Genomic DNA, 70,070 nt, shown 5'->3' on the forward strand with positions numbered 1-70,070 from the left:
GTGTGAGGGGGCAGGCCAAATTCAACAGCCTCAATCCCTTTTAGAATGAGGTAGGATTTTTCACAAACCAAACCAAACCAAATGATAATCAAAGCAATACTCCAAATGCCTTCCAACTTCCTGTGGTGCACTATTAAATAATACCACTATTACTGGGGGCAGAATCCTGTATAAAATGAATGTATCTTAAGGAAGCTTCTTCCAATACCTTTGATACAATTCCCTAGAAGGAGAGTATCTACTTATGTTTGGGATACAATCAGAAATGACACACGAAATGTCTGCAGCTTGGATACATGCATATATTTAATTATGAAACAATTCATCAACAACAAAACAATGAGGAAAATTCACGAGACCTCAGTGCTGTGGAAGAGAACGGGACATCAAGTCAAAATGACATAGCAACTGACCCAGAAGGCTGCATGATGAGTGAAGCTAAGGCAAAGCTGACTAGGATAGTATTATATGCTCTTGAAAAGGAGAATGGCTGGAGAAGTATCCACTCATTTGACTGCTTGGAAGCAGGCAGCCTTAGTGTATGCTGCATGGAATGGAGGTGAAGTGCCAGGGAAGGGAGAGAGAGGAGAGGGAGAAGGGCAATACAGAATCCAGGGTAAGCAGGTGGAAGAGATTGAGACAGAATTACAAAGAGATGACTCTAAGGCCTTTTGTGTCCTCTGCAGCCTAAGATAAACCTGTTCCAGGTCTTTAAGTATGTCAGTCAAATTCAGTGATCACATGAGTAGCACTAGGCACTGTGAAGGAATGGTGGAGGAAGTGGTTTACAAAACTAAAAGGGTAACACGGTTCCTTCTCTCAAGGAGCTTACAACCTACACGGGGAGACAGGTTCCACACACAAAGCTACTATAAAACATATTTACAAAGTAACATAAATACAAATAAATATACATATGAATAAACAATATATGAAAGCTAAAAGGTACTATGTCAATAATTGTTCAGAAGTCCCTAGGTCAGTCAAAGAAGGCGTTCTGAAGGAAAAAAATGTGGGCTTTGAGTATAATGTTAGTGGAGAGTAGGGCATGTGCAAAGGCATAGGAGTGGAAGCAAATATGTCATGTCCGGTAAGCAGATTAGCTTGACTACAGTAGAAAGTCTAAATAGGTCTCCTTAAGAAGTGTGTGTGATGAAACAGTAGGAGTCTATTTGGTGAAAGACACTGACTTACTAATGCTAGGTCTGGTCCCTAAAACAAAATGAACAGGGAAAGATGTTTTCTCTAGGTAATGATAGTAGGTGGCTACAGGTCCAGGAGCAACTCCACTGCTTTCAAAATTTTGTAGTTACTCTAAGACAGAGAAACTAGCAATGGGATGATGGAGAAGTATTCAGCATCCTTGAGCAGTTCAAGTAGAAGGAACTGCTATCTGCAACAAATCTTATGACGTGGCAAGTGAAAAAATTCAATGAAATCCCAAGACTGAGGATCTACGGTCAAAAGGCCAGCCGGATCCCAGTCATCTCAAGTGCTCAAGCAGAAGGTCCTAGACCGTTGTTACTAATTCTTGGTGGGGAGTAGATTGTATATGCTTATAAAAGAATTTATTTTTGAACTACCATGACAATCAGCTTTGATCCTAACATTTTAGAAATTAAAATAGAAGGATGAGAAGAGCCCTAGTCTATAGGGAATGCTCACGTCCCTGAAGAAGGACAGGTCAATAAGGGCCCAAATTCTCCCCTGGTCTTTAAGTGGAAAGGCAAAACATCACACCTTGAAAAGAGGCTTTTCTCAGCCAAAGCAAGTAAGACCTCTTTCTTTAAGCCTATTGATCTGAAGCTGTTCCAGGAAGGAAAAAAGAGTCCAGGCCAGATGTTCAGCAGCAGCCAGAGTCGGACCCCATGTCACGAGAGCTCCGCTGGGAGGCACTGGGTCCCACTGATGTTGAAATACACTGCTGGGGGCCAATCTTGATGCCATTTGCCTGTAGAAGAAAAGAGGCAGTAGTTCCCACCTCAGTGTGAAAGTTAAGTGGGAGAAAGGAGAGGGGTAAAAGCAGAAATCATTAATCACATTTTCTAGAAGTAGATATGGCCTTGGCAGGTAACCATGCACTCTAGCCAGACTGCTGTGGAACGATAATCTGTGACAGTGAAGATAAGATGACCAGCTCTGGTATTATCGATGACTAGAAGTGGCTTTTGTGCCCATTTTTAAAGTGACTGTTATACTTAAAGTTTCATAGCTATGTGCAGAATCAGGATGTGATGAGGTGAGAGTAAGAGGAGGTAAAAGAGAAGTGGCAGCATATTAGCATATAATTCTTTTTTCTGTTTTGACCCCAAATTTCCTTTATAGAAATGGCCGTGCTGAGCAATTAAGAATCACACTTCCCCAAGCTCTGGAATAGTAAAAAACTGAGGTTGAAAAGAAAATCTCCCATAACGTATAAACCTTTTAGATCACCAATTAATAATCTCTTTAAGCATTCTGGGTCTCAGACTTGAGAAAAAATGAAAAGGATGACAGGTTTCTGTGTACCTACATAAAAAAAAAAAAATCAAGTATGAATTGGCATAGCTTCAAATAGTATCATGTTAGATAGGAAGTGCTTACATTCTAGGGAGCTTCCTATCCTGTTTAACACAAAACAAAGTTAATTGTCAGACCCCCACCCTATCTCACCTCATTGTGGACATCAAATAAACCCTGCTGGATCTTCCTATATATTTCTTTGGCTGTGTTAATGAAGGCCTAAAGGAAACATAAACCATAGTATTAGGCTCAAGTTTACCTAGAGAGATTAAGAAAAGAGAATACAAATACTATTCCTATTTGGATTTCAAAGGTGAATTAGGAACTATTAGGAGAATGGAGTAAAAATACAGACGGTCCCCCAAAGGCCCTGTAAAAGCCATTGAGAGTAGTTTCAAAAAGAAAAAGGGGATTCTACGGTATTTTGGTACTGACACACGATATACCTAGGGTTCCTACGTTGGCACCCTCTGCAAATAAAACAAACATGCTCTCTTCTCAGTTAGTTACTGAAGATACAGTCAGTATCAGGCTTACGAATGACTAAAGTAGAATCCATTAGTTCTACTGATTTACAAATAACAGTAGTGTCAATCCACACTTACCAATTAATGTTATCTAATATAAAAGTAAAGCCTTAGGAATCAAGGAAAAAGAAATGGAAAAATTCCCTTAAAGGGAGACATATGGTCACTATGACCATAAGACATCCTTTTCTTACCCATGTCTTATAAGGGAAGAGAATTCTGAATAAAAGGACAAAGGTATGGTATAATCTCTGAAAACTTTCCCTACTTTTTCCCAAATAGTACCTCTTCAACATTGCAGGCTGTTTTGGCTGACGTTTCCATGAATATAAGTCCATGTTCCCGAGCAAAGGCCTCTCCCTCTTCTCTCTTCACATCCCTACGGGATTCTAAGTCACTGCAAGAGATTAATTGGGGAGAAAACTAAAAAAAGATCCAAGTGAAAGAAGAAACTCTTGTTCTAAAAGAATCCCATAGCTGTTTCAACTGCCAGTTAATCCATAAAGAATGTAGATCCTGCATGACGTTCCTTGTATAGGGTTACTGATTTCTGTAGCCTCTTGGAAAATATTCTTCAGATCAGATTCTTGACAGCTGCTGCATGGCTGAGGATAATACCTTACTCTTATTACAGAGAAAAAGGTTTATAAGAGGTTAGGCAAGCCCCCTAGTTACTCAAGGTCTATGCCCTATGCTTCTTTTTTGAATGAGATCCAGTTAAAGCAAAGGAAAGAAGAGGAAAGGGAAATTCCAGTTACTGGAAAGTAGAAAAGTCATAGATGTCAAATCCCATAGTGATAAGTGTCTTCCTCTTTACTAGAATCAATCCACAGAAAGAGAGAGAGCCAGGAATAGGGAGAACACAGTTGCCTTAACGCTCACTAGTCTCATTATTAATGTGTATAATAAGTAGCAGCCTGCCACCAGGGAAATGAGGGATTCAGAGAAAATGATATGGATAAAATTAGGTGATATTGAGGATGTGAAGACAGAGCCAAGGAATGAGAAAAAATAAAGTGGCATGGAAAGACTTTATGCAAGACAGGATAAAAGGCTGCAGAATAAGGCAATGGTGAACTGTCTGATTTTCATTTTTCAAATTGCAAACTTTCATTTGGGAGGATTCCAGTTTTTCACCATAAAAAAAAAAATCAAGGAGTAAGTCCATTAGAGAACAACAAACCTGCAAAATGTAGATTTATTATTCATCAGCTGTGTGAAGACCAGGGAAGAACTAACCCTAAATGGCAACAGTCCCAAATTTGTACCTCTAGCCCAGACACGCCTCTAAGCCCCAGATCAGTTTGTCCATTTGTCTGTTCTCCATTTCCACTCTGATGTGTAAAAGGCACCTCAGAAGTACATCAAAATGAAATGTCCTGATTCTGTCCCAAGCTTCCACATCTCCATAAATGGCACAAGCCAAAAACCAAGACATTATTAACACCTTTTCCTCCTTCACTCCAAATACCCTATCCAGCCCAAAGCGAGGTCCTCCAAAATGTACCTTAAAATCATCCTTTTCTCTCTCTCAGTGCCATCGACCTAGTCTAATCCACCACTCTCTCACTTGGACTGCTGCTGCCGAAATCCACGTCAACCCTTGCTCCCCTCCAGGGTGATCTTTTAAAACCTGATCAAGCTACTTCTCTGCTTAAAACTCTTAAATGCTTCCTACTGTGTTTAGAATAAAATCCAAACTCCTCTCTCAGTTCAGTAAGTGCCATGATGAGATCTGGCCCCTGCCTTCTTTTCCAACCTCACCTCGCACCACTCCCCTCTGATTTAGTCCAACCGTACCAGGTTTCTTTCAACATTATAAACTTATCGAGCTTTTCCCAGTTTAAGGCTTTCACACAGTTTGTTACCCCTATGTGATACCTTTTTTAAAAATCTTTGCCCATTGAACTCTTGCACATCCTTCAGATTCCAGCTTAAATTACAACTCTAAATCAAAAATAAGTACCCTGGTACTCTTTTTTATGGTGCCCTTTTTCTTCCCCTTCACTGCATTTATCATGATTTATAATCAGATACAAATCATTTTATATTCAATATCTATGTCCCCATTGACTGTAAGCTCCATGGGAATGGGGGCAGGACTTTGTTTTCACCTTGCACACTCAGGGTCTGGCACAATGTCTAAGACATAACAGGTTTTCCATAAATTGGTTGAACCAATAAATGAGTACAATTAGTCTGTGGCCACAGTTCTAAAACGGTGCACCTTAGGCACTACTACAAACTCACAAGGGTGCCACAGGTTACTTTAAATATTCAAGGGAAACACAGCAACACTCAACATCAGAACACCACATAAATTACAAGCTTGATATAACTGGCAATGTCACCATCAGATCCTGACAGATTCCATTCAACATTTGCACATCTTTGCGAAGCTGACTTTTTGGCAGCTGCTGTGACAAAAAGCAAACCCTGCACAAAAACCAATTTGGAACGGAGAGTGGTAGTGTCCAATATTGATTCCAAGGTTTGAGAAGCTGTGCTGTCATTATGGTTATTTATGAAATAAAAAATTCTTTTTCTTTTAATTTATGTTTTTCATTTTTCACTTAGTTGTTATGACAAAAATACTTGCTATGTTGTTTAGATCTATTTAATAACAAAACTATTAGGTATGTCTTTTGGCCTATGGGTGCCTTAGAAAATTTATTGAGAATAACAAGTGTTGGTGAGAATGTGGAGAAACTGGAACCCTTGTGCATTGTTGGTAGTAATGTTAAATGGTGTAGCCACTATGGAAAACAATACAGCGGTACCTCAAAAAATTAAACATAGAATTTCCACAAGATCCAGCAATTCCACTTCTGGGTATATACCCTAAAGAATTGAAAGCAGGGACCCAAACAGATATCTGTACACCCATGTTGACAAGACGCATTATTCACAATAGCCAAAAGGTAGAAGCAACTGAAGTGTACATCAATGGATGAATAAACAAAATGTGGTAAATACATACAATGGATTACTATCCACCCTTAAAAGGGAAGGAAATTCTGACACATGCTACAATATGGATAAATTTTGAAGACGTTATGCTAAATGAAATAAGCCAGTAATGAAAAGACAAATATTGTATGATTCCACTTATATGTGGTGCCTAGAATAGTCAACTTTATTGAGACAGTAAGTAGAATGGTGGTTGCTAGGGGCTGGTGGGAGGGGAATGTGGAGTTACTGTTTATGGTAATAGAGTTTCAGTCGGGGAAGATGAAAAAGTTCTGGAGATGAATGGTGGTGATGGTTACAGAACAATATAAATATACTTAATGCCACAGAACTATCTACTTAAAAATGGTTAAAATGGTAAATTTTATGTTATGTATATTTTACCACAATAATTTTGTTTTTTTTTTAACTGAGACACTAAATGTACCTAAACTAAAAAAGTTTAGGACCCAAATGATCCAATGTCCACAGAGTACCTAGATGACTCCTGGTACTTATTATTTATACAAATAAAATTTTACCTCTTATTCCCAATCAGCATGATAACCATGTTGGAGCTAGAGTGCTGCCGGGCATCCTCTAACCACGAGGTCAGGTGGTTGAAGGTTTCACGCCTACAACAGAAAAGTTTAGAAAGTGGGTCAAAGGCTTATTTCAAAATGCCAAAGCAATTCCAAATGTATGGGAAAAGGGGGAAAATTATATGTGTAAAGAAAAATATTAGAGAGGGCTTTCCTCTTTAGCATTCTAACTAGATTCAGTAGATGAAAAAGATTTTGAGAACAGAGGAAAGAATCTCCCTCGCACCCACCAGATGTGGCTCACCTTGTAATGTCGTACACCAGCAGTGCTCCGGCTGCTCCCCTGTAGTAGGAACGGGTGATGGAACGGAAGGATTCTTGTCCAGCCTTTTCCATCAACATGACAGCAAAAAAAATCCCAACAAAACCAGGTTATTTCCAGAGAAATTACTTGATCACATGCCACTCTAACACAAAGGACTTAATTTTACCAAAGAACTTCTATTAAGAAAAGAGAATTAGGGAAAAGGAAACCTGACTGCCCAGGGAGAAGTCCAGGTGGGAAATCAATATTCTTCAATGACAGTGCAATGGATATTTTGGGTGGGTCAACTCTTCCTATGAGACTGTCCATCAAATTGCTGAATGTTTAGCATCGCTGGCTCCCCGTCGCAATGCTAGTAGTGCCCCACAGTGTGACAATCAAAGACATTCCCATACATGTCCCAATATCCCCTAGGGAAAGAACTGGAAATAGAATTAGAAACTCAGAGTATTTTCAATCCCATATGATGTTGAACATATCACATTAACCTTTCTTTTCTGTTTCTATTCCTTTACCTATAAAACGGAAAATTATCTTAGAATGCAAATGCCCTGTCTAATGGAAGTTTCATTTTGATGGATCAATGTAGAAAATTAGATACAAAGCACTTAAATTGGGCATATGCTGATTGACCTTTAGTGTTCCACTAATAAAGACAGGACTACCAAGATGTCCCTTGCTGGGATCTTGTCGTGGCAAACAGGAATAACAAATAGGGAAAGAAGCCCAGGGCCCAGGACAGAGTTTTCCTAAAACAAACCCAACTGTTTATACTCTAATCTCATTTCCAACTGGGGCCAAGATATTAAGTTTTATTTATAACTGAGCAATTCATTAACGCCCCCATATACTGGATACTTTTGGTTTCCTGATGGAAGAAGTTTTTGGGTTTTTTTGGGTTTTTCATTAAAGGAAGCAAAATCATCTAAATATGAATACCCTGAGCACTGAATGTATCCTACCGGAAAAGTTTTCACATTCTTGAAATTCTTTATCCTCATATTCCTACATAAAGTTTAGGAAGGAAGACTACTGTTCATAATTTAAAGATAGGAAAACTAAGATGTGGACATAGGAAAATAAATAGCTTTTTCATAGTATAATAACAGTAACAGTAATGATACTAATTATATCACAAATGGGAAGAATTAGGCTCAAAGGCCAGTTCAGTAACTGGCCAAAAGTTATAAACTCTATATATGTTGAACCCATAATTTAAACTTAGGAGCTTAAGCCGCATAGCACAGGGAGATCAGTTGGGTGCTTTGTGACCACCTAAAGGGGTGGGATAGGGAGGGCGGGAGGGAGGGAGACGCAAGAGGGAAGAGATATGGGGACATATGTATATGTATAACTGATTCATTCTGTTATAAAGCAGAAACTAACACACCATTGTAAAGCAATTATACTCCAATAAAGATGTTTAAAAAAATAATAATAATAAACTTAGGAGCTTAGTACTTCATAGCACAAAAGCTTGTTTTCTTAGACATTATTTCATATAACCTAAACCCAGGTTTGAAAGTGAGAAGAGTGTTCCAGTACACTAATTCTAAGGTTACTTTTCCAACAATACCAGAATCTCTTACTATAAGAATCATACAAATGGGACCTCCCTGGTGGTCCAGTGGTAAGGAATCCGCCTTCCAATGCAGGGGACATGGGTCCGATCCCTGGTTGGGGAACTAAGATCCCACATGCCATGGGGCAACTAAGCCCACGCACCTCAATGAGAGACCCCACGTGCCGCAAACTACAGAGCCCATGCGCCCTGGAGCCCACGCACCACAACTAGAGAGAGAAAACCTGCAGGCCACAACCAGAGAGAAGCCCGCACGCCACAACAAAAGATCCCACATGCTGCAATGAAGATCCCTCATGTCACAACTAAGACCCGACACAGCCAAAAATAAATAAATATAAAAATATATATTAAAAAAAAGGAATCATACAAATGTTTTAATGAGTTGCATGCCTATTAGAACATCAAAATCCAAAAATAATTCTAAAGAAGTTTGCTGGTAATATTAACAAAACTTTAAGATTTAAAACATGTTTTTTCCCTCCAAGAGCTCACTTAAATTTTATTTATCCTCTAATGGTTTTACGTCTTAAATTATTTGATTCCTGTTTTGCTTTTATCTTACTTTTTCTCGTCTTCTGCTATGGTTGAAAGCTTCCTTCCTTGTGGCCTTCTAGGAACTAAAAGGGAAAGTCTGAGGGAGGCCTGTGTTATGGTTGAATCATATGGCAGCATTTAACTTTAGCAGATGAAAATACTTCCAGTGGGCCATCAGAAATGCTTTTTAAAATCAAATCACTTTAAATCTCAAATAAACAATCTAACCCTACACTTAAAACAACTAGAGAAAGAAGAACAAAGAAAACCCAAAGTCAGTAGAAGGAAAGAAATCATAAAAATCAGAGCAGAATAAATGAAATAGAAACAAAGAAAACAATAGCAAAGATCAATAAAACTAAAAGCTGGTTTTTTGAGAAGATAAACAAAATTGATAAACCCTTAGCCAGACTCATAAAGAAAAAAATGGAGAGGACGCAAATCAATAAAATTAGAAATGAAAAAGGAGAAATCACAACTGATACTGCAGAAATACAAAGGATTGTAAGAGACTACTACGGGCTTCCCTGGTGGCGCAGTGGTTGAGAATCTGCCTGCTAATGCAGGGGACACGGGTTCGAGCCCTGGTCTGGGAAGATCCCACATGCCGCGGAGCGACTGGGCCCGTGAGCCACAACTACTGAGCTTGCGCGTCTGGAGCCTGTGCTCCGCAACAAGAGAGGCCGCGATAGTGAGAGGCCCGCGCACCGTGATGAAGAGTGGCCCCCACTTGCCGCAACTAGAGAAAGCCCTAGCACAGAAACGAAGACCCAACATAGCAATCAATCAATTAATCAATAAAATAAATCTTTAAAAAAAAAAATCAAATCACTTTACTTCTTAATCTAATCCAAGTTCCTGAACCAAAGTTTGTGAGCCAATAAGCTAGAAAGAGTGAGCAGTTCAATTTGGGTTGGTCTGCATCAGTCTGAGGTATCTTTGTCCATCCCCAGGAAAAAAAAAGTCTGAAGCAGCAAAGAATTAAGATAGAGATAAAGAGAATTAACAGCTTTCTAATCTCCCCCAAACAGAAGCATCAGATTATATATAGTTTCAAGATATATAATCCATTCCTACAAAGTCAGATAGGCTCATTTCCTAAGAATCAAAATGCATTCCAAAGTAAAATACAAATGAATTTGGGATTTTTTTTTTTGGCCATGCCGCGTGGCTTGTGGGATCTTAGTTCCCTGATCAGGGACTGAACTTGGGCCCTTGCAGTGAAAGCACAGAGTCCTAACCACCGGACTGCCAGGGAATTCCCGAATTGGGGATTATTTAATCAATATTTTTACAAAGCAAAGTCATACATTATTTGGGTAATTTAAAACAAAAAGATATGGCATTCAGAATTTGTAACTGTTACAGATGGAAGTGAAAACTTCCCTATCTCTTTGATTTCACTCTTCTACTACTCTGATCTCCACCATTAGCCCCACCATCATAGCCCTTTGCCCCTGCATCAGCCTTTACTGTTATATTCAGGACTAAAGTATTTCTGTTTCCTCTCACCGTATCCCAGATTTGCAGTTTGATTTGTTTTCCATCAATGTTGACCATACGGGCCCCAAACTCCACACCTGTCAGTGAAAACCAAGAGAAAGAATGAACAACAGCCATGTTGAATGAGAGCTTCATGCTTTTCCTCAATGTGCTAAAGACTCATCCTCTGTCCGCACTTAGTACCACTAAGCACATTACAGCTGCCTATTTGCTCCAATTCATTTTGTGCTCCTTGAAGTTTTACTTACCTTCTAGAATTAAAAACTGTGCTCTAGATAATGACCTCGGAAATATAACCAAAAAGCAGATATGGGGATAAAACTAATTAAGAAATCAAGGAAAAGGTAAATAAATTTTTAGCATTATTATTTAATGCTTAAATGTTATTAGGTAATGTTTAATTTTGTAACTTTTTTAATAAAAAACTTCTAAAAATTTTGAAAATATTTCCTAATATTTTCTCAAAGTCACTCTCTAGTCCTCTATATGAAACAACATTTCTTTTTGCAATTCCAGAATTTTTGTTTTAGAAAAGCACCTATCTAAGAAGTAGGTTCTCAAGAATGAAACATTTCAGGTCTCCAATAATTCCCAGAGTTCACTGGAAAACAGCCTTCCTCCTAGGAGTCTGGAAACAGTCTGATAAAGATTTTGGTTTACCTGGCGTTCAGCTTCTTTCAAGGTAATGTCAGGACAAAACTTAAAAATTGAAGATTACTTACATTAAAAATACTTGATGATAAGTCAAACAATTTGTCCTATTTTCTATTTTTATACAGTACTTTACTCCAGGACTTCTGATTTCCAAGTAAGAAAGAGCACTAATCTGGCTTCTGCTATTCAGTGGCCCCAGGCACAATGGGACCAGAATCTCAACTCCAAAGTTCTGCAGTCAATAAGACAAATTAAAAAATTGCTTCTTACTACTCTGGACTGCTTCATCAAGAATAGTGATAGTTACTAAAAAAAAAAGTCACTAATTTTGTTTTCTTTCTGGACAAGAAGAATGGAATTTCAATGGGGAAGAATTAAAAAATAACACTTTTGTCCCCTTTTATGCAACTTCCTCTAATTACACAGAAACCTTCATATTTTGCATATATTTTCTATCTAACTACCTTGTTTATCTTGGTACAGAAAACTGAATTCAGAAAGAAACAGAGCCTATACTGGACTCTGGGGAAAACTTGATTGATCACTTTATTCCTCTGTTTTGAAACTTGTCATTTGCTCCCATTACCTTCAGGTGTTTCAAAACTTCATCCCTGGGGCTTCCCTGGTGGCACAGTGGTTGAGAATCTGCCTGCCAATGCAGGGGACACGGGTTCGAGCCCTGGTCTGGGAAGATCCCACATGCCGCGGAGCAACTAGGCCCGTGAGCCACAACTACTGAGCCTGCGCGTCTGGAGCCTGTGCTCCACAACAAGAGAGGCCGCGATAGTGAGAGGCCCGCGCACCGCGATGAAGAGTGGTCCCCGCTCGCCGCAACTAGAGAAAGCCCTCGCACAGAAACGAAGACCCAACACAGACAAAAATAAATTAAATAAATTAATTAATTAAAAACATCACCCCACTACTAAGGGTATTTCTTGGTTAAAAAAAAAAAAAAAAAAAACTTCATCCCTAATATATTCTCTAGCCTTATTTCTTCCCACTCTCCACTTTAAATTCCATGCTCCAACCATATTAAATTACTTTCAGCTTTCCAAATGTAGCCTGATCTCTGTTATTCCTGAGCTTTTGCACATGTTATTCCTTCTTGCCCTGATCACTTTTCCCTCATCTCCACAACCCCTTTGCCTGGCAAACTCCTGCTCATTCTTCCATTTTCAGCCTCTCTTGATAGAGGTGGTACCTCTTTTCCCCTTTTGCAGTTGAAATTTACTTGTCATTATCTGCCCCCAGCCCCACCTCCTACATTGGAGCTTTCAATGCAGGCACAGTGTTTGCATTGTTAAGCACTGTACCACTAGCACCTAGCACAGAGTGGTTGTGCACTTAATATTCATTTGCAAAAATGTTTTCCTGTTGATACTATCCTCTAAATCCTTTTCTAACCTCATTAGATATTTCTGAATAAGTCCTTTGGGATCAGTAGTAGCTTAGACTTCCATAAGGTGGGACTTGGAACTGGCAATATAGTAAGAATGGGAGCTAGGGATTTTATTCTGAAACTGCATCTGCATGGCAAGAAGGCTAGTTTTACACATATATTTTTTGGGGGGCTGGAGTTATGGAGATTATGGGGAAGGGGTTGTTAAAGCCCCAGCAGGCCATGCCTTATCACAAATGTGTGGAAGATGTTCATACTTCCCAGGATCACCAGTGTGTCTCTGAACTCTATCATACTCTTTTCTTTAAAACAAAAGTTATTAGTTTCATGTACCTTTTAATTCTAAGTCTGGGATGGCTCTTCAATTTGCTTCCTCTTTTCCAACACACACACAAAATCTATATAGCAGTGATTACTTTGAAAAAAACACATGTGAGGTTCGCACTAATTTACCGCAAAGCAAGGTGAGTTTTTGAATAGTTATGTTTCCGTGGAATTTTCCACAGACATACAAATTGCATTTGGGAAAAAAAGTCCTACAGCAACTAATCCATACCTCACGCTCATCTCTAAATTTAAAGGTACCTTTCAATTACTTACTCCCCATTACACTACTCCCCATTTATCAGCATTTGATTAGTCACACTTCACTAAACATAACTTTAGACTAGTTCAAAAATAGGGAGAGGTAACTTTTTACTTCGAACACCAAAGGCTGCTAACTTTCCACTTTAGCTAGCCATATTTCATAACCTATTCTAGGACAGGTACATGCACTTACCTATTGTGAGGTCGTGGACAGGCTGGAACCTCTTGTCTGTAAACTGCAGGAGGAGACATGACTTCCCCACACCTGAAAGAAAAGGACGCGCGTTCTAGGAGTTACGCCGCCCGGGAACAGTCCAGTGTCGGGGCGTCCGGGACTCGGGAAGGGGAGCGGGGAGCCCGGAGCCCGGAACCCCGAGCCCCGAGCCCCGAGCCCCGCCCCCGGCCGCCCGCCCCGCCCCCGCTTCACTTAATCGCCCAGCCCACTGAATGAGCCCCGCCCCCAAGACCTGATTTCGGTGCTTCGAATCCCCGCCCCAGCTTGAGGGCTGTCGCCCGCGGGTTACCTGTGTCCCCGATGATGATGTACTTGAAGAGATAAGCATAAGTCATGGTCCCGTTTCCTCTGGATTCCGGGTCCGCCCGACTTCTACAGCCCCTTACCTCCGGCCTCTCTAGCCACTGAATCTATCGACCTCCGGCCCCTCTAGCCCAGATCACGTCTCTATTGCTCTCCCTCGAAATCCCCTTTCGGTCGGAGCGACGGTAATACCCAGATACCACCTCCGGGGACGCCTGTTAACACTCCTACCTGCCATTATCCCACCAAGGTCCAGGGGGCGATAGCTAGCCTTTCAGTGCGCTCGGCCTTCCCGGGCTGACTCGCAACAGCCCCACGGCGCTCCTTCCAATCAGCGGAGAGCGACGCACGTCGTTGCGGAAGTGACGGCAGTTCCGTGTCCAGTGGGGCGGTGGGAGCGATGAGGGCACTGAGACCGTGGTAGGCGTTGTGTGAAGATGGAGGTAGGCTCCTCAGAGCTTAGAAGGCTGGCGAGAGAGCGCGGCTAACGGGGTTGAAGCAGAGGCGGGAAGCCGGGCGGAGAGGCTGCTGACGGGAGGGGAGAGAGAGCGGGATTTGGGGAGTGTTGTCATAATGTCGGGGTCAGAATCTGTCGCTCCGAGCTAACTCCCTGCTTCTCCTAACTTATCCCCGCGGCTTTCTTTTGGTTTCCAGTTTCCCGGAGGAAATGACAATTACCTGACGATCACAGGGCCCTCGCACCCCTTCCTGTCAGGGGCCGAGGTGAGCACGAGCTGCCGACGCTGCGGGGGGAGGGCGTGAGGCAGCGGCGGGGCAGGGAGGTGGGGAGGAGAGCGCGGACGCCAGGGGCCGGGTGTTGGGAAAGGGGGGCCGCGATTGATGTTTGGAGAAAAGTGGCAGCTGCCTCCATAGGCTATGAGGACTATGGGGAAAGCCCGGGAAGCTGCTGTCATCAGAAAAGCAGGACGTTGGAAAAGAGCGAACCCATTTCAGAGTGATTCTGGATTGGAATACAGAGTGGAATTGTCTCCTTTCGTGGGGGAGAAATAACTACAATAATCTTGGGAGATCGCAGCGGGGAGAAAATGTTTAAGCCAAAGAAATTTGAGAGAGGGAAGGAATTTACCTAACAGGTTAACTGTGGAATGTGTTCATTCTTAAAACATACTGTTGAAGGGGTCTTTGTTTCAGTTAAATTTCCTACCCAGTGATTTTTGGAAAAGTTAATAGTTATGTTTACTTACATGGTATTAACTTGTTTTGCTAGTGACAGGATGAAAGGTAATAGTTGCCGGAAAACATGAAGGGAGTTGAGTAGACCATGCATTTCTGTTTGCCAGTGACTCAGAGTTTGGGCAGGTTACTTCACCCTTGTATGTCACAGTTTCCGCAGCTGTCAAATGGCTGTAATAATAGTTTCTTATGATGATGTGAAGTAGAAGTAATGATCATGGTGAGGTCTTTTAGTATTCGTGGAAAAGTTTCAGTTGAAATATTGTCGTAAGTGTGTATCATTTGCTTCGGCAAGGCAAAAGAGTAAGATGGAACAGAAAAATAAATTTTTCGGTCTTTGAGAAACTGAAGTCTTGAACTTTTTACTCTCTTTTGAGGATTTTAGTTTTTTTAAAAACGTTGTGTAAACCATTTGCATTAGTGTTTTGTATCTAGAATTACCAATTGCTGTTGAATGAACTTATAACAAAATTTAATGTTTTCATGGATGAGAATTAGATTGGCAAGGAGCATTTGCTGCTTTTTTTTAACTGCTTTATCGTGATTACTATTCATTATTATTCTCCTAGGCCGGGGAAAGTGTGAATCAAATAAGCAGCAAATTTAGAAACAATATAAAACAAAAATCTGTTTGATGCTTTGCGGTCTCATTGCTAGTTTCTTCTGAGTGATATCTCCATGGTTTAATTTCACTGTTTGGAGTGTTGTAAATTTCACATTGGTCTCATCCACATGAAAACGCATCATTGCCAATTTCTTCTGAATCAGGTCTCCACAATTTAAATTTCTTTTTATTTAATTAATTAATTAATTAATTAATTAATTATTTATGGCTGCGTTGTGTCTTCATTGCTGCGCGAGAACTTTCTCTAGTTGCAGAGCTTTCTCTAGTTGCAGCAAGGGGGGGCTACTCTTTCTCTAGTTGCGGCGAGCCGGGGCTACTCTTTGTTGCAGTGCTGGGCTTCTCTTGTTGCGGAGCACGGGCTGTAGGCGTGCAGGCTTAGTAGTTGTGGCTCGCGGGCTCTAGAACACAGGCTCAGTAGTTGTGGCGCACGGGCTTAGTTGCTCTGCGGCATGTGGGATCTTCCGGACCAGGGCTCAAACCCGTGTCCCCTGCATTGGCAGGCGGATTCTTAACCACTGTGCCACCAGGGAAGTCCTTAAATTTCTTTATTTAGAGTGTTATAAATTTCACACTGGGCTCATCAAGAAACTTTCCGGGTTTGAGTCTATCCTTTGTTTTTGCTTTTATGACTTTAAGAAATGTTTTTTTTTTTTTTAATAAATTTATTTATTTATTTGTTTCTGTGCGAGGGCTTTCTCCAGTTGTGGCAAGCGGGGGCCACTCTTCATCACGGTGCGCGGGCCTCTCACTGTCGCGGCCTCTCCCGTTGCGGAGCACAGGCTCCAGACGCGCAGGCTCAGTAGTTGTGGCTCACGGGCCCAGTTGCTCCGCGGCATGTGGGATCTTCCCAGACCAGGGCTCAAACCCGTGTGCCCTGCATTGGCAGGCAGGTTCTCAACCACTGCGCCACCAGGGAAGCCCAAGAAATGTTTTAAAAAACTATTTTGCCAAGAAGCTCATAATTAAATTTAAGTGGATTCCTTTAGCCTAGAGCCCTGTCAGTGTTAACATTTCTCCTTGTCATTACAGCTTCTTCACCTTTCTGTCCCATCTTGTTTGTTTCGTTTTGTTGTTGTTGTTTCAGTTTTTTTGTTTGTTTGTTTTTCCTTTATTTCAATTGGTTTGTGGTTTTTGTTGTTTCTGGTCTTACTGTGAGCCACCCCAAATATGTCTTAGAACTAGATAAAGGTAATTAAAAAATTTTTTTTTCTTTTAGAAGAGTAAGTTTTAGAGTTTTCTTGCAAGAAAAAGAAACGTCCACAAAAGTACTAACCATAAAAAAGTTGAAAAATTGGACTTCATTGAAATTAAGAACTTTTTTTTTTTTGGTTGCACCGTGCGGCTTGTGGGATCTTAGTTCCCTGACCAGGGATCAAACCTGGCCCTGGCAGTGAGAGCACCGAGTCCCAACCACTGGACTGCCAGGGAATTCCCGAAATTCACAGACTGGGAGAAGATATTTTAATACATGTATCTGGCTTATATTCAGAATATATTCAAATACTTCTGCAGAATAAAATAAAGAATCCCATTTTAAAATGGGCAAAAGATTTAAACTCGCACCTCAGGGCTTCCCTGGTGGCGCAGTGGTTAAGAATCCGTCTGTCAGTGCAGGGGACACGGGTTCGAACCCTGGTCCGGGAAGATCCCACATGCCATGGAGCAACTAAGCCCGTGCGCCACAACTACTGAGCCTGTGCTCTAAAGCCCGCAAGCCACAACTATTGAAACCCACGTGCCACAACTACTGAAGCCCACGCGCCTAGTGCCCATGCTCTGCAACAAGAGAAGCCACCGCAATGAGAATCCCACGCACTGCAACGAAGACCCAACGTGGCCAAAAATAAATAAATTTAAAAAAATAAATAAACTTGCACCTCACAAGAAAGGGTATCCAAATTGCCATTAGGCGTATGAAACAGTGTCATTGTCATTGTCACTCATCAGGGAAATGCCAATTAAAATCACAATGAGATACCATTTCACACCCATCAGAATGTTGAAAATTTAAAAGACTGACAATTCCAGGAGTTGGCAAGGATATAGATAACTCTTAATCATTGCTGGTGAGAGTGTAAATTGATTCAGCCTCTTTGGAAAACTAGCAGTATCTACTAAAGGTAAACATATACCTACCCTGTGACCTGGTAATTCCACTCCTTGATATACACGTAAGAGAAATGAGTGCATATACTAACCGAAACATGTTCACAGCAACTTTATTTATATAGCTAAACAGTGGAAACAAAACCAGATGTCTATAAACTGATACATTTGTTAAAAGGAATACAACACAGCAATAAAAAAGAATGAGCTAATAAATGCAACCTGGGTGATCTCAAAAATATATTACTGAGTAAAAGAAGCCAGACAAAAAAGGGTAGACACTATAATAGTTCTTTTTTTTGGCGGGGTGGGGGGGGGGCGGGGGGCGGCGGGGGGACGGCGCACCTCACAGCGTGCGGGATCTTAGTTCCCTGACCGGGAATCAAACCCGTGCCTCCTGCAGTGGAAGCGTGGACTCTTAACCACTGGACTGCCAAGGAAGTCCCCATGAGTTCATTTTTTAATGAAGATCAAGAATAGACAACACTAAACTATGCTGATAGAGATCAGAATACTGCTACCTGTTGTGGAAGGGAGGGAGTATTGACTAGGAAGGAGCATGAGAAAACCTTTTAGAGTGATGGAAATGTTCTGTATCTTTATCTGGGTGGTAGTTAATGGGGTGTTTACGTATGTAAAAATTCATTGGGCCATACACTTAAAATTTATGTGCTTTACATAAGTTATGCCTCAGTAAAATAAGAAATAATAATAATTTTTTAAAAGTACGTGTCCAGAGAGGAAGGCTTAGCATTTATTACAGCATTGGTTGAGATAGGAAAGCTGTATAATCTGAAGGGAGTTTAATCTTTCTGTTTCTGTTGTTTAGGTTGGCACTTAAATAATGACATTGTGCTTTGAGCACTCTGGGGAAATAAGTTATAAAGATAACTATCCTTAATTAGGAAAAGTAATCATTAGAACCAGTTAATGATTTCAGGCTGAATAGTTAAAATTTTCACTACTGTATTAGTTTTTAAGAACAATTAAACTATTTTAATAATCTGTAGTACCGGGGTAATGTTGAATAAATAGGTGTTTGATTAAAATAAATTTCCTTAAAATGAATAATCTACACAAGAAAGTACTTAAAGAAATACTGGATTGTGTGTTTTGATATAGAGGAATGTGAAAAGGTAGGGAAATGGTATTTTTTTATATTTTGGTTCTCTCAATAGCTAAGCATCCTTGCTTATAAACTGTAATTCCCAAACTGCTTTCTTCCTCATAAAGGCCCAGGAATTTAACAGAGAAGGAAACAAAAGCTGAGTTGAGAAGATAGCGGCATCGTGTTCCTATTTCCTCCTTCTGTGTCCAAATCATTTATTTTTACTTTAATATTTGCTACAGTTTTATCTTTATTTTATGTTTGACAATCTAGAGTATGATTTAGTTATGTGGTGAATCCACTAAAATAAAATAACTTTAGATATTGGATTTACCCATAATCTTACAGATAACTTGTGGTAGTAAAAGATTTAGAGTGGATCTCTATTCTAGTATGTGTGTGGTTTACCTTTCTGTATTCTTGAGCATTGCCATTATTTTACTCTTCTTTTTTAAAGGAAGAAACAAATAAAACAAAATCCAAAAAAACACAATTAAAGCCACAGATACTGAATAACAAAGCTGTTTCCACATTCCGGGGGGTGGTACATAGAAAGAATGTCTTGTTAATTGGTTACAATGGAGTCTCTACATGTCTGGTTTTTTAGTGTAGTCCATGAGAGCACGCCAGATAGTTTATGAGGGCTAGTCCTTTGCAGAACGCTGGTCTCTTGTTTTGGATATGAGTTTTTATTCTTTTTCAGTTCTCATTAATAGTATCATTTTCATATCTTGGCAGAGTTGCTTTTTTATTTGTTGTGGTAAGCAGAATAGGATAGTCAATTTTTGCTTTACTTTTGCTGTATCTTCTTAAAAAATGGTAGACCACTATTATACAACTATTAATCTAGTACAGTAAATGTTTCCCCAGGTCCTTTTTCCTGCCCCTGTAACTTTTGTTTGTTTGCATGAGAATTTGGTAAAAATCTTTGTACTGTTCTTCCTGAAAAATGCACACATGAACTTAAACTGAAATCTCAGGAAAAAATCATGGACCTGAAATTAAGAACTTCCACACAATAACAAAAGTGAGTTGTGTACTGAGAAAAGTTCAGTTCTTGGGGAGAGTTTTAGTTTTTCCTAAAGAATTGTCTGCTCCCGTGCTCTTTATGTATGCTCCTCTCATGTTATATCACAAATTTTTACCATGCTAAGTAAAATAGTAAGGCTCTTGGAGGAGGAAAATATAGAAATGAAGCTATATACATATCTTTTTGTCGTTTAGGAAACTTCTCTCAGTGTGATGTGATTTCAGAGAAATCGAGCATTTCACAGACATACTCTTTCTCCCTAGTTTTACTAGCTGGAAATATTCTTTCTAGCAAAATTTTAAAATGGTGATATTAGTGAGACCCTTTCTGGGTTTGGAAAAACCTTGAGGAATTCCTAAAGAATGCTTTACTTAATCATGAAAAAAACCCCAAACTGTGGGTACCTATTTAATTTGATCTGAATCAGTTGGTATTTACTGTGCCATGTGACAAGGTTGATAGAATTTCAAGTTTCTAAAATTCCAGCAATCTGTGGTAATTGGTTGGGGCAGGTGGCAAGTTAATAATGATTAGGATATGAATATTATCATTAAGCAGTTATATATATCAGGCCATGTGATAAAGTTTTGTGTACTAAATCCCATAAATCCTCATAATAACCGTATAAGGAGATTACCATTACAAGTCCCATTTTATAGATGAGGAAAATCCATTCAAGGTCATATAGTAAGTGGCAGAGAAGGGACTTGAACCCAGATCTCTGTGACACCAAAGTCTCTTGCCATTATTAATGCTCTATTGCTGCAGATGCTGCCATTTTAGTTTTTTAGTGTCAAAAGGAACCATAGCATTTAATGTATCTTAGGTCAGACATTGGTCTGTTAGCTCCGTGAATTGTGGCCTCATTCAGAATAGAAATAGTATATTATTATTGTAGTTGGACTCAGAGGAAGGGATTGGGTCTTCAGCTGGAGTAATCTTTTTCTTCCTTTCTTGCAGAAAGGCTTGTTCAGAGCAAGACAGGAACGTGTTCAGGAACTGTTAGAGAACCAGTTTGCCCTCTGGCTATATCTCTTAATGAAGGTTTTTCTCCTCACTATTATCCTTATCTTCGCATTGTTGGGTTTTCCAAAAATCTTGTACAAATGGAAATCTTATTTGTTGTTAGTATCATGATTTCTAAAATGGAGAAGAGGTAGGAAACTCTTAAGTGCATATATTTTAGAGGGGCATAAAGTTCCCATGATCCTTTTAGGATCTGCTTCAAAGGAACCTAAAACAACAGTCAAAGTATAATTGTCTGGTTGACAATGAATTTCTGTGGTCTAACAGTTCAGGTGTAGTAAGTATGAAATAACTGCTATCTATTAGAATCTTTAGAGAGATTTTAAGCATCATAGCTAAACAGGTTATAAAGGTTGGGTCCCTACTAATGGTGCTGAAAGAATCATTCATTAGACCAATAGGCAAAATAGTTTAGGACAACCAAGATGGTAAAGGTAGAAAAGAGATAAAAGAATTGAAAATTGTGATTGATGTTGGCAGCCTTTTATGTGACATATGGCCAGGGATATGAGGAAGAAGATTTGTAAAATTAAATAGGTCCTAGGAAATTGATAACAGAAATGGGATCCAGGCCAAAAAGAGGTACACTGAGAATCTCCAGTACTCAGCCATGTTCTTCACTTAGCAGTATGCAGTTCCTCCTCTTCCCACTAAGTCTTTTTCCCTTTTTTCCTCCCTACAGACGTTCCATACACCAAGCCTGGGTGATGAAGAGTTTGAAATCCCCCCTATCTCCTTGGATTCTGATCCCTCACTGGCTGTCTCAGATGTGGTTGGCCACTTTGATGACCTGGCAGACCCTTCCTCCTCTCAGGATGGCAGCTTTTCAGCCCAGTATGGGGTCCAGACATTGGACATGCCTGTGGGCATGACCCATGGCTTGATGGAGCAGGGCGGGGGGCTCCTGAGTGGGGGCTTGACCATGGTAAGGGGCAAGACATTATCAGGCTTACCCAAGCTCATGGGCATGGTGTTAGGGGAGACAGAAGTAACTCTATTCCCTGCTACACTTGGGTAGTACTTATTTTCCATTCTTCTGGCTAAAGGCTCACCAACAAAGACCTCGTTTCCCCTGAATAAGTAAGATTTATCATCTGAATCAATTTTACTTGAAAAATGGTTTAAAATTGTAAAATGTCCAGTGTTAACCCTGAAATGAAAATGATTTATTGGGATTTTTGAAAGAAAAGTTTTTTCCCTACTACTATGGCTTTCATATCCTAGGACTCAAGTGTGTGAGTGTGACTGCTGGCATGTTGAGGGATGTATTCAAAACTGTCTGAACCAAAAGTATTAATTGTGGATTAGTATGTGTTATAAATCAGTGTATTTGGGCTTCTAGCACATCTCATTAGTAGCACATCTTCACACACTATACTTGATGCCAAACATCTCTAACATTGCCCTTATGCACTCTGATTTGCCTGTGTATTGCAACTTTAACAGCCGTTATTTAGGAGGGTACAGGGAGAAAGTTTTTCTTTCCCCTGTGTGTCATCACTGTCTCTAGATTACTGAATAACTTACTTGCTCTTTAAATTAACTTGTCCAAAATTATACTTCTTTGGTTATTTTTAGTTATTTTGGAATAGGCCTTTGAGTACAAAGAAGTGACTTAGTACTCAATTTGTAATTTCTGTACTTTATTAAAAAGCTTAATATGTTTTATATGTAGACAAATTATTTGATGTTTGTTTAAATGATGATACATTCTGGGTAAGCAGAGGGCTTATAAATTGTCCTGAATTCCGGTGGGGGGAAGGGAAGGGTAGTGTTTTTTATATTTAGTGTTTAATTAGTCCTTCTGCTTCTCTCAGGACTTGGATCATTCTATAGGAACTCAGTATAGCGCCAATCCACCTGTTACAATTGATGTACCAATGACAGACATGACATCTGGCTTGATGGGGCATAGCCAGTTGACCACCATTGATCAGTCAGAACTGAGTTCTCAACTTGGTTTGAGCTTAGGGGGTGGCACCATCCTGCCACCTGCCCAGTCACCTGAGGATCGTCTTTCAACCACACCTTCACCTACTAGTTCACTTCATGAGGATGGTGTTGAGGAATTCCGGAGGGTGAGGCATTCCCTGCCAAAATCAAATCTGCCATATTATTCTGGGATAAAACTCTTGACCTACAGATCCTACTAAGTATTCTTTACTCCTGCCCGCTGTCTCCTCTGCTCTTTTCTGGGTGTGGGGTCCTGCCTATTTATAGTTTATAATGCTCCTTCCAATCTCCATTCTTACTGGTCCTCACATACTTTACTGTTTTAATCCTATTGCCTCTACTTTTAGCATTTCTGAGAATTCCATTCATGTGACTAGTATACCCCATATAAAGGTCCTTTTCTTTCAGTTCTCCCGACATGATATTTCTCTTCTTCTTGTAATTCTCTCTCTTTTCCCCCCACAGCAACTTCCCAGCCAGAAGACAGTTGTGGTGGAAGCAGGGAAAAAGCAGAAGGCCCCAAAGAAGAGAAAAAAGAAAGATCCTAATGAACCTCAAAAACCAGTTTCAGCATATGCTTTATTCTTTCGTGACACACAGGCTGCCATCAAGGGACAGAATCCCAATGCCACTTTTGGGGAGGTTTCAAAAATTGTGGCTTCTATGTGGGACAGTCTTGGAGAGGAGCAAAAACAGGTGAGCAAATAACGAGGAACGAGTGGTTAGTGAATGTTCAAGTTGTAACTTTCTTATGTGTTCTTATTTCATATCAGCTCTTTGTTAATGGCATTCAATATCATCCTTCATCTTAAAAGTTGCAGCCATACACTGAATCCCAAATACCCATCTAAAAATTATAGGGAGTTCCCTGGTGGTCCAGTGGCCAAGACTCCATGCTCCCAATGCAGGGGGCCCGGGTTCAATCCCTGGTCAGGGAACTAGATCCCACATGCCACAACTAAGATCCGGTGCAGCCAAATAAATATTTAAAAAATAAATAAATAAATAAAAACAAAATTTTTAAAAATTATTATAAAAAACACTGAATCTAACTTTTCTATGCCTTTTTTTTCTATCTGTAAAATTAGGCTGTTCTTTGGTGAGTTGCATGCTGTAGCTAACTCTAAAATCCACAGCCAAATTTGAATTTTTTCATTGGCCTCATATAAACTTGAGAACTATAGTTAATCTCCCTAAATTTAACCTGGATTAAACAAATGAAAATTGTGATACTACATAAATATAAGATACAGTTGAAATTGAAGATGGCTATAATTATCATTACCCTACACTCCCCAGGTCTTCTTATTTCTTAACCACTGGACCACCAGGGAAGTCCCCAATTTATTATTTCTTATGATTCTGTAAATTGGTTGGGTGTTTTTCCTGGTGTTCTTACCTGGGCTCATTCCTACAGTCGTACCCAAACAACAGCTGGTATGGCTTATCAAGATGACCTTGCTCCCGTGTCTGGCAGTTGGTGCTACCTGTTGGCTGAAATGCCTTGGTTCTCTTTCACATGGTCTCTCATCCTCCAAATAGGCTAGACTGGCTTCTTTACATTATGGCAGAGTTAGAGCAGTATTCCAAGAGAACAAAAACAGATGTCCCCAAGTTCTCTTTGTGTCAATTCAGCCACATTCTAATGGTTAAAGCAACTCACAGAGCTAGCCCAAATTCAAAGGAATGGGAAGTAAGTTTCAGCTGTTGATGGAAGACTAGGTATGCGGCACAGGAAGAATTCTTGTGGCTATCATTGCAAACAGTTTAGCACATTCCTTAAGGGAAAGTATACTGGTTAGACACAATCCCAGATTAAGCAGACTACTCATCTTATTGGGGGTCAGGATTTGTTTTGGTTACACAAGGGTTGCTGTTGGCTTTAGAAGTGTAGTTATTCTGCAAGCCTACTGTTGATTGGCTGGCTTTCAGATGCATGGTCACTGGAAAGTCTGCCATGGTGGCTGTCTTGATTATTAGCTTTCAGGAGTTGTCAATATTTAGACTGAGATGAATTGTCTTTCATTGATGAATAATGTAGGATCATCAGTCTTTACTAGGAGTTTGTGGACTTTCTAAACAGTCTGTCTTTCATGCAGGTATATAAGAGGAAAACTGAAGCTGCTAAGAAAGAGTATCTGAAGGCTCTGGCTGCTTATAAAGACAATCAAGAGTGTCAGGTAAGCAGATTGGGGTAGGTGGATATTTAAACCAATAAAAAGATTTTTAAAGCAATTATAAGAAGTAAATACCACCAAAAACCTGTGGAACCTATTAATAGTATATAGTATTAAAAGCTCAAAAATATGTAACAGGTTTCCCATTTGTTTCCATCATAAACCTTGCCAAACAGTCTGAGTTTATTTTCATTGTTTACTTTAGCCAGGCAGACACATGGCTGCTCTTTTTTCTTTCTTTCTCTTCATCCCCCCCGCCCCCCCAATCTGTGATGTATCTTTTCTTGGGAGGTGATTAGAGTGAGTATGTCCTGGGGAAGAGAATAAATCTCCTGATTTTTTTTTTTTTGGTCTTCTTTTAGGCTACTGTGGAAACAGTGGAATTGGATCCAGCGCCCCCATCACAGACTCCTTCTCCACCTCCTGTGACTACTGCTGACCCAGCCTCTCCAGCAGCAGCCTCAACAGAGCCCCCTGCCCTGTCTCCTTCCATTGTTGTTAATTCCACTCTTTCATCCTATGTGGCAAACCAGGCATCTTCTGGGGCTGGGGGTCAGCCCAATATTACCAAGTTGATTATTACCAAACAGATGTTGCCCTCTTCTATTACTATGTCTCAAGGAGGGATGGTTACCGTTATCCCAGCCACAGTGGTGACCTCCCGGGGGATCCAACTAGGCCAAACCAGTACAGCTACTATCCAGCCTAGTCAGCAAGCCCAGATCGTCACTCGGTCAGTGCTGCAGGCAGCAGCTGCAGCAGCAGCTTCCATGCAACTGCCTCCGCCCCGACTACAACCCCCTCCGTTGCAGCAGATGCCTCAGCCCCCGACTCAGCAACAAGTCGCCATTCTCCAGCAGCCTCCCCCGCTGCAGGCCATGCAGCAGCCCCCACCTCAGAAATTCCGAATCAATCTACAGCAGCAGCCGCCGCCACTGCAGGTCAAGCTTGTGCCTCCGCCCACTCTAAAAATGCAGACTACCTTGGTTCCACCACCTGTAGAAAGGAGTCCGGAGCGGCCTGTGAACAGCAGCCCTGAGACCCACACAGTGGAGGAAACCTCTCCTGAGACAATCTGTGAGATGATCACAGATGTAGTTCCTGAGGTGAGCCTCTGTTTTCAAGTATTTCCTCTAGACCAGTGAAAATGTGTAAGCATTTTTGGTTGATCTAATTAAAGCAGGGGTTGCTACTAGCATTTAATGCCTGGCACAACTAGGCGTATGAAATATCCTGTCAGTTCCCTGCAAGATACTCTGTAGTGTTCTTGGTGAGAAACATTAAGAGGGCCTCCTATCCTAGACTACTCCTTAACTAAGCAGAAGTAATACGGTAGTCAACTAAAGATACAGCCTAAGCATAGTTATTTTTCAGGTGTCTTACCCAAGGATCCAAAGCTTTGCAGATAAATCCTTCCATTTCTCCCAAACCTTGACTGCTTGGCTTGATGTTTTTAAGTAAGGGGATGGGTAGGGAATACAGGTAGAAAAATTCAACTGGTTAGTATCATTGAGTCTTTTCAGAAACAAACAGATGCCAATTTACCCTAGTTTTAACTTGTACCTGACCAGTAGTCATTTTGAAATATGGGTCTGTTTGTGACTGTAGCTCCACAATTAATGAAGCAGTCATTTTAAAGAAAAATACCACCCCACCCCACCCCTGCAAAACCAGGAAACTATTAATCTCTAAGTTTTTTTCCTTTTTGCTAATGGCACCACATTTTATCTTCTTAGTCTCTGATCTTAGTTGAGGTGACCCAACCTCTACTCACATTCTATTGATTTGATATTTTCAGAGGAAGATTATTCAACTGTAGAATAAAGTCAGTGATCGGTAAAATTAAGATTAAACACTAGCAGTATGGCAGCATTCCCCTTATAGGAAGCATCTTCATGTCAATCTGCATGGCACAATTCTAAAGCTGGATATAGAGAAGACCAAGAACTCACCTTCTTTTGGAACTGTACCCCCATCTGTGAGGGACTGTAACACCTGTTGCTCCACTGGATCCTAGAGTTAATTAGACTAGCTGGTAGCTAGGTAAGTAGCAATCCAATCCATCTTTGGTGCTCTCTCCCTCTCACAGGTTGAGTCTCCTTCTCAAATGGATGTTGAATTGGTGAGTGGGTCTCCTGTGACGCTCTCACCCCAGCCTCGATGTGTGAGGTCCGGCTGTGAGAACCCTCCCGTTGTGAGTAAGGACTGGGACAATGAGTACTGCAGCAATGAGTGCGTGGTGAAGCACTGCAGGTGAGCTCAGTTCCCCTCCTTACAACTCAAGTATGGCTAAATTACCTGTGCTGGAAAACACAGTAACCCTGAGCATATCATCAGTACCACCGTACCTTAGGTAGAGTAGGTTGCTATATACATCTGATTGTAGAAGCTACTAGAGAAGTTCCCCTGCTTAAAAAGAGCTTACATTTGCCATGTAGATAAAGATGACATAATGAGCAGTTCACACTTTTCAGGTACATTACCTCTGTGTGTGCTCTTTAAAAATATGACACATCAAGCTGCTGGTGACTGAAGATTAGTTTAGCTTATCTCCTTAGTGCAAATCAGACCTCTTAGGGAATTAGAATTTGAGAAGGAATGGATAGGTGGTGAGTAGCGCAATAAGGTGCTAAGTATAGGGGGAAAGGGAAGAAGTTCTGAAGATTTTGCCCATTTCCCCAATTTTCCTGAGATTGACCTACATCCATGAAACAAGGCATTGGTATTTCCTATCTCAAATCCTCCAAAGTAAATTAGGATTGCCTATACTTCTGACTCTTAGGCCCACTGCCCTTATATTCCTATTGGGTGATATCTGTCAACCTATTTGTTTAAGACAAAGTTTAAAAAGAATATATCTAGGCTGTAATTCTGAGTTTGTGTGTATCTTTTTCTTTCTTAGGGATGTCTTCTTGGCCTGGGTAGCCTCTAGAAACTCAAACACAGTAGTGTTTGTGAAATAGTCCTGTTCTCCAAGCCAGTGAAGACTTACCTGCTGGGAACATGTCCACCGAGCCTGTTTTTAAAAGACAAGCTGGGCTTCTGGTAGTGCCTGATCTCAACCCATGATGGTCCTTTATGTCCTTCACGTTTCTCCCCTTTTATCTCTCTTCTACAGGGGCCAGGCTATGAAGCAGGGCCATTGAGTTTGCTGGAATTGCTTTTTACTTTCACGTACAAACAGAGATATCAGTGATAATAACAGAGGAAAGGGTGAAGGGCATATGAACAAGCAGAACATAGGGGTGGTGGCTAGGGGTGGGGAATTGTTTGAGGAAAACTTGTTGGTATAATTGTCATAGGACTTGCCTAAAATACTATTAAAATGATAGGATAATACTCAGCTTTGAGCCTAGGAGGAAACATCACTGTGTGCATCCATTTTAAAGGGGCTAAAAAAAGGCTGCATTAAAGGTTACCTCTTAAACAGGGAACTATTACTGTCACATCTGCACATTCATTACTTTGAGAACAAAGGTTTTCAACATAGTAAGCACACTGGGCTGTAGAGAAAATAACATCACCTAGGAGCGTCTTTTATTTATTTCTCTGCAACAGTATTTCTGTAGTCAACGCTCTTCCTTATCTCAGTTATCACAGTTTATGAGTGCGAAAGGCAGAACTCTACATCCTTAATATAAGAGGTTTCACCAAAGTCTAAAGAAGTTGTGTTCACTTGTGTTTGATGAAATATCTTTTAAAAGATAGGCCAGAGGTGTTTTCACTTATATAATATATAGGCTAATTCTCTGCATACTCTAGACACTTATTTAAATTTAATGTAAGATGCGCTTATTTCATTTTTCTTGGAAATAAACGAATGAATAATAGACTAGCAAAGCCACATAGTTGTAACAGAATAAGCAACATTTCGAGCATGATAGCCCTAGTGATGATAATCTTAAATGAAACTCAAATCTTACCTTGATAAATGTTGTCCCAGAGAACCCCCTTCTTGATTACCATGTTTACTAGCACTAATTGCTCATCACTTTGATCCTATACAGTATAATCAATATTTTAATGCTTTCCATGCATTTAGTTTGAACCCTTACAGCAACCCCATGAGGTAGGTAATATTCCCAGTTTACATATAAGTAATCATACTGAGAGATGAGTTATACAAGATCACACACTGTTAAGTGGCAGAGCCAGAACTTGACCTCGAAATCCCAACTACAATACAAACTTTTATTTAAATAAGGAAAAAAAACTATTGTACAAATATTACTCTTCAGGTGCAGCCTGCAAGAGCCATGGCTATGGATGCTTAGGTTTAGAAGTACTTCTATAGATTCTTAGGTTTAGAGATGATACCATCTGGATACCTTTGCTTGAACCGGGCAACCACATCTGGGTCTAGTAGGTGGATCCCATCCAGTTGGTTTCCAAGGGTGATCCTGAAGCAAGGGGAAAGATGGGGCAAACCAAAATCCTGGAATTTAAAGGCTTAATACTGTTAAAAGATGTGTACATTTTATTAAGACTGCCTATCATCTCATTGAATATTCGTGCCAATTCTTTTAAAAAGATCTTAATATTAGTATAGTATATGGTGGTATGGCTGGTTAGAAATTGGGCACAGATTCTGGTGTTAAAAAAGGCTGGATCTGTACTAATTAAGGGTTAATAACTTATGTTTAACCAGGCCTACTTCACAAAGTTGCTGCTGCCAGTGAGTATTCTTTGGATTAGTGAAATGCTAGCAGCACGTCTTTTAAAGCTTTACTAACAGGATGAAAGATTAAAATTGTTGACAGATTACACAGATTCTCAGTAACCACCAGGGGGCAGATTCAGTACATCCCATAGAATAACGAGATCTTTAGGTTGTAACAGTGGAGACCTTAAGAGCAGTGGTTTAAATCTTAAAACCTGTTGGGTTCCCAATGAATGTTGGTTGCTTAAGAATCCTCTGAAGCCCATTTATAGACTAGTGGAATGTGAGGTGAAGCTCTACTAACTTCTGCCCTTGACCATAAACAGTTTTGCCCTTGGGGGCTAGCATGTTCTCTGGTCACCTTACCAGTTCGGTTGCACATTGTGTGGTCGTCCAAATAACTCAATCTTGCGAGTGCCAGGGGACAGTCTTTCAATCATGCCATAGATTTCATCTGGTTTATGACTAGTGGAACGAACCTAGGAAATAAAAGCTCTAGCTACTTTTAAGTTACCCAAGATTGCAATTCTAGCCCTTTCCATTTATGTTTATGATGCCAATGAGAAAACCTGGGATAAGAATATACCTGACTAGAATAACTGATAGCAGTTTTAAAATGTGGATCTTTGGATGCCTGGGCAAAGTACATACCTCAGCTACGATCACATCACAATCCAGACCCTGGTTGAAGCCTTGGGGATTTCCTTTGACACCAACCTGCTCAGCAGAGAACAGATTACCTTATGAAACCCCAGCATTTGAACTGTTTCTCAATAAGAAATCAAACAATTCCTATTTTTTGCTCCACCTATTGAATTGGGCCCCACTGAGGCTCACCAAGCAGTGTTCCTTCCCATGGTTCAACCAATGACCTGTGCGGCCTGTCCGAATGATGCGTTGCAGTTGATTTGTCTTCACCCAGATAATTTCATCTACCCGTTCATAACTGTGGGGTATAAGAAAAAGAATTAGAGCTTTAATCAGGCTTTCACAGTTTAGGGGTGGTGCCATCTATTCTACAGAGGCAAGGAATCACAGAATACTCTGAAAGAAAGGAACACATATCAACTACAGTAATTATGTACTTATTTCCCTCAAAACAAAGCAACACAATGATCGTTACTTACCCCCAGAGGTTCAGACATTCTCTGCCCAACTCCATGGCCCTAGAAAGAAATAAGGGTTAAACAGCCATTTCCATGCCCATATTTCTTCTCCCTTCAAGATATATGTGTTGTTTTCAGTAGACATTCAGTGAACATTTACATGAGAGACACCATTAGGGCAACAGAATGGATCTAAGAATGAAAAAATAAAACATAGTATCTATTCTCAGTGACCTTACCTTTCACAAGCAACAAATGTAGAGTTACATAGAATTCATGTATCATTTGTGTTATAAACAGGCATTAGATCTCAGTAGGTAAAAAAGGCTGACTCAGTCATATATTTAATAGCAGGGCTAGGAAAACCCAGGATTTTATCCCCACCCAGTACTCACTCTGTACTATATCTGCCCATACCTACATATCTTTGAACTGCATTACCTGCCTGTGACCCAGAGGAAGAGAAAGCCATCATCCTGCAGTACTGGTATGTTGAGCCTGCGCATCTCATCATCTGTCAGGGTCCCATAGGGCAGCTCCATGTGAATATCCCAGGGTGGGTCAGCCATCACAACTGCAAACTTGCCCAAGATACTGACGTCCAGGTAGCGGATATCACAACAGATCCACTGCATGAGGTGGTATTTGGTCATCTTCCCTTCCTTTACTCTTAGATTCATGGCCCCAGTCCCTCTTTTTACATTTGATTTTCCTATTCCCTTATATGCATATCTGTCCCACTCCATTCCCAATCAGCAGGGCGGATTGCTGATTTATGCCCTGCTTTCCTACATGTATGGCTGCCCTACTAAGATAAAGGTCCTTAAGTTGAGGTAAGTTTTCTGAGCAGATAGGTACCTGAGGTGGGAAGAGTCGATCTGCATTGGAGTCACCTCCAACGCTCTGTGTAAGGGCAAGCTCCTGGCTTGGTGTATGGTCTTTGCTTCCAGGAGCTTCAGAATCCATGCAAGCATCAATTTCATAGTGAACATATTTGCAGGTATCCATGTGGAAACATGTGTTAAGGAAAGAGCAGTCACCTAATGATTCATCAGTGTGTTTATTGATGATCCGTCTGGGGAAATAAAAAGGGAGAATTGGAATCAAGATGGTGTTCCAGTTAGATGCCACAGTTCGAGGTCCAAATTGTTGCAAAATTTCTAGTCTTTCACTATCATTAGAGCTGCCTCTGCAAGTTTTCAAATAAGGAAGGCAGGTGACATTAAAATCTGTAATTTACACTAAAGAGTTTTAATTCCTCTCTGAGCAAAGAGTTAACTTCCTTATCTTACGACAGGAAGGAAGGGCTTGCTAGTTAGAGCAGAATAAAGCACCTACCTAAGAGCCCAGGTTCCTGTTTCTCCTAAGATGGTCCTTCTTCCACAGAACTTTAACTTTCACTGGGGCTCGGAGACAGAGATGTCTTGCTATTGCAAGAACAGAGGGGCATTTTTTTCTTTAAATCTCACATCTTTTTGGGAGTGCAGCCTGTATTCCCTCCCATAGAACACTACTTATGAAAGTGAACCTTCAGAGTCTGGAAGTCTTAGACAAATCATATTAAAACCACTTAATAACAGGATTAAAGACAGAAACCCAATAACCGGAAGAAACGTGCTTAAAAAGAATGACTGCTTCTAGGAGACCCATCCGAGCCCCTCCCTCCCAAAAGACCTGAAGTGCAGCTTGCGACAGGGCCGGTCAGCATCACTGGCTTTCATGCACTCCTCCTTGGTTCCATAGTCACAGAACTCTTGCACTTGAGCCCGACCTCGTGAGCGAAACTTTTCAACTATGGATTGTTCCTTGGCTGTTGTAGTATTCAGTAGCTCTAGGATCTCCTGACTAACCTGTGACAGAAGAAACCTTGGTCTTAAAAGGGTTTGCAGATAAAATTAGCCCTTAAACCACCTCTGCAAATTCTACTTGACATCAATGTCCTATGAGGGGTCAATAGACTAAGTTAATATGGGAAAATTGGAGCCCTAGGAGAAGAGATGTGTCATGGGTTTAGTCCTTTCTCACAAATCTGCATTTGGGATGAAATTAAAATATAAGAAGACTGGTTCCTACTGCTAAGCATTAAGCTAAACTCCCCTCCCCAGGAAAGCATTCCTTCCAACCAAAACCACTTACATTTATTAGGTACTGAACCAAGGCACAGTGCTAAGCACTTTAGTGTTTAGCTCAGCGCCTCTGCAACAATTCTATAAGCGGGGGGGTGGGGGGAGTAGGAAATGGATAACTATTGTGGGTCCAATATTTAGACTCAGAAACCTCTACACTGCCACTCCACATTGTACAATCAATTTCCATAATTATTGGTCCGTATGACTATCTTCCAGTATTCGTCCCCTCTATTACTATATTTGGATTCCTCTTCTCAAGATCTGATGATTCTTCCAAACAGATCCAATGAAAAAGATACTCTAAATCAGAGTTTCCCAACATTGGTGCATTGTTTACATTCTGGGCCAAATAACTCTTTGTCGTGTGGAGGTTGCCCTGCTAAGACTGTAGGATGCTTTGCAGCATCCCTGGCCTCTACCCACTAGATGCCTGTAGTGCTCCCGTGCTGTGACAACCAAACATGTCTCCAGACATTACCAAATGTCCTCTGGGGGTTGCGAGGGGGGTAAAATCATCCTCAGTTGAGAACCACTGCTCTAAACCCTGAATTCTAAGAATTGCTCTTCGCCCTAGGGGTAAATTCCTCTCAACCAAAGCTAAAATTCAAAGTACATGTGTGAAAGCATTTCCATCTACCCCTACCTTCTTGCTCTGTTGTTCCTTAGTAGATTGTTGGTTAAGAAGGCTCTCTATCTCCAGATCAACATCTGAGGCAGCATGTTTTCTTGATTTCTTGGTTGGCTCCTTGGCTACTTCTGATGCTGAAGAGGCCAAACCAGAGGCCAAAGAGCTAGCAAAGGCAGCTACTGTGGTCGAGTCCTGTTCTGCACGCCGCTTCTGCCCTGTGATAGTCCCTGCTACCTCCCCAGAGCCCTTTTTTTCTGCCACAGCACCCATCATGGCAGAGAGCTTGGAATGATCAGCGTAGGTCACAAGAGTGGGATGTGCATCATCTTGTAGGAGACCTCGCTTTACTTCAATCAACTCCTGAGCTGCAAACTTCTGTAGGAGGCTTTCCACCCCATCTTGAGTGGCAGGGGCATCTGGCTAAGGAAGGAGGGTGGGGGGAAAGCATTAAGACACTGACCATGAACTGAAGAAAAACAGTGGTAGTTCCCAACCGTGTCTTATCTGGTCATTACCGTGGAGATGGCAAGACGGATGGACACAGCATCAGTGGGCAATGTTAGCGCCAGATCAGAGAGGTGGTGTAGCAACTTCTTCTCTAATTCAGGGTCTGTAGCTAGTTCAGGAACTGCTGAAGCTGTGCTGGGCTTAGGGCCACCAGAAGTGGGTGCAGTAGGCACTGGGCTGTCACTACGGAAGGTTGGAGACAGTGCTGCCTCTGGATTCCGAAGATCTAGGAGTGAAGAGAAATGAAAATGAAAAAGGGCAACCATTGTCAATGTACACATTCCTCAGGAGTCAAGTTCTCCAGCATTCACAACACATAGTTCTTTCATTTCATGAAGAAAATTCTCTGACCAGATTTAGCACTAGATACCCTTTATTAAATCACACTCAAGCATTCACTGCTTTGCCAAGATAATTCTGGATTTTCTGGGAAACATTTACCTTTTCTCTGTTGGGTGAGAGGTCTTTTCCTAATTCCTTTCCTTGCTGTGCTTCAAGGAAATAAATTAGCAGCTTGGTAGATTTAAATGTCCATACCACCTCCCTTCAGTCACTCTAAAATGACAGCTGATATAATCAACCTGAATTTATAAGCCAGGAATATTTTCAACAACCTACACTGTGATCAAATCTTTTTGAAGAACTGAATTTGAATTTGAATGAATTAAGGCCCCTGGACATCAGAGGGTATAAAAAATGACAGCGTTGGGGGTTAGAATGATGCGACCTTTAAAGTGAAACACAAAAATTTTATAAAACTGCTGAAGCCCTGGTCACCAGTGATATTTCTTGACTATATTTTTATCACTTACTCTAGTACTTCACAAGCTAGGTAGCCAACATAACCTTAAGAAGAGTTAAGAAACTCAAATCGGGACAAAATATTACCTTTGGGAGAGCCTAATATCTGTGATTATTTAGTTAAAATACAGATGAAATATTAAACATTCAGAACCTGTATTGGAATTCTGTTAAATACTATGTAAGTGGGCCACTAGTTTACATTTAGAGATATTCTGGTTACTTAGAAATTTCCACTCTAATGGAACTAACTTTAGTAAAATTTAACTCAGAATTCCAAGGAAAATGGAGCTGAAGTATACCAAACACCTTGCTGGAACAGTTACATTTTAGGGAAGTAAGTTATACCCCACATGGAAAACAGACTCCACAATTCCATACTTGCTAGAAATGTTAAATAACTGCAGAACTTTCTTTACCTTGCTTACGTATGATTCTTTTACGTTCTGCTGAATCTCAGACTAGAACTTTTTTTTTTTTAAAAACATAATCCAATTTATTTATGTATTTATGTATTTGGCTGCATTGGGTCTTTGTTGCGGCACGTGGGATCTCTGTCGTGCTGCACAAATACCCTAACAGACATCATCTCACTGAGGAAAAGCACTGATTTTGCTCCAATGTTAATGTCAATAAGTTGAAAGTGTACTCTTTATAATTAACCTACTGATACTACCAAGAATATAATATAATAAACATTTCTTCTTCTTACAGAGTTTTCACTTTCTCTGGTAACTAAATTTATATGTTCTTTGAGTCATGTATAATTTTTCTTAAAGTAAGCAAGAAATCTATGAAAAGAACCACTTTAAACATACATTTTCAATCCCTGGAACTGGATACAGACATTTTTTTTTTCCCCCTTTGGTTATCTGACTAATCACTTGTTTTAATACAGTTCTTTTAAAAAACAGCCTGTGATTCTGGTTATGAATCCTTGTGTTATAGTAACACCTCCTAGGAGTATCCTTTTCATGACATTCAGGACACTGAAGCTGAAAATGCCTCTTTTAAGGTTATTGGGAGGAGGAAGCTCACGTTTAATATTTTGGAAAAAATCTAACAGCTGATGAATGCAACTGTTATTTATAGATGGGCTTTAGCCACTCTGTGAATTCCATGAAGTCACTACAAATTTGGGGGAAGACTCCAACGTTTTATCATTCTTAAAATGGGTCACTGGCAGAAAATCATTAGGAATCCTTGAGCTCCAACTCCTTCAGAAAGTATTTGTCCAGTTATTAATTCAGTATATTTACTGAGTGCTTCCATTATGCTGGTAACTATGCTGACACTCTGCTTCTAATCTAATGAAAAATTTAATGTGTTGGGCTCAGCAAAGGAATACTTAATACTTGAGTTTATTCTTTGGTTAAGAGCTCCGCTGAAGATAAATAAAATACTAGCTTGAAGACATAAAAATATGGCCGGTCTACTAACTTGCTGATCCCTAAAATATGTCAACATCTATATTCACATCTTCAATCCCATTGATAAAATATATTGAGCAGTTCACATATTTACTATGTGCTAAGCCTGGCCAAGTTTATTTTGTTTCAGTTAAAATGAAGTAAATATTTATTGGAAGTGATAATCCGCACTTCAAAAATCTGTACTTTACTCTATGGAAAACAGTGTGGTGGTTCCTAAGAAAACTGAAAATAGAATTACCATATGATCCAGCAACTCCACTTCTGTTATATATCCAAAAAAAGCTGAAAACAGCATCTTGAAGAGATATCTGCACAGCCATATTCACAGCAGCATTATTCACAATAGCCAAAAAGGTGGAAGCAAGTATCCACCAATGGATAAATGGATAAACAAAATGTGGTATACACATACAATGGAATATTATTCAGCTTCAAAAAGGAAGGAAATTCTGACACTTGCTACAACATGGATGAACCTTGAGGACATGCTAAGGGAAATCAGCCAGTCACAAAAAGACAAATACTTTATGATTCCATTTACATGAGGTATCTAGAGTAGTCAAACTCACAGAAACAAAATAGAACGGTGGTTGCCAGGGCCCGGGAGGAGGGGAGAATTGGGAATTATTGTTTAACGGGTAGAGTTTCAGTTTTGCAAGACAAAAAACTTCTGGAGATTGGTTGCACAATAGTGTGAATATATATACATCACACTATCAACTATACATTTTAAAATGGTTAAGATGGTAAATTTTATGTTATGTGTATTTTGCCACAATTTTTAAAAAAAGTTGTACTTTAAAAATGCCCAGCTAACAAAGGTCTCCCAATGATTCTTGGTTCATAGTATTCTGCATTCATTAATGACACGGATACATTTTAGTTTACTCAATATCCTTGTCTTTTAACATTAACCTCAGAAGTAAACAATTAAGTATCAGATTTCAGTAATGCTATACAAATCTAGATGTGGCAAGAAAATTTTTATTTTCTGTGAGAAAAAGAACTGAATGAAGAAAAAAACTTTGCATATGGCGCGAAGTTTGGTTAATACCAAAGTGTGGTTAATACCATGCAGAAGTGAAGTGGAATTTCTATTAATTAATGCCTAATAATATGACTTGCACTTCTTCCTCTACTTACCCTGCCCTCTTACCTTCCCTTTAATTATCTAAGTCCTACATAGCCATAGAGACCAAATTCCAAGTGCCAACTCTTCCCTGACGCCTTCACTGACTAAACTGACTCTTGTTACTTCTACCTTCACTGTACTCATTGTGGAATCGATTCATTTGGCATTTTACATACGTCATATTGTATTTCTGACTTTTCCTTTATCCCCAACTAAATTTTAAACTCCTTGAGGGCAGGGACACTGTCTTACTTATTTTTGTCTAACTAGACTCATGTACGCTGTAGACACTCGATAGATGTTCATTCATTATGGTATAAGAGTCCTGCCAGGGCATCTTCTAGTTCCAAGGGCCAGACTACAAGTGCATAGACCTAATATATATTTCAACACGAGATTTAGAGACGGACTCGAGTATACTGATATACAGCGGAACTAGCTACCACAAGAGTGGTACGGATTCATTATCCTTGTAGATCTTTGGTTTGCCTTAGATAATTCAGGGCTTGTGCTGGGGATGTGATATGAGTAGCACTTAATCTTTTGAGGTTCCTTCAAGTTTTAAGACTGTGACACAGGGGACAACAGGAGGGGAGAAAAAGTTTAAAAACGAATGTTTTCAGATTCCTGCTCAGTGTGTAAACGGCTAAGACAATGCCAGTTCCTCTACTCGTTTAGCAACACCGAGTGCTAACTCTGCGAGGGCCACTGAGCTGGGCACTGTGGATATAAAGGTTCCGTACTTGCTCTCACAGCGCCCAGTCTCAAAAGACATGACCACTGAAAAGTAATTGCTATAACCGAGAGAAGAACAAAGCGCCACGGGAATAACCAAAAAAAGGGACTTGCTGCTTCGAGGGATCGGGGGCTGAAAGGCCTAGCAAGTCAGACGCTCTCACAGACTCAAAAGGAGTCAACCTGACGCGGGGAGGCGGAGGCTTCCGGCCGGGGAAAGCGGAACCGGCGGAACCAGGGCCCAGGCTGGGAAGGAGCCGCGACTACTTGCAGGAGGGTGAAGCGTCTGTGCTGCTGAGGTAGGGGGAGAAGAGTACCAATGTATGAAGCCTTAAAGAAACGGCCGTTTGGGGAAAGGCACCGACTCGGGAGCTATGTTTTTCTCCAGGGTTCCCTCCAGCCCTCCCCGGCTAAGGATCGGCCCCAACAGTCCCGCGCCTCACCCAAGTGCCCCGAGTCCTGCTTCCGCCTCCGCTGCAGCCTCTCCCGCAGAGAATCCAGCTGCTTTTTGTGGGCCTGGATAGAGCTCCACGTGTCCGACATTTCAGTCTCGCAGCCCAGACACGTCTCGAACCAAAGGCGGCTGCCTTCCACCTCTCAGCCCTAATTCCAAGAATTATCCAACTCTCACGCGGACACCCGAAGGCTAACCGGAAAGAGATCCCGGGAGATGCACCGAACGGAAAGTCATTTCCGGTTTTGCTCTACCTTTGAAGCTGAAACGAGAGCCACCTTAAGTGTTGGCAGAATGGCGGATATGTTTTTTATGGGAGTTCTTTCACGCTTCCGGGTGAGGTGAGGCTGTGGTTGCCATGTTGGTGCCTGGCAGAGCGGCCATGTTGCTTATGGCCGCGCATGCGGCCATGTTGAATATTAGGAAATGAGTTCGAGTTGAGTCGTGCTGAGAGCGCGCGTGGGGCAGCGTGTGTAGTCTAGATTTTGGAAATGAAGGATCACGAATTCCTTTTGACAGTTTGGTACTAACATACCTTTGCCACTGAAGATATAGGTTCATGTTTCCGTGCACTTGTTTACAAAAATATAGCCATTACGTATGCATATTTGAGGGAGGAGAACTGATGGAGCAGAGATACTATAATGGGTCTACAAATACATATTCTCACTCTTCTTACTTATACCAAATCTACAAGTATCATGTGTAATACATTAAAATAGAGTTCTCAGGGAATTCCTTGGTGGTCCAGTGGTTAGGACTCTGCGCTTTCATTGAAAACGGAACCGGTTCAATCCGCGGTCGGGGAAATAAGATACCACAAGCTGCTCGGAATGCATGCACGCACGCATGCATAAGTACATACATACATACTCAGAAGGAGGCACTAGGGGGCTCCTGAGGTTCTGGTTGAGCTGTGTTTCTTATTCTGAGAGCTGGTTGTATGAATACGTTGTTTGTGAAAATTAACTGAGCCAAACATTTTGGTATGTGCACTTCTCTGTGTAGTAAACTTAAAAACTTCGTTTTTTAAATGACGTCCTCTGAATGGAAGCATTTGAGAACCACTGATTTATCAAGCCTACGGAACGCCAAACACTGCCAGAAAGAACTGCTTAAGAAGGCATGGCCCCTGCTTTCAGAGTTTCTGGTATGGTAAAGGAGCTAGGATCCAGTTTATTGATATTGAACCATCTTTACAGACTAAGGCAGCACCGAGCATAGGCTTAAAAAACAAACGTGATTGCAAAGAAGGGAGGACTCCAAGCCCAGATGACCCTTTGGCAAGGAGGTGACATCAAAGTTCAGGCTTGCAGTGACAGCTAGTACTTCAGTAGGTGAAGCTATAGGAAAGAATTCCAGGCTAAGAACATGATAAAAGCAAAGGTCTAGACTAGATGTAGAAAAGCATGATGCATGCCGTGCTGACCCAGGTTAATTTTGCTAGAACACAGAGAATTATATTTGGGAATTTGGGAGAATATTTGTTTCCATATTTGAGGCCAAATTGCAAAAGGTACATGTTACCTGAGTAACGAGCTTGCAATTTATTCAGCATACAACAGGGAACATTTTAAGGTTTGTGAATAGGGAATATTTTAGGGAATCTGGTGTTCTGGTTGAATTGAGATGGGGAGAAAAGTTTAGAGATAGGGAAAATAATTAGTAGCCTATTGTAACTGTTTGATGATAGGACCTTTAAGTCAGAAGCTATCTATGTATAGTAATGGAAAGAAAGGGGTGAATATGAAGGGAGACTACTGAGAAGAAAGATGTATGTGTTTTGGAATGTGGCAGTTTCATTAATTTATTCAGAAAATTTTTATTGAGTGACTACTATGTGCTAGGTACTGTGGAGATTTAGTAGTGATCAAAATATCCATTTCCATATCATTTTCTGAATTTAAATTTACCTAGTAGATAATTTACATTGTCCTTTGAGATGTGTACCTTTATATATGAGCATTGAGATAGAGGACACAGAAATGAATATGGGCTCATATGAGCATATCTGGACATTTATTTCTCAGGATTATACTTAATTAGAAGCAAAAAATGCCATCTTGCTCAGCCGAAATACTCTTGGCAAAGTTGGCTGATGTGAGATCATAAAACACTACTTCCAAGGGCCTGCTCTACCTAAGGTTTGTTGTTTTTTTTTTTTTTGGCAGCAACCTGCGGCACACGGAACTTACCTGTGACCAGGGATTGAACCCACATCCCTTGCAGTGGAAGGCTGAGTCCTAACCACCGGACCACCAAGGAAGACCCTACTTAACAGGTTTTGCTTACTTTTTTTTTTTTTTTTATAGTTTTTTAGTTTGTTTGTTTTGTTTTTAATTTTATTTATTTATTTATTTTTGGCTGTGTTGGGTCTTCGTTTCTGTGCAAGGGCTTTCTCTAGTTGCGGCAAGTGGGGGCCACTCTTCATTGCGGTGCACGGGCCTCTCACTATTGCGGCCTCTCTTGTTGCGGAGCACAGGCTCCAGACGCGCAGGCTCAGTAATTGTGGCTCATGGGCCTAGTTGCTCCGCGGCATGTGGGATCTTCCCAAACCAGGGCTTGAACCCGTGTCCCCTGCATTGGCAGGCAGATTCTCAACCACTGCGCCACCAGGGAAGCCCGGTTTTGCTTCCTTTAATAACCTGGGTCTAACAACTACCCTCAAGAGAGTTGACAAGGGATGCTTTGCACTTTCATTTGGGATATATTCTGTGTGGCCCTATGTTTAGACACATGTATTATTACTGAAGTAAGATAATCCCATTATTGCTCTATTAGAGAACTGTTAGAGTTAATTGTTCACAAATCTGAATCACTGTTTCTTTCAAGGTTCTTAACACATAGAAATGAAATATATAGAACTTATATAGCAGTAAAATTAAATCTTGGGAGAGAAAGACAGTACTGGATATAGCTTTGTAGAAGATGAAGGGGGTTGATTCATCTTAAAGACAGATTTCCACAGGTCAACCCTTAAATTCATAAGCATTTTTGTCTAGGAAAGGAAGGATTTTTCTAGTGGAAGAGATTCAGTCTCTGGTAGAATTCGGGGTACCTAAGACCTGGATTGCCTCCTCTCACCTACAGAGGAAGCCAAAGAAGGAGTACAGGTACTCCTGAAAGTCAGCCAAATTAAGGGCAGCTCCCAGAAGTCTTTGCTTTCATATTCACTTTGGATAAATTATTACAGTAGTAAATTAGGCAAATTTTAGGAGCACAGGAGGGCCACTTAGCATGATCTGCTTATAGAGGGATTTTTTTCTAGACTCCTCAGGACCAGTTTTCAGCTCAAAAGAAAGCCACTGCTTTCTTGTGTGGCCACTCTTAGCCAGTCTGTATACAACAACCCTGAGCAGTACAGGAAGAAGGAATCTCACCCAGACCTCTTCTAGTCAAAAGAGTGTAAGCCTAGTTGTGAGTAGATGAGTGCTGCATGCACTACATTTCTTAACTTTTCCTCCTTTCTGCTGTGGTAGACTTTCCAGAGTTAGCCACAACAATAATGGCTCCCATCCCACATGCCCTTATGCAGTGTGTCTTTGCCAATCTTCCCGATAAGAGGTAAAGCTTGTTTCCCCTCCTCTTGAATCTGAACTGGTCTTCTGACTAGCTTTGGCCAAGAGAAAGTGGCAGAAGTGATATTCTTTGAGTTTCAGAGTCTAGGCCTTAAGAGGCCTTGAAGCTTCTGCTTTTGTCGTCTTGGAGGCCTAGGCCTTCATGGAAGTCCAGTTATCCTAATAGCTAGACCGTTTGAAGAGAGAGTGAGGGAGAGGGAAAGGGAGAAGGAGAGGGAGAAAAAAAGAGTGAGAAAGAGAGAGAGAAATCCTAGAGATTGAAAGATGTCAAAAAAGAGGCCCTGGAGAATGAAAAACTAAGGAAAGAGACTCCAGCATTTCAGCCATTCAACCGAGGGGCCAGAGGTGAGTGAGGCCATCTTGGATCCTCCAGCCCGAATTGAAGCTGCTGAGTGAGCTCAGCCCTCACCACATGGAACATAGACAAGTCATCCTGGCTGAGGCCTGTTGGGACAACCCATGGACTCACAAGCAAATACATAATTATTGTTTAAGACACTAAGTTTTGGATGGTTTGTTACACAGCAATGGGTTACTGAAACATCCACAGTATTGACCAAATACTGCACTTCTTAACTGGTTCTTTGGTCAAAATTTCTTTTTTTCTTCACTTTTGTCCTTACTCATTTTTTTAAATTATATGATCAAAAGCAAAGTGTCCATTGGGGTTAGTAAATCTGTTGTTAAATTAAACATTAGAAAAGACAAGGAAATGTAAAGGGAAGTCAAATTTGGGTCTAATGGAGAAACGCTCATGTGAGTTAAGTTTGTTTTGGGGATCAGGAGAGGGATGTTCCGTGATTTACTGAGAAGTTCCAGGGACGGTATCCAGAGTGCCAGGAGCAGAAATTTGTGAGAGATGAAAATGTGCCAGTAGAATTGAAATCTTTTTTGGGGGTGACACAGGTTGAAATCTGGGAGAAGCAGATGCTGAGAGAGTCAGGAGTCCAAAAGTTTTATGGGGAAGTAACACGTGTAAAAAGAAAAAGGGAAGAAAATGGGATCGGGCAGGGAGAGCTGTCCAAAGCTGTCAGTGATGCAGACATGACAGCCTCTGCCAGACCACTGGGGAGTTCCATAGCAAGAATCGTTCATTAGTCCCATGTTCCCTGGGAATGGCTAAGCCCTGTACCACCCACCACCTTGCTTAGCCTTTGGCCAGGGGTCTGGAGAACAGTAGGACAGCTGGAGGCTGTCAGCTAACCAGGTTTCTTCCAGCTAGGTAGCCAGTTCTTTCTTAAAGGGACATCTCTGAAGTAGCACACCTCTGTATCTGCCAAAGGGAACTTGATGTACCTTATGTAGGTTCTTATATGGTAACTGCCTTGGTCCTTAGGTTGTCATATGGATTCAGTTAATATATTTCAGCATGGTTATTATGAAAACTGAATGTAAGAGAACTGTACGTCCCCGCCCCCTTCTCTCTCTTTGTAACATGAGTTAGTTATTTCCCTTTCTGGAATCTCGCAGGCCACTGTGTCTATCACAGTATTTACTACCATGATATAAAAATATGTTTTCATTTTTCTTCTTCCTTGACTGAGCTCCCTTAGGGGCAGAAGTTTGTTTACCTTTGTATCTACCCAACACTTGGTCTCTGAAACAAAATAAATCCTCAAAAATTAACTGAATGAATGAGAGAAGAAGCTGTCTCTTGCTTCTTATACTAGTGATCTTTTTATCCATCTAGTTTGAACTGAATCCGCTATGTATATTTCAGGTAAAGCGTTTCGCAAGCTGCATTTCTTGACATATGCATTTCAGCAGGTTAGAGTTAATTCACCTTCCAAAAGGATGATCAAATGAGAAGTGCTTGAGAGTAAGAAATGGTGGGGTTGAGGGTGGGGATTGGAAGGGACTGCAAGAAGGAAGAAACTGAAGGCTCTAAGAGAGGAATAAATTAAAGGTGAAGAGAGAAAAGTAAAAGTTGTAGGTCAATGAAAGAATAAAAAGCAGGAGAGGAAAAAGAAGAATGAAAAGGAGACAGAAGGGAAAATAGAGCTATGAAGGAGTGGGGTGGGTAGTCCAGCTCAGTGCTGACCTGCCCAAGGAAGCACCCATTAGTAGAAGCCTCACTGACAGCTGTTACCATAATGGGAACTGGCATCTAAAGAGAGGGCAAGTCTAGTTTAATTAGTTAAATGGCATTATCTATGTCCAATGGGGGTAGGGGAGGTAAAGGGAATAGAAGGATTGGTGACCTACCCCCTTCCATAGGCTGAAAAGAAAAACAGATTTATAAAGCTTTGGTAAGGAATTAAAGAGACAGGCGCTCTTTCTTCTCCAGCCGACTTCACAAGATTGCCATGTCCTATTCACTAGTACCTTTAAAGCGGGACGGGTTTAAAGTTGCCTCCAGGAGGCAACTAGAATCAAACCCCTGTTCTTTACCTTGAATCGAGCCAGTAGGTTTACTCACCTTTTCCCTTCAGTCTTCCAGCCAGCCTCACTTCAGGAGTCTTTAGTATGGAACAGGAAGCAAGCACCATTCCTGACCACTGGTGGTTAGCACTGAGACTGGGGTTCTGCCGACCTGGGTTCTTAATCCAGTTCTGCCACTGATTGGCTGAATGTCTTTAGGCAAATCATTTTACCAGTCCCATCCCTTTAGCATGTGGTTTCAGTGATATAATCTTACAAACGAAAAAAAAAAATTCCAGAGAATGTTCTCTTTAGGAAAGCAAGGTCTTAAGAGTCAAATCTGAACCGTACCATGTTGTGGAGAGACAAAACAAACAAACAAACAAACAAAATATATATATATGCTTCATTTCATTCTCCCACCCCCAATGTACTTCCTCTGCTAAGAATTCTCCTTTATATTATCTTGTTGGTAGAAATTCCCAGGGTTGAATTTTTTTGTTTGTTTATAACATCAGACCTCAAGTATCATCAAGATGAATTCATCTTGGTTCTGCAGATTAACGGGTGTCAGTTAGACTGGCCTACAGGTCAGGACAGATAGATAAAGAAACAGCTTTCAACCTCCAAACAAAACAAAACAAAAAAAGTAAAATAAAATACAGAAGCCTGGTGGTGGAAGGTTCTAGGCAAAGAGAAAACCTGGACAATGGCTGTAAACAGTGAGCAAATCCCCTACCTTTTGAGAACACAAACACCATTTCTACAAGGAAATTACATTCACTGGAGGTTGTTTGAGGACAAGGCTGAGCAAATTAAATATTTCAACACCATATGTTCAGCTTTGGCAGGAGATGTAGGTGGGAAGGGAATCTCAATGTTAGGGAATGCTCATATCACACCCCAGCTGGCTATTTAGTCATGAAATAAGGAGAAACACACAAATATTTGGTTAAAACACATTTAATGAAAAGGGAAAGACACTAACATCTCTGTTGTCTGCTCTTCACATTTTACTATGTTAGGAAACTGGTGCCTACACCTTTGGAGGAGGAGCCATCACTCAAGTCAGTCAATAGCAGAACCCTCACTCCCTCCTCAGAACTCCTGTTCCAAATGATCCTATGTTAAGAGTAAATACTACATCTCATTACAAAACGGAGAGGCAGGGAGGACAGCACCTAGGGCTCATCTCCCTAAGTCTGGGACTCTAAGAACCAGACAGCGGCAAAGACATAAGCCCCGGTCCGTGGACAGGCAAAATGGGAAGGAAGTGGACCTTGAAAGAGGAAGATGAGGAAAATACAAGGGGCCAGGGAATAGAGGAGGGAGTTATCTAAAACTAGAAGCACACTAGTGCTAGGAAATCCCCCGTGATCCATGGTGCATTGCTGCACACTAAAGTCACCATGAGTTCAAAAGAACATTCATGAGACCCGTCGACCCATCCAATTAAGAGTTTGAGGTCCCCTCCCTTACATCACACCCCTTTCTTAATCACTTTGCTTCTCAGCAAGCCCTATGCTTTAGCAACACTCCTAAACTCTCCATTATTCCTTCAGCTAACCCTCATCAACAATGCTTGTTAAAGATATGAACTTCACATTTCCTTCCCCAAAATATCCATCCCATGGGAGACCTCTCAGCAAGAAATCCACTTGTTTCCTAACTCAGAGGCAAGGATGAAAGATATGAGAAGCTCAAAATATCTTGGCATATTAACCAGCCAACACCTCTGCCTTAACGTGACGAAGGCACATTAGTGCCTAACTACTGGGAAGAGTGTCCTATGCCCTTCGTTTCTCCCTACACCCTGGGGCTGAGCCACCAGTACTGATATTGTTGCATCTTCATTGTTGGCACCTTCTGGAGCAGGGGAAGGAGAAGAAATGTACAGTTTGCTACTTCTCTTCTATGATGGGCTTTCTCAGGCACTGTCTTGGATGCCAGAGGCCAAAAGAGGAGGAGGGGGGAATCTCTTCTCCTTGGCGTCTCTGGATCCCATTGCTGGAGGCAACTTCTCAGCCACAGTTCCTGGGCCAAACAGCACTGGTGGTGCGGGGCCTGAAGGGGTAGTGGAGATGGAGATGGAGCTGGAACTCTGGGGCTTGGTGGGCAGGTCACTTGACAGGAAAGCCGTGTCCTGGTTTCAGCAAGACAGGGGGCCCACCCTCACCAGCTGGGCAGGAATGCCCTGGGACAAGAAGTCCTGCAGGTTGACCTGGTCACCAGAGAGGAGTGGCCCTAGGCCCTCCAGGGACAGCTGCTGGCCCCTTCGGGCTGGGCTATAATTCCAAATGTGGGTGCTCAGATGCACCTGCCAAAGGGAAAGGGAGAGGAGAGGGTAGAAGGGTCATTCCCAGGGAAGGTGGAGAGGGTTCTTCTTGGGAATGTGAAAGCTGTAGAGAATCTATTTTCCTCAGGTACAATGAATGAAGAGGAAAGAAAAGTTTCTCAGGGGGCCATCCCCCTGTAAGCACAAGGATTTCAAAGCTCAGGGATTAGAGAAAAGCCACTAGGGACACATCATATAAGAACTCAGAGAAATAGACAAATAAGGGCTCATAGATCTTGGAGGTCCTTCTACAGAGCTCTCAGTTTCTGCCCCCCAGGTCAAGGGGCAGCAGGTTCAGAAAAACAGGCTCATGGGATCGTGGGGTCATCTTTTCGGGGAAAGGGGGAGAGCCCTGGGGAAGTGATGGAGGGTGAGCAGCCAGGGACCAAGGAAAGAGCAGCAATATTCTGAGGGCCGTGGGGGGCAAAGGGCTGTACCTGGTGGTGAGCCAGCAGCATATGCTTCTTGAGGGTAGCCCGTTCGAGAAAGCCCTGCCTGCAGAAAACACAAGTGAAGAGCGGCCCCTCCTTGGGGTGGGTCTTCTGATGCTCCTCCAGAGCTGCCTGGGTGGGAAAGGTCTGGCCACACACCTCACAGGCCTTTCTGCTACTGCTCTCTCCGGGCTCCTTTCTCATCGCTTCCTGCAGGCTCAGCTCCTCCACCAAGGTGGGGCTGCTGCCTTCCCCTTCTAGGACCAATGCTGACACTGGGCTGGCGCTCCTCTCCGGTTTTCCCCCCTCTTCTGTGCCTCCTGCAACATCACTGCCGCCCTGCTCCACTGGCTGCGTTCGATCCAGGCTGTCAGGCGGCGGCGGCAGAGAAGGCTGTTGAATCGTTTTCTCATTACTGTCCATCTCCTTCCCAGCTGCGGCCACTGCCACCACAGTTCCCACTTCCTCCTCTGCCCCGGAGGCCTCTTCTGAATCACCACGCACTGATATCGCCTTCTCACCTCCACTCTCGGAGCCTCTCCCTGCCAGGGAATCTTCATCAGTCACGTCTTCCTCTTCTTCGTCGTCCTCTTCTTCCTCTTCGGACAGCTCCTCTTCTGGGGATGGCTGCTGGGATGGCTGCTGGGGGAAGCTCCCCGCCCCAGAGACTGCAGACTGCTCCGGGCCGTTCTCCTGGGCAGTTCCCCCCCCTTCAGGGAGCGTGGTACCACCGTTGGGGATCTGGCCCCCCAGGTGCATCCGAACATGCTGCTGCAGAGTAACAGCATTGGTGAACTTCTTTTGGCAAATGGGGCAGGAGTTCTGAGCCCGGGCAGCTGGACTAGCCTTGTGGCCCACGAAATGTGCACGCAGATTGCCCCGGGTAGAGAAAGCTCTGCCACACACTTTGCACTTAAAGGGCCGCTCACCTCCATGTTGGCCGTAATGCAGGCGCAGCGCTCGAGGACAGCTCAGCACCCGGAGACAAATGACACACTGGTTAGGTCCCGATGAGGCTGAGGATGAAGTTGCAGGGGCAGAGGTTGTGGAGGCTCCCGAAGCAGTAGAGGCCACTGCCACGGCTCCCTGACGGTCAATCTTCTCTACCAGTTGCTGCAGCTTGGAGGTCTCAGAGGGTGAAGCCCCCAAGGGCTCTAGCACATAAGGAAAGGGGAAGCTACCAGTGGACTTAAAGTGGTTGGTGAGCAGGGCCCAGCTGGGCAGCGAAGTCACCAGCTTACTTAGCTGCATGCGGGTTGCTGTGCCACCTTCTGCCACCCCGGCGATGGCCGAGCCCTCGCTCCCGGGTGGGGTGTTTTCATCAGCTTTACTCTTTGGCTCTACCGCTTTCATGAGCACGAACTTATTGAAAGCAGGGAGCGCAGGAGCCGTGGCTGTGCCTGCCCCGGTGGAGAGCAGCGTCAGGCTCTCTGTGGCACTGAGTGCCGTGGTGGAGGCCACCAGAGGCTTGCGTTCCACACCGCCACCTGGCACGGCCGCCTCCTCCTCGGCCTTCTCTGGCGGCACGGACATACCATAGGGCAGGCCGCTGCTGGTGATGACGTAGTCCAGATGCTCTGGTACCGGGTGAGGGTTCATCTGCACGTGCGGGTACTTCTCCCGATGCCGGTGGAAATGCACTTTGAGGTTGCCACGCGTGGTAAAGCGGTTGCCACAGACATTACACTTATAGGGCCTCTCACCTGTGTGGGAACGCAGGTGGATCTGCAGGGCACTGTCACTGCCAAATACTTTGGCACAGAAGCGGCACTTGTGCCGTCCACCGGGCTTCTCCAAGGGACCCATCAATTCCCCATAGCCCAGCTCACCACCTCCATTCTTTGGCTTCAGGAGCCCTGGGGAGGCAGTAGCCTCGAGGCCCCGGGCTGCCCCAAGACACTGTGCTGCCAGTAGTCCCGTGGTGCCTGGGAATGCCAGATGAGGCGAGGCAATCAGCTGATCTGTGCTGCCTGACAGGGCCGGGGAGGGGGCAGGGGTGGGTTTGTGGCTTCGCCCGACCCCTCCGGCAGCAAAAGGGTGCTGTGACCCCAGTGGATGATAAAGGTGGAAGAAAGCCTGCTTGGGTGTTTCCGCCCCTGAGGAGGAGGAGGTGGAGGAAGGCGCCAGTGTCTTGCCAGTTTGGACAGGCTTGATGGGGCTGAAGAGGGGGAGCAAGGGCTTGGTGGAGGAGGCGGCGCCTGTCCCAGGTAACTCGGAGGGGCTGGAAGGGGTGCCCACTGTCTGGCCTAAGGAGCCAAGCAGCAGCACCTGCCGGCAGATTTGCTCAGTCATCTGCATCTGATGGATCTGCCGCTGCTGCAGTACCCGGAGCTCTTCCAAGATCAGAGGGATGTTCAGGTGGCCGCTGCCTACACCTGGGGGCGGAGGAGGAGGTGGAGGAGGGGGGGGTGCAGGAGTGGATTCTGGAGGTAATGGAGTTGCTCCTAGCTTAGGGCTGGCCAAGATCAGGCCCCCACCTCCCCCAGCTGCTGTACCTGTGGCAGCTACGAGAAAGTGCCCCGAAGACTCCTCTCCCCTCCGCTCTGGGCCCCAGGTGGGATCCGTGGGTACAGAGGACCCGGAATCCGAGGGGTTGCTCTGCTCGGCCTCCATGACCTGGGGACTGCTGTGGCCCTCAGGCCGGGGTTCAGAAGAGGTCGAAGAGTTGTTGGGGTTCTCCTGGCCCCCAATTATCACCATTACAGGGGGGTCAGGAGAACATGCATTCTGGTGGGCGAGGAATTCAGCTGGGTCAGTGAATTGTGCGCAGCACTTGGCACAGACTTGGGGGTGGTCCTCCTCGCTAGCATCACCTGGGGAAAAGACAAGGAAAGAGCGTGGGTGGTGCGGTTGGGATGGGTATGCAGAGGCTGTAATTAACAACAAGCCCAGTAACCGCTAGTGGGGGTGGGGAGATGAGCTCACCATCCGGCCGTGCAGGAGGCTAGAGCTCAGTGCTGTCCCGCCTGGACAGGAGACTCGCCAGCACTGGGGGCCGGGAGGGAGGGGGAGCGGGCATGCACAAGCTACTCCCCCCTCCACCCACCCACCCCCACCCCACCCCCCGGGCCACTGGCGGGCGCAAGGACTGGGTGTGAGGACCGGGTCCTGTGCAGAGAATCGTGCCTTCTATCTCGTCCACCGAAAGTCCTCTCCCCGCCCCCCGCGTCCCCTCCACCCCCACCCCTGCCCGGGCCGGGCCCTACCGCACCTCCAAGCTCCGCCGGCTCCCCGCAGGGCCCCCCGAGACGAGAGCTCCTCCCGGCTTCGTGCGCCATGGTTGTGTGGGAGGTGGAGGGCCAGGTGGAGTGGGAGACAATGGGTATCCGGATTGGGGGAGGCGGCAGTGGCCGCCGGGGCTGCGGCAGCTTCTGCACCCAGCGGCCCAGACTGCGGAGATGGTGATCGGCGGCGGGGGCAGGGAGCGGCGGAGGAGGGGGAGGGGAGCGAGGAGACGCGGAGGAGGGGAGGAGCTGGAACGAGAAAGCTGGGAGAGGGGAGATGGGGGAGGAGCTGCTGGGGAGGGGAGCCTGTGGGGAGGAGCTGCTGGGGAGGGAGGCGGGAGCTGGAGGAGGAGGAGGGAGGGGGAGCGAGCCCAGAGCCCGGGAGGGTTTCCGGGGGCTCAGTGACAGGTGCTGTGGGGCATGGCGGGGGTCCACCTTTCCTTACCCTCTGCCAGCTCCCCCCATCTCCGGATGTCCTTGCCCAGACCTGCCCCCCCTCCCCCCTCCCCCCCCAACCCCCCAGCAAGCTCAAGGGGGCACAGTAGGAAACACAGCCTTGCTCAATAGAGCAAAGCGATAGGCTTCTCTTATTTTCCTTTGGATAAAGGATCCGCTGAGCCTGGAAAACGTGGGCTCCAGAGAGGGTGGTCTGAGGGCCAGAGCGGGAGGGGGATCCCAGAACACCCACCCTTACCTACACATACATATCTGGTACCCCCAGATACCCCAAGTTTTGTCCTGTTTTCCTGACCTCCATTCCCACCCTACCCCCACCCCATCCACAAAAGAAGTTTCTCAGGGTGGGAGGCCGCGAGGTAGAATTTCCACGGAAGTCGTTTCAGGACTCCTCTCTGCGTAACACTAAGCCCCTTTACTCCCCGCCCCTCCTCCCCCAGAATAATAGCTGAATGCGAGTTACTCCACAGATCACCCAGCCCACACCTAATTTATAGAGTTCATGCTTATTTAAGGGGCCATCTCCTATTTAGTACCCTCTTCTCTACCCTTCTTCTTCTTCCGTTGTCTTTCTCTGGCAACACAGCCACTACTGAGGACAGTTGGGTTTGGGGAGATGCTAGCCTGCAGAGGCCTACGGAGGCCCACCTAGCTCTAACCCGGGGGTAGGGGAGCTTCTCCTGAAACAATGGGGAAAATGCAGTAGGAGGGAGTTACCAAGCAGCCTCTCAGTGCCTAAAGCCCCTTTTAGCCCCAACCTGGCTTGAATGCCTGGGAATGACTTAACACCTGCTCACCAGCACAGAGGTGGCCTCCTATTCCGAGAGAGGATAAGTAGGGATAAGATGCCTCCTGGACCAGGTACTCTGCATTCCCTTTCTACCTTGAAATGAGTCTTAATGGGTTTCCCACTTCCTTAGAAGAGCTTATCTTACTTACAGGAAATGACCACAAGTCCTTGGTTTTGTGGTTTGCCTAGGCATCAGTAAATCCACATCGTTCTAACCCCAGTTCCAGTCTTGTCTGGCTGATAAATTGAGGCGTGGTGCTCAGTCACACCATGCTATGCCACCATTTCCTTTTTCGTAAAGTGGTAATATTGCAGCTGTGCTATCTTCATCGAGAAATATTGTGGGGATAAAATAATATGTATATATGGGACTTTAAATTTTGGGAGGAGTCCCAAATATTATGAATTAGAGAATTTATATTGTCAGTGGCAAAACAATCAAAATAAAATACATATATATTAAAATTAGATGTTTTCATGTTGCCTATTAATTTCTTACTTATTTATGTATGGCCAAGCTGCACAGCTTGCACAGGACCTTAGTTCCCCGAACCCAGGCCCTCGGCAGTGTAAGCCTGGAGTCCTAACCACTGGACCGCCAGGGAATTAGCAATCTTATTAATTTCTGAGGCTGATATCATTGGCATATATCAAGGGTAGGAAGCCTTTTTTGGGGGGAGCTGAAACAATGTAATATTAGTAACGTCCACTTTCATTGAAAACATTGTACTGAATTATGTTTTGAAACTTCAGATAATCACAAGGGCCTTAACACTGTGGACAATGGCTCTGAAACAGATGAGCTACATACATGCTTCCAGGCCTGACCCTGACAATGAGGGAGAGGGGGTTCTATTTCAATAAGGCAAGTCACAGGTTAACGCAATGTTGTTTATTTTTACAGATAAGAAAATGGAAGCTTGGAGAGGTTAAGTGACTCTTCCAAGTTCACACAGTAATTCAGTGAAGCAAGCATTCACAATTTTGACTCCTGTCCAGTGCCTTCCCAAGCACATCAACATTGTGTGGCTTCCCTAAGCTAGAGAAAGGGCCCTGTGTGGCTCCTACCTGCCATTTGCTCTCTGGCCTCAGTAACAGAGAGGGAATCAGATGGAAGCATTCTACTGAGCATTTGTTAATTAGCATTGAACATTTGATATCAAGTTGCTGTTTTGTCAAGTCTTCTGACAAGAAAAGAAATCCTTTTCTTTTCATCTTCTCCTGGGAAACACTGTCCCCTTTCTTGCTCTTTAATGAAACTTGCTTTCTGATGCGTAATTTGATCTGGGCACTTCTTTAAGGTAAATTCAGTCCCTGGTGAAAGGTGACGGATCAACAGCCACCTGTAAGAGGAAGCCTCTATTTCTCAGCACTTTGCACTCACTGCCTATCCTGAAAAGGGGGGCAGGATTCTTAGGCAGACACGAATGAAGTCATAAACACAGGAATAAACTAAGCTGGTAATGGTGTCCCTAGATAGCAGATAAGGTGGGGTAAGCTATCCTGGGTTACATGCAAAGTCTGGGGTGGACATAGGACTGAGACAGGGACACGCTTGTTTAAATTTATAAAGAGCTGAAACGACAAGGAAAAAGGAAACCAAGTGACTCTCTAAACCTGGTAACTCATTAAACTTGGGAGAGGATGGCTGGGAGAACAGAGAGAAATTGGTGGGTAGCAGGGTGGTAGAGCTGAACACAGGTTCTCAAACTTTGCTGCCCATGAGAATTACTGGGAGAGCTTTTAAAAATCCCAATGGCCAGGCCGTACCCTAGACCAATTAATTGAGATTCCCTGAGGGTGAGATCTAGGCATCAGTGTTTGTAAAGCTCCTCAAGTGATTCTGATGTACAACCAAGGATGAGACCCACAGTACATATCAGAGGAGTGCCCTCCCCATCAAAGCTTCCACCCTGCTCCTCACAAATCTTACCTGTGCTCAACTCGGCCAAAATTAGGACGTAGGCAAAATGAGTTGCTCAGTGCAAAATCTTCCCATCGGGTTCCCTCTCTACTCTGACCACAGCTACACTTTGGCTCTCTTGTATCCTGCTTCCAGGAACAGAATTTGACATGATATACACCTGACTATGAATTTAAGTGACTGTATTGCCCTTCCCAGGGTATGTGCATCTTGAGCCATACTTCCAATTGTAAAATGAAAGGCTCTGTTCTGCACAGAGTTCAAGCATTATCCAGCCGTTAAAGAAACAAGCACACTATGTAAGCCCCTGCCTAAACTTAATGTTGGGCCAACACAGATTGGTAGTGTCCACAATTATGAGTTGATTCTGTAACTGCTGCTATAGATAACTTCTAAGGGAGAACGTCTCATCTTCTCTTCCTCACTCCTCTCTCCTAAATACATACACATACTCCTTTGCTACCCACACCTAGTAAATGCACCCTTGGCCTGTGCAACACAGTGGACAAACAGGCACAAAGATTTATACATCTGGTGCTAAGTGAGAAAAATATATTTGTTTCCAGAATAGGAATATCTTAGATCAAACACAAAAACAGGTTTTTTTTTAAAGGACGTTTTTCTGATATCAAAGGACTCGGCACTTGGTATGAATGGCACTTGGAATTCATACCATCTTGGAACTGGAAGGGACTTGAGAGATATGACCTCTCATTAAGCACAGTTACTGAGAGCGCCAGCCCTGAATCAGACTTGAGTTAACGTCCCAGCACTTTCTAATCTTTGTGACCTTGGGAAAGTTTCTTAATTTCTCTAAGGCTTGCATTTCTTTTAAAAATGGGGGTATAGCCACAAAAAGGAATGAAATTCTTATACATGCTACAACATGGGTGAGCCTTGAAAACATTATGCTAAGTGAAATAAGCCAGACGCCAAAGGACAAATATTGTATGATTCCATTATATGAGGTCCCTAGAATTGGTAAATTCATAGAGAAAGAAAGTAGAAGGGTGATTTCCAGGGGCTGGGAGTGTTGGGTGAAGGGAATGGGGAGTTATTGTTTAATGGGTATAGAGTTTCAGTTTTGCAAGATGAAAGAGTTCTGGAGATGGATGGTGGGGATGGCTGCACAACATTGTGAATATACTTAATGCCACTGAATTGTATGCTTAAAAATGATAAATTTTGTTATGTATATTTTACCGTAAATTTAAAAAATTTAATGGAGGTAGTAATAGCAGAGTTGGGAGGAATAAACAAGAGGAAATATATAAAGGGCCTAGCATAGTACCTGACAAATAGTAAATGCTCTGCAAATATTAGCAATGAGTATTATTATTTAAAGACTAAAAGCTGAAGCCCTGGCAGAAGAATGGGCCTGCCCAAGGTCACAAAGCTTCAAGGTACAAGCTGGACTGAAAACCAGACTTTCTGCTTCCTTATCCAGTGCTCTGTTGCACCCTCCCTGAGTTACTTTCTATCTACTCAGAAATGTTTTCTTTTTCACCCAGGAGTCCCTAGGGCTGAAAGGCTCAGGGATCAATACCCTGAGAGGGGATGCTCTCTACCTCCAGTTTTAAAGAGAACAGAACCCTCAAAACTCTATTTTTGCCTTCTTTCTCCTTTTGCTGCTCTTGTTGTCTGCTAACTGCCATTTCTCCCCCTAGGTCTGTTTGGCTGTTGTCCTGGTTTCTCCTTCTCACTAAATATCTGGGTTTCTGATCGTTTCCTTTATTTCCCAGATGTACTAGTTTACATTTTCCCTATTCACATCCCTTATGTTCTCTAATCCAGATTTCTAGACTCTGTAGGGGAGACAGAAATTTTTTTTCTCTCCAGAGTTTTTAAGTAAATAGACTATTTCCCTCTCATCACTTATGTGCAATAACTATTCTGGTAGGTTTTGGTGTTCTGGTCAGGGAAGCTGAGCAGAAACAGGGCGGGAAAACAGGTTTTTCGGACTGTGCCTTGGTGATATCTTAGGTCACTGCAGAGATGAGGCTTTTAAAATGTGCAACAAAGGCTCAGCATTTGCTTGTCACATATGGTAAACATTGCTTAAAAGAAGGCAAAGACTCTTGAAAACCTTAGTGGCACCCTAGCTTACTAAATAAATGTCTGCTGACGGTCATGATGAAGCCCATAGTTCCACAGGTACACCTGTAAAAGGACACGTGTAAGAGCCCCCGAACAAAAGCCCTCCCTACCTAATTTTGGGGCATGCAGAACAAGAAACAGTCCCTGGGGCAGAAGGAAAACTCAGGAGCCTGAAGATCACGTAAATGAATAGAAACCCTATCTATATATTTTATAAAAGCAGGAAGGAATTTTAGATTTGATCAAATATTAGCCACCTCATCTTAACGAGACCCAGTGACATGCCAGGTCATACAAGTAGCCCAAGGATCTTTCAGTCTCTCAGGAGAATTCTGAAGGCAGATCTTTCTTAAGGTTACTACTGCTTTCTTGCTCCTTAACATTTATGTTTTTAACTTTTATGGCTCAAAGGCAAAATTTCAGCTGAAACTTGTTGCTGCCATTGAGTTCAAGCCTGCACTGTTTCTATGGGGACGGCTTTGCAGCAGCATCCCCGTGCCCCCAAGTGTTCACAGCCACAAGTGGGAGCTATGGTTCAAGGGGCTGGAGAATCCCCTCAGGGCAGTTGTGAAAGATTTCTTGTGACTCCCTCCCAGATTCTTCCTCAGCCGTGGTATAGGGAATGGGTGAACTGAGGATGTGGGAAGAAGAGAGGAGAAGGGGGGAGAGGAGAGGATGCCTCTGGGGTGGAGGGGATTCAGCATTGTTCCACAATCTAACCAGCAGGGGAGCAGGACTTTAAGGCAACTCTGAGGCTCTGGGGGAAGTCTCCTGTAGAGCAGGAGGAGGAAACATCCGGCCTGCAGCAGCATTAAGGGGGGGCTAATGTGTCCCAGGAGGGAAGGATGCCACCAGCATGCCACCTCTTAATATTGGCACAGTGGGATCCCAGTAAAGCACTGACTTGAGGGGGATGTGTTCTACCCAAAACACAATGTCTGTTAAGGTTGTTCCGTAGCATGTTGTGAACTGATTTGATCTCAAGTCCTTTTTTTACAACAGGTGGAAAGGTAAATTTAATCCATGTTTTAGTTTTAGCTACTACAAATACATTATCCTAGAGCTTTTCATGGCACACATCTCATAAAGAAATGCTGAAGTTCGCCAAGAGGCTCCCGAGCTTTGGTCATATTTCAGCACTTACAGGAAGTGCACTGTACTCACATATAATAATAATAATAATAATAATAATAATAATAATAATAATAATAATAATAATAATAATAGACTTCCCTGGCAGTCCAGTGGTTAAGACTTTGCCTTCCAATGCAGGGGGCGCAGATTCGATCCCTCGTCGGGGAGCTAAGATCCCACATGCCTCACGGCCAAAAAACCAAAACACAGAACAGAAGCAATATTGTAACAAATTCAATAAAGACTTTAAAAATGGTCCACATCAAAAAAATCTTTAAAAAAAATAATACATATTAAGTACTTATTTATGCTAGGGACTGTGCCACATGTATTAAGCACTTATTTATGCTAGTTATTTTTCCAAGTGTATTAACATGTATTAACTCAGTAACCTAATGAGGTAGCTAGTATATTCATCCCTATTTTACAGATGAGGAAACTGAGGCATAGAAAGGCAAAGTAAACCAACAAGGTCGCACAGCTAACCAAGTGGTAGAGCCAGGATTTGAATCCTGAAAGTCTGCCTTCAGAACACTTGTGCTTAATCCTACACTGCATTGTTGGGTGAATCAACCGTTTGCTAAATAAATAGTTTATCCCTGAGCCAGGACTTTCAGACTTTCACAGTGTGAACATATGTAGCCGTACCAGATTGTCCCAAACTTGCTCGATCCTAAGAATTACCTGGACATTTGCAAAGATACAGATTCCCAGACTCTAGCCCAGATCTACCCACAATCAAGCAAGCTTGGAAAACCCTAGTTTAGGTGGAGTGAGCACCACTAGCCCTAAATGTCATGAAATCTAGGTTTCTGTCCTGACTATGCCTCTGTTTCTGAGACTTTGGGCAATGTCACTTCTCAATACCTTAGTTGCTCTGTTGGCTGCCTCTTACTTATTGGAATGTTATAAGAATACATGAAATTTTCCCCCCTCATAAAGAAAATCTGTTACTTAAACAAATGATCATATCCCCATAAAATGATATGAATGTATCAACAAGTATGTTAACTCATACACTTTTTTTAGCCTGGCTTTCCTTGAAACACAAACCTAAGCCCCTCATCCAGAACTTTCCTCTAGCCTCTACCCCAGGTGACACAGATACACACCCCAAACCAGGCTGCATCTGACCGACATTAGCTCTCTCCCTCTGGGAGCTCTGATCTGTTCTCTGCTCAGCCCAACAATGAGAAACTTTTTTCTCTTCTCCCTCAGGGGACCCTTCACGTTTATCCAATTCATTCTCTTGCAACCCAACTCTCCAGAAAGAAAAGGGGGGGAAAATCCCACCCCTAAGAGACGGTCTTCAGGTCTGAGGAGGTTACTTAGCAACGGCACAAAGACCATTGAGCAAAGGGGGGGACCTGGGGAGAAAACTCTTGGGTGGGGAGACAGAGCCAGTTTGAAAACTCCATTTCACCCAGAGAAAAACAACACAGAAAACACAAACATAATCAACCCTGAGAAAAGCCAAGCGGGGCTTCTCCCCAGCACAGGTCATCTCCTTACACGCTGCATCTCAACTCTTTCAACCCCCCAGCGACCAAGTTCTCCCCCTGGTTTCGCCCATGGCCCGGGTGCCCTCCCCTTGCCCTGGCCTGACCCACACAGGCTTGGGCTCAAGGCCCCCCCCAACCCCTCCCCGGCACCCACCGTTCTCAGACGCGCTGGGACCTTCGCAGTCCGAGATTAACTGTTGGGGTTTCCGCTGCTTTCGCCGAGACATTCCCGGGTGGAGAGAGGTGGGACAGGGAGGGGCAACGCTCACTTAGTCTTAACCGGGGTGACCTGGTCTGGTCTCCCCCTTGGGTCTGAAGCCAACTGATGCCTCTCCCCCAGTGCCAATCACTGGGAAGCAGAGATGTTCTCCCTTCCAAGGGACAGACAGACAGACAGACAGACGCGCGCGCTCTGATTCTCTGTCCCTGACTCTCTCTCTCTCTCTCTCTCTTTCTCTCTCAATCTCTGCAAGTCTTTAAAGGGGAGACGCCCCCTTTTTTTCTTCAGCTTCTTCCCTACGCTTCTGCAGCTCCCATTGTAAAAGCAAAAATCCTAATCTTTCCGCACACTCTTTTCTTTTGTACTGCAGAGGAAAGGATTTAACCCTCTCCTCCCTGCCCGGGCTCCCGGCCTCTCCCTGTGCTGTCTGTTCAGAAAATGTCCCTCGGTTGTTTTTCTAACTCTTCTTCTAAGCTCTTCACAGTGCTTTTTGGTTATTTCATGATTCTATGCCACCTTGTTTGATGATGGGACTGCTTCTGAGGTATAAGCTGAAATGAGAACTTTCTGGTATATCCTGATTATAAGGCCAAGAAGTCAGCTACCTGCCAGTCAAAAATGAGGATGTGAAAGGCTGACAGAAAGACTGAGTAAAAATGGTCATTATAATAATAACTTAATATATGTAGATCTCTTTATAATTTATAGGATATTTTCGTGTACAGGACATATTTTGAGTATTACAACTTTGAGGTTAGCACAGCCGGTTTTACTACTCCTATTTATAGATGATCCTCTTTATAGATAAACCGAAAGGCTCAGTGAGGTTAAGTAACCTATCCAAGATTGCACAGCTATGATGCAACAGAGACAGGCCTGCAAGCCAGGTGTATCTGACAGTAGTCTAGCGTTTCTTCCCCTCTATATTGTTAAAGGTACAATATGCCACAAGACTCCTAGTGTGAAAAAAAAAAAAAGTGATTGATCTTAAGGAATCTCATTTAAAATAGTGTCTCTTCTGTCTCTCCCACTCCTGTCCAGCTCCCAGGGTTGAGGGATGCCACCTTTGAGAAGATGATGTAGATGAGTTCTCTGGTACTTCACAGTAGAAGCTACAAGGAGGCACTTTCAGCTCAATATAAAGGAACTTTCTAAAGTGTAATGGACTCTCCAGTAAATGTGTGAGCTCTCTGTAATATGTTCTCACAGAGGCTGAAAACAGTTGTCAAGGATTCTGTGGAAAGAATTTCTTTGTGGATGTGAAGTTTGACCTTTAAGAATACATCATTTGGCAACCAACCAACTGGATCTCTCCTGTTCAGCTTGCACACTTAAGGGTGATTGGTTTATTGTTCTTTAACTTCTGACCTTGCTGTTCCTCCCTGAATTTAAGGTACTACTGTTACCCCTGGGCATAGAATATCCAGATATGCCCTATCTTCTAGCTTTATGCCTAGGTCCTCTCTTTTAACCTTATTTATCTTTTACTCTTCTGGCTAAGAGAGCATCTGAAACACCATCTGTTAGGAAAGTGGGAATGATTTTCCCCTTTGGAGTTGAGTGATGCAAATCTCTGTTGGCTGTGTCTTCAGAGAATAGCAAAGCAAAGCTCACTCAGTGTTGGGTGCAAACTTGAAGTTTCCGTCATTTCTTCCCTTACGCAAGTCCAGGCTATTTTGGCAATGCTAAGAAAGGGAGAGAGAGACAGACGGTAGGAGGGTTGCTGGTGATAAATGAAGCAGGTACCACCATCTGAAGAGATTTGGAAAGCACTCTGATCTTTGCTTTGGAGTTCACTGAATCTCCATTATTTTCCCAGTCCTTTGGGGTCAGGACCTTGAGTGGCTCCGTCATGGTCAACCCTTGGAACTCTTGCTGACATTGTCTCATTCATGCTGTTAACCTCCCTGTGGTAGACAGGTGCAGTTATCACTAGGCTATTGTAGGGGAAATGGGAACACTGGGGCCAGGAAAGCTTCTAATTTCTCAGTGGAATAGACTGGGTTTTGTCACTCGTTCATTCCACTGTTTCCATCTGTACTTCCTCTTTGAGGAAAAGAAATGAGAGAAGGAACATAGCTTTCTGCTTTTCTCAGGAATCTGGAGATCTCCAAGGGCAGATCTGGGGGCCCAATATTCATCTCTTTACTGAGTCTTGTCTGTCTGATCTTTTCCTACTTTGGTCCACCCTCCTTCTTGCTGGCCTTATTGTGAAAGGAAGGGCTCTTTCCCCTCCTCTCCTTTCTTCCGCCCTCCCCCATTTACCATTTTTTCCTTTTACCTCTCCACTGTGGCCTCTTGACCTCCCCACAGAGTTACAAAAGTAAAATCCTTGAAGAGATGCTGCTGTGGGAATGTTAATGAGCCTTCCCCACAAAGGGGCAAAGACTTTACTTCACTGAGTTGGAAAAAAGCCCCTTTGAAAAGGGGTTTCTGTGTGTGGTGAAGTGGAGAGGGGAGGGGAAGGAGAGAGAGGGAGAGAGAGGGAGAAAAGAAGGGAGGGAGAGAAAGAGCAAGAGAATGAAAGGAGAGAGAGAAATGAGAGAGAGAGAGATTGAGAGAAACAGCAGAAGAGAATATTAAAACAACACTGTTCTTTCTTTAATTGGTGATTTAATTTTGGGAAAATGTTCCATAGTCATTTGACCTCGTAAACTAAGCAGTTAAGTTCCCAAAAAAGCTGAAGAGGCACTCAAGGGCGTTGAACATAATAAAGGATGGGAAAAAGGGACTTATCCTGGCACCCTGTCCCCAGTTCCTTCTCATATGTGGGAGACTGAGAGGCTCTAGTGGGGGAGGATATTCTGGATGGGGGGAGTTGGTGGTGAAGATGGACTTCTTATTCTGGTTTTGTGGTTCCTCCTTATGATATTTTCTAATTTTATCAACATTTTCTATTTTGGCTTCCCTATTGACTTAAAATTTTTCCTCTCTTCAGGAATAGCTTAAAGTACTGTTGGGTGTTTTCATTGTGGAGCCAATTTTCAAGCCAGACTACTCGAGCATAATCTCTGTATCCTTCATTTGTGAGCACAGGTTGCCTCTGAATTAGTTAAAATGGATGTTAAGGTACTGTTAGTATCAAAAAAATAAGTCCCGGGCTTCCCTGGTGGCGCAGTGGTTGAGAATCTGCCTGCCAATGCAGGGGACACGGGTTCGAGCCCTGGTCTGGGAAGATCCCACATGCCGCGGAGCAACTAGGCCCGTGAACCACAATTACTGAGCCTGCGCGTCTGGAGCCTGTGCTCCACAACAAGAGAGGCCGCAATAGTGAGAGGCCCGCGCACCGCGATGAAGAGTGGCCCCCGCTTGCCGCAACTAGAGAAAGCCCTAGCACAGAAACGAAGACCCAACATAGCAATCAATCAATCAATCAAAAAAAAAAAAAAAAAGTCCCTGAAATGCAAAGATATGGTGTTGCTTTTTAAAAAAAATGAAGCATAATTGAATGTTGTTGCCCTTTGAAGAAAGCCAGTCATTATGTTTGACTCTCAGAGATTTTCCTACACGTTGTTTTGTGATATCAGCACAACACTCCAGTTAAAGAAGCCCAGAACTGTGAAGAACAAAGAGAAGGTAGGTGATTGGAATGAGATCCTTGGAAGAGAAAGAAGAGGGGCCAGTCAGGGATGCTAATTCCCAGAGCTCTGTAACTCCTCTGGATTCAAGGTAATCAACCACATGGGGAATTTACCGAGAATTCACATTCCTAGCCTCTACCCCTGATCTACTTAATCAATCTCTGGGGTGAGGGGGGGGTGGAGCCTACGATTTAAAAATAAGCTCTTAAATGATCCTTTTGCAGTTTGAGACAATTGAGCTTGACTGTTGCTTTCTAAACCATAAGCTCTAGATTCTTAGGAGTCTGCAGTGTTGTTGCAGGGGAATCCATGTACACATGAAGTGAGCCCAGCCCGTGGCCCCAATAAATAACATGCCTCCCAAATGTATATACTACTGTTGCCCAAATGTTTGTTGATGTTGTTGAGAGTAATACACTTTTAAGTCACTGAAAGTGTTTCTAGACTTATAGTGGCTTTTGCTCTAAAAATACAACTACAGTCATGTGGGAGTCCAGGAAATTCTTTGCCATTTCATTGAAGGCCTCTTCTCTCCGGACAATACTCTGCTCTTCGCATTCCTCTGTTTCTAGTTTGTAGAGGAGCAGGCACTGTGGAAGCATTTCATCTACCTTCCTGAAAGTTAGAATCCCATGAGGGATTTGATTTTAATTGCAAGAGAACTAAACTAGGAGTCTAGAAAGCATGTAACCTTTCTATTGATAACCATAGTCATAGCTAATCATAGCTTGGGTGCATTCTGGTTACTACACCCTTTGATTGCATGGTCTCATTTAATCCTTAAAATAACTTTGCAAGGTAAACATTGTATCATCCCCATTTTAGACAAGCAGAACACCCCATTTTCCAAATGAAGAAACTGAGGCATGGAGAGGCAAAGTAGCTTTCTTGTTCAAGGTCTTACAGCTGATAAACAGCAGGTTGAAATTTGCCCAAGTAATGCCTGATTGGACAGCCTGTGTTTTTTTCGCCACAGTGTGACCATTTATTGCCATCCCACTGATTTCTGCCTCTGCTATAGGCCTCACTTTCTGGGTGCAGACCTGGAGGATGACAAACTTTCAACTTACAGAGAAAAATTGAAGACCTACAAGTAAATATCTACAACAAATTATGGTTCTTATAATCACATGTACTACCACATGTTCTTTGTCTTGCTAGCATTAAGGGAGTTAAGGCAATGAAGGGTAAGGGAAAAGTACCCTTTGCAGAACTTTATTAAATAAGAAAGCATTGGCAAGCAAACCTTGGTTTTATTGGATGATTTCCGCCTGGCCTCTTTCAGGTGGCAGTTGCCATGGTGTTTTAGGGGCAGAGGGAGGGAGTGAAGATCAAGGAGGTCATTCGGACTGAGGCTTTTCTGGTGTTTCTTTTCAGAGTTCATTCTGCAAAGGATGGCAGGAATTTAAACATTCATAAGAGAAAGGACAGAAGTTATTCTTTTTATGTTTCTTAATTTCTCCATGTTACTGATGTTAAATAAAGGGGAAACGGAGTTTGTGAAGAGGTCAAGGTTGTGGAACAGGAAAGGGAGGTTGTGGGGGAAGGGCCAGGAGCCTAGCAGGCAGTTGGAGAAGCCTAGGGTGGGGGTGGGGAGGAGTGTGTGCGCGCGTGTGTGCGTGTGTGTGTGCGCGCGTGTATGTGTGCGTGAGTGCGCGCGCGCGTGTGTGTGCGTGCACGTGAGTGTGTGTGCGTGTGTGTGTGCGTGCGTGCGCGTTTGTGTGTGTGTTTGTGTGTGTGTTTTCAAGGACGAAATTATAGGAACAATTTGCTAAAGTTCTGGGGAGCCTGAGGTTGGTCATTTGAAAGAGAATCAACAAATGAGGTACAAGCAGTGAGGGCAAGGTGGGGAGGGAGCATGATGACAAAGGCAAAACAACAGCAACAACAGCAACTAAACCCCAAGCCATCAGAAGGAAAAACAAATCAGAGCGATGGGAAAGAAAGAGGTAAGTCACAGAGGCAACTCTTTGGAGGAATAAGAACAAAGGGATTGAAGTATGTCAGAAAATACGAATAACTGACAACCTGTAATAGAAACATGGTCAGAGCCTTCAGAAGGAAACTTTAAGAAGAGGAACAAGTGACTCCCAAGGACTTTGGAGCTAGAAGGGGGCCACGGGGATCATGTCCAAATCTCACTTTTCTGATAAAGAAACTAAGACCTAGAAAGGTTAAAAGACTTTTCAAAAGTTTCTCCAGAACCAGATCTTATCTCAGGGAATTGCCCTTTGCACTAGGCCATGGAACTAGAGAATAAATGGGAAGAGGCAAGAATGAGAGGGAATCCAAGCAGAAGTAAAAATTTGAAAGCTAGATCTTAAATTAATTTCTCAATCTGCCCTAGAATTTATGAACTCTTTTTTCTTGTGGGGACCACTGTATTTTAGGAGCCAATTCCATTCTGATAACTAAATACTTTAAACTATTTCAATCAAATAATAATCCATTTCCCCACATTGGAGACTATGCCCAGGAACAGGATCATTCAGTGACTAATTTAAGTATTGAGAAAATTTTTGATCATGCCTAATTGATTCCTAATTATATTTTGAGTGCAAATCCTTTAAATCTGCCCTTGGTAGAGTTTATTCATTCACATTTATTCATTCAACAAATATTTTTAAAGCACCTGCTATGTGCTAAGTACCCAGTACACAACAGAAAATAAAACAAACACTGTCCAGTTTATTGTTATGCAGCTATTTTGCAATTGGACTTCAATCTTTTGGTGATAATTGGACTTCAACCTTTTGTTTTTCACATTATTTCCATTTCCAAATTATGCTGCTCCTTTATTCCTCATCCATAATTGGGATAATCCCAGGATTCTTAGGGACTTCTGATGTGGCTCCTCATTTACCCTGGAACTGTCTTATGGCCTCAAAATGAGCCAAGACATGGAGTTGATCAGAGCAAGCTTACTGTAGAAGATAGTCCAAAGTAAGAAGAGCTGATGGGGCAAATCAAAGCCAGAATACTTGAGGAGAACTAGGAGGAGCTGAAATCCAAAAGGCAACCTGCTAGTCCAAAGGGGCTGGATAGCAAATGAGGTAAAAGAGAGAGGAGCTAAGAACTGGAAGAGTTGCTGTAAATAATTGACTTTACTGGACTTTTGTGGGTTTGAGGTGAATAACACTGGCTTAAATATGGAAGTTAAAGATGCATGGTGTACCTAGAAGAGAACATAGGCAAAACATTATCTGATATAAATCATAGCAATGTTTTCTTAGGTCAGTCTCCCAAGGCAAGGCAATAGAAATAAAATCAAAAATAAACAAATGGGACCTAATCAAACTTATAAGATTTTGCACAGCAAAGGAAACCATAAGCAAAATGAAGAGACAACCTATGGAATGGGAGAAAATATTTGCAAATGATACAACTGATGAGGGCTTAATTTCCAAAAGATACAAACAGCTTATACAACTCAATAACAAAAAAACAAACAACCCAGTTGAAAAATGGGCAGAAGACCTAAATAGACATTTCTCCAAAGAAGTCATACAGATGGCCAACAGGAACATGAAAAGATGCTCAACATCAATAGTTATTAAAGAAATGCAAATCAAAACTACAATGAGGTATCACCTCAAAGTGGTCAGAATGGCCATCATTAAAAAGTTAACAAATAAAAAGGGAACGCTCCTACACTGTTGGTGGGAATGTAAATTGGTGCAGCTACTATGGAAAACAGTATGGAAGTTCCTTAAAAAACTAAAAATAGAGTTACCATATGATCCAGCAATCCCACTCCCAGGTATACATCCAGAAAAGACAAAAACTCTTAATTCAAAAAGATACATGCACCCCAACGTTCATAGCAGCACTATTTACAATAGCCAAGATGTGGAAGCAACCTAAATGTCCATCAACAGATGAATGGATAAAGAAGATGTGGTATACATACACAATGGAATATTACTCAGCCATAAAAAAGAATGAAATAATGCCATTTGCAGCAACATGGATGGACCTAGAGATTATCATACTAAGTGAAGTAAGTCAGAAAGAGAAAGACAAATGTCATATGATATCGCTTATATGTGGAATCTAAAATACAATGCAAATGAACTTACAAAACAGAAATAGACTCACAGACAGGAAAACAAACTTATGGTTACCAAAGGGGGAAGAGGGTTGGGGAAGGATAATTAGGAGTTTGGGATTAGCGGATACAGCCTACTATATACAAAAGAGATAAACAACTAGGTCCTACTGTACAGCACAGGGAACTATATTAATATCCTGTCATAAACCATAATGGAAAAGAATATATATATACACACATATATATGTCTGAATCATTTTGCTGTACGCCAGAAACTAACACAATATTGTAAATCAACGAGACTTCAGTTAAAAAAAATAAAAAGATTCATGGTGTATATTGTGGAGAATTCTGTGCCTCCCTGCAATCAAGCATTTTTATGAGACTGAATGGCAACATAGTACTTATGTTATTTAATAATCGTATACTGTTTGATTCTCTATTCTTTCTCCATCTTAAAGTGCATTGCACATTTCTTGACCCCATGATCCACTTAATCCCATGGAATCTAATATGAAGTTCAGGAATTTACTACACATGTTGTGAATACTATCTCTCCTCTCTCTCTCTCCCTCTCTGTAGATAGATTAATATATACAGATATCTATATCTATATATCTGTGTATATATGTATATTATCTGTATCTCTCTCTCTGTTCTCTCTCTGTATATATACATATATACAGAGAGAGGTATAAAGGTATATATGTTTTAAAATGTATATACAAAGATGAGGAAAGGGGATCAGTGGATTTGGAGCAGAAATTGGCGATGATGGAGGAGAAACGTAATGACCAAATTCTACTCTATGAGGTTTAGATATTTCCTTGCCCTATATGGTTCAGTGACTTCTGTTCCCATCGTTTGGTCAAGGGATAAATGTCACCAGGATATGTGTATGTTTCAAAAAAAAAAACTGGATGAAAGTCTGAAAGAAAAGAGAGGGTACAGAGGGAGAATTGGGAGAAACAAGCTTGCTATTCAAGGGGAGTTATTCTTTCCATCACCTACTCCCATCTTTTTTTTTTTTTTTTTAAATTTTTATTTATTTATTTATGGCTGTGTTGGGTCTTCGTTTCTGTGCGAGGGCTTTCTCTAGTTGTGGCAAGCGGGGGCCACTCTTCATCGCGGTGTGCGGGCCTCTCACTATCGCGGCCTCTCTTGTTGTGGAGCACAGGCTCCAGACGCGCAGGCTCAGTAATTGTGGCTCACGGGCCTAGCTGCTCTGTGGCATGTGGGATCTTCCCAGACCAGGGCTCGAACCCGTGTCCCCTGCATTAGCAGGCAGACTCTCAACCACTGCGCCACCAGGGAAGCCCTGCTCCCATCTTTATACTGCAAACCTCCCCATCCTTACACACCGTTTCTAAGCTGTCCTTCTTTATTCAGTCAGCTTGAAATACCAGTATTTTTTTCTTGAAATGGAAGAAGGAACATTTCCCTCCCCCCACAAGATACCTGAAAGTAACCTTAGAAAATAAACAATAAAATCACATTACATACTCTAAAATCTTAGAAAACAAACGAAAAAGTGCCATACCATTAGAGTAAGATGAAATCCCTTCTAAACGTAAGATCTGTTTAAAATAAGAGCATTAAAAATATATAATTTTCAAAATAAAAAGCACATTTAGGGAATTCGTTGGTGGTTCAGTGGTTAGGACTCAGTGCTTTAACTGCTGGGGCCAGGGTTTGATCCCTGGTCAGGGAACTAAGATCCTGTAAGCTGTGCAGCAGCGGCAGAAAAAAATAAAAAGCACATTTATATGAAATCATAGTTTGGCCATTCTTTGATATTCATTGGGTATCACTCTATGCTAGCTGGGAATGATGTATGTGAATATAACCTCATGTCCTTTCTACCCTCCAGGAGCTTATATTGAAATATGACGCATATTTCCATTTTTAGTGGGGAAATCATTGATTTGGGTTCTAGTAGACTCTGCCACTTCCCAGTCAAATCATCTTGGGAAAATCACCTTTCTCTGTCCAGACTTCGGTTTCCTCATGTGTAGTGATAAGGTTAGACCAGATGACTAACACGTGGCTTTAACCTCTGTGCTTTACATGTGACTATCTACGTGAATCAACAAAGTGTGTCTGTTGCAACAGTTTCTCCACAGGGTTCTGCAAAAATAGATCCATGGGAGTCAGTTTCTAAAGGCACTAGTTAAGACAAAATCATCTGGAGGCAAAGTTGAAAATCCCGGAGGAAGGAATGCACCAGAGACTGTTTCGCTCTGGTACTGGAACAGATGATCATTTCTTTGAGTATCAAATGACGTAGAAGGCCCGCATTTAGGGGGTAGGTAGAATAAAAAGTATCAATATAGAATCATATTTGTGCTTATATTAGAGAGGGTCAGGAGAACGGAGAGACTCACTGTGTGCTCACTGAATGGAATGCTAGAGTGGGATGGACTGCATTCCGACTACATTCCTTAAGTTGTTGTTTCTCCCTTTCTTCCACAAACCTTAATGTGATTATAATTGAATTTGCATATTGAAATTTCATTTAAATTTTAAATTAAGTTAAAATATTAAAATTAACCAACAATCTTCAGGCCTGCCGATCTTTGTGACCTCTAGAAGTTAAGTCCAGTCAAAAACCAAAGCAGGGGATTTCCCTGGTGGCGCAGTGGTTAAGAATCCACGTGCCAAAAAAAAAGAATCCACATGCCAATGTAGGGGACACGGGTTCGATCCCTAGTCCGGGAAGATCCCACATGCCGCGGAGCAACTAAGCCCGTGTGCCACAACTACTGAGCCTACGCTCTAGAGCCCACGAGCCACAACTACTGAGCCCATGCGCCACAACTACTGAAGCCTGCATGCCTACAGTCCGTGCTCCGCAGCAAGAGAAGCCACCGCAATGAGAAACCCGCACACCACAACCAAGAGTAGCCCCTGGTTGCTGCAACTAGAGAAAGGCTGCGCGCAGCAACGAAGACCCAATGCAGCCAAAAATAAATTTAAAAAAAAAAAGGAGTAAAATTAAAAACAAAAACAAAAACAAAAAAACCCAAAGCAGCTTACAGGTTCATGATTCTGTATCTCCAGATGACAGAATCACCTCAGGATTTAAACCCCAGCCCAAGCCAGAGAAATTCTTTCCTTCTTTTGGGACATAAGGACCAAGCTAGGCCTTCCAACTAGTTATACTCTCAACAAACATTTATCAAATGCATTTCATATTTCACTCACCAGACCTGCATTTAAGGAGCAAGTAGAATTAAAAAAATATGCACTTCTCAACATAGAATCACATGCATGCTCATATTAAGAGACGAACAACAGAACTGAGATACTATGGTGACAAAGGTAAATGAGACATGGACCTGCCTCTCCTTGACAAGCAGGGAAATGTTAAACAAGAAAACATAATACAGTACAGGGAATTCTCTGGTGGTCCAGTGGTTAGGACTTCACACTTTCACTTCCGGGGCCTGAGTTCAATCCCTGGTCCTGCAAGCCGTGCAGCGCAGCCAAAAAAACAAAATGTATACACACACACACACACACATATATAATACAATGTGAAGAAATTTCATAGAGCATGCATAAAGTTCCAGGGGAAGAAGAAAGGAGATTTGACTTGGACTGATTGTCACCAGCAATAAATTATCAATCAATTCATCCATTCATCCATTCTTCCCTCCCTCCCCCCATCCCTCTATTAAACATATGTCCGTGGTGTTTAGGTACGATATGTAAAACACTGTGCTAGATGTCACAAATGCAAAGAGGATAAAAACAGATCCTTCTGGAAGGAGTGTTAACTAGGTATGGGAGGTAAAACAGGTAAGCAGGTAATGCTAATAGCTACTCTTTATGGGCCACTTCTTTTTTTTTTTTTTTGGGCCACTTCTTTTTGACAAGGCTATGTGAGGCTCTGTCTTGCAGTGATCTTGTGAGGTAGACATTGTTATCCCCATT

The 70,070-nt window shown here is 42.7% G+C and overlaps 4 protein-coding genes across 10 annotated transcripts; 1 reads left to right on the plus strand and 3 right to left on the minus strand.

Moving 5' to 3' along the window:
* Nucleotides 1–288: 288 nt before the first annotated feature.
* On the minus strand, nt 289–13,714 carry RAB2B (RAB2B, member RAS oncogene family). 2 transcript variants are annotated; one of them, XM_061182343.1, is made up of 8 exons: nt 13,633–13,714; nt 13,302–13,373; nt 10,477–10,544; nt 6,825–6,907; nt 6,521–6,613; nt 3,315–3,426; nt 2,653–2,721; nt 289–1,951 (listed from the first exon to the last, which is right to left on the minus strand). In XM_061182343.1, the coding sequence occupies exons 1-8, from the start codon at nt 13,676–13,678 to the stop codon at nt 1,844–1,846; spliced, it is 651 nt and encodes a 216-aa protein (XP_061038326.1). In that variant the 5' UTR covers nt 13,679–13,714; the 3' UTR covers nt 289–1,843. The 2 variants fall into 2 exon arrangements, with proteins under 2 accessions (XP_061038326.1, XP_061038327.1); XM_061182344.1 differs by lacking the exon at nt 13,633–13,714 and adding an exon at nt 13,576–13,609.
* Nucleotides 13,715–14,012: 298 nt separating this feature from the next.
* TOX4 (TOX high mobility group box family member 4) lies at nt 14,013–28,649 on the plus strand. Its single transcript, XM_061180613.1, has 9 exons — nt 14,013–14,089; nt 14,301–14,369; nt 21,418–21,660; nt 22,553–22,813; nt 23,154–23,384; nt 24,788–24,868; nt 25,228–25,971; nt 26,955–27,118; nt 27,768–28,649. Exons 1-9 carry the CDS (start codon nt 14,084–14,086, stop codon nt 27,826–27,828), a joined length of 1,860 nt encoding a protein of 619 aa, XP_061036596.1. The 5' UTR covers nt 14,013–14,083; the 3' UTR covers nt 27,829–28,649.
* Nucleotides 28,650–29,008: 359 nt separating this feature from the next.
* Nucleotides 29,009–38,642, minus strand: METTL3 (methyltransferase 3, N6-adenosine-methyltransferase complex catalytic subunit). Its single transcript, XM_061180614.1, has 11 exons — nt 38,440–38,642; nt 33,904–34,121; nt 33,404–33,808; nt 32,306–32,481; nt 31,490–31,706; nt 31,073–31,260; nt 30,653–30,691; nt 30,363–30,471; nt 30,177–30,242; nt 29,892–30,004; nt 29,009–29,265 (listed from the first exon to the last, which is right to left on the minus strand). Exons 1-11 carry the CDS (start codon nt 38,537–38,539, stop codon nt 29,154–29,156), a joined length of 1,743 nt encoding a protein of 580 aa, XP_061036597.1. The 5' UTR covers nt 38,540–38,642; the 3' UTR covers nt 29,009–29,153.
* Nucleotides 38,643–45,346: 6,704 nt separating this feature from the next.
* On the minus strand, nt 45,347–50,587 carry SALL2 (spalt like transcription factor 2). Of its 6 annotated transcripts, none has more exons than XM_061180609.1 (4): nt 50,367–50,586; nt 49,651–49,968; nt 47,162–49,530; nt 45,347–46,453 (listed from the first exon to the last, which is right to left on the minus strand). In XM_061180609.1, exons 1-4 carry the CDS (start codon nt 50,431–50,433, stop codon nt 46,196–46,198), a joined length of 3,012 nt encoding a protein of 1,003 aa, XP_061036592.1. In that variant the 5' UTR covers nt 50,434–50,586; the 3' UTR covers nt 45,347–46,195. The 6 variants fall into 6 exon arrangements, with proteins under 6 accessions (XP_061036592.1, XP_061036590.1, XP_061036594.1 ...); XM_061180611.1 differs by having other exon boundaries at nt 46,228–46,453; nt 47,162–47,219; nt 47,315–49,968; nt 50,367–50,587; XM_061180612.1 differs by lacking the exon at nt 45,347–46,453 and adding an exon at nt 46,589–46,706 and having other exon boundaries at nt 47,162–47,219; nt 47,315–49,968; nt 50,367–50,587.
* Nucleotides 50,588–70,070: the final 19,483 nt, after the last annotated feature.

This window comes from Eubalaena glacialis, chromosome 2 (assembly GCF_028564815.1).
Source record: "Eubalaena glacialis isolate mEubGla1 chromosome 2, mEubGla1.1.hap2.+ XY, whole genome shotgun sequence".
Taxonomy (NCBI): Eukaryota; Metazoa; Chordata; class Mammalia; order Artiodactyla; family Balaenidae; genus Eubalaena; species Eubalaena glacialis.

Bases quoted from the DNA above. Each gene is read 5' to 3' on its own strand.
- SALL2 (XM_061180607.1), bottom strand. From the start codon at position 50,433: ATGGCGCACGAAGCCGGGAGGAGCTCTCGTCTCGGGGGGCCCTGCGGG. The intron at 49,969-50,366 runs GTGCGGTAGGGC...TCTTTTCCCCAG, and splicing joins GGAGCCGGCGGAGCTTGGAG to GTGATGCTAGCGAGGAGGAC. The intron at 46,454-47,161 runs GTACAGCCCTTT...CTACCCCTTCAG, and splicing joins TGCTGCTGGCTCACCACCAG to GCCCCGCACCACCAGTGCTG.
- RAB2B (XM_061182343.1), bottom strand. From the start codon at position 13,678: ATGACTTATGCTTATCTCTTCAAGTACATCATCATCGGGGACACAG. The intron at 6,614-6,824 runs GTGAGCCACATC...TTTCTGTTGTAG, and splicing joins CTGGTGTACGACATTACAAG to GCGTGAAACCTTCAACCACC. The intron at 3,427-6,520 runs GTAAAATTTTAT...AATCTCTTGCAG, and splicing joins ATGCTGATTGGGAATAAGAG to TGACTTAGAATCCCGTAGGG.
- TOX4 (XM_061180613.1), top strand. The intron at 22,814-23,153 runs GTGAGGCATTCC...TTCCCCCCACAG, and splicing joins GTGTTGAGGAATTCCGGAGG to CAACTTCCCAGCCAGAAGAC. The intron at 24,869-25,227 runs GTAAGCAGATTG...GTCTTCTTTTAG, and splicing joins AAGACAATCAAGAGTGTCAG to GCTACTGTGGAAACAGTGGA.
- METTL3 (XM_061180614.1), bottom strand. From the start codon at position 38,539: ATGTCGGACACGTGGAGCTCTATCCAGGCCCACAAAAAGCAGCTGGAT. The intron at 34,122-38,439 runs GTGAGGCGCGGG...CTTCACTCCTAG, and splicing joins GCAGGACTCGGGGCACTTGG to ATCTTCGGAATCCAGAGGCA. The intron at 30,243-30,362 runs GTGAGCCTCAGT...TCTGCTGAGCAG, and splicing joins ATGGGAAGGAACACTGCTTG to GTTGGTGTCAAAGGAAATCC.